This window comes from Pyrus communis, chromosome 2 (assembly GCF_963583255.1).
Source record: "Pyrus communis chromosome 2, drPyrComm1.1, whole genome shotgun sequence".
Lineage (NCBI taxonomy): Eukaryota > Viridiplantae > Streptophyta > Magnoliopsida > Rosales > Rosaceae > Pyrus > Pyrus communis.
The window spans coordinates 28,118,592-28,190,320 of NC_084804.1; the positions used below are offsets into that span (position 1 = coordinate 28,118,592).

Here is a 71,729-nt window from a genome sequence, read left to right on the forward strand (position 1 = left end):
AATAATACGAAAATAACATAAATTACCAAAATAAATGGACATTAACAAAGTAAATGCAAAGAAATAAGATAACAAAGTTGCATAAATATGCTCTTATCACTTTTCTCCATGGAAATCTACAAGAAGAGGTCTTTATGCAACAACCTCCAGGTGTCATTGATTCCTCCAAGCCTTCCTATGTTTGCAAACTCAACAAATTTCTCTATGGCTTGAAGCAAGCCCCTAGGGCATGGTATGACAAGCTCTTTCAAACTCTGGTCTCCCTTGGTTTTATAAATTCACAGTCTGATTGCTCTCTATTTGTGAAACTTCACCCATTCCCTGTAATAATACTTGTATATGTGGATGATATATTGGTAATTGGCCTTAATACTTCTCTGTGTCAACAATTTATTCAGCAGCTTAGTTCCTTATTTCCACTTAAGGATTTAGGACCATTACATTACTTTCTTGGCTTAGAGGTTCACTGAAGGTATTTTTCTGTCTCAAAGGAAATATTCTTTAGATCGCTTAGTCAAGACACACATGGAAGGATGTAAACCATGTGTTACTCCTTTAGGAACTCAGAAGCTTGATCATGTTGGTGTTCATTTGGCTAATCCAAAAGAGTATAGATCCATAGTAGAGGCACTACAGTATCTTACTTGGATAAGACCTAACCCTTCTTTTGCAGTGAATCAGGTCTGCCAATTTCTTCACTGTCCAAGGGATTCACACTTTCAAGCTGTCAAAAGGTTCTTAAGATTTTTAAAGGGTACACTTGATCAAGGTATGTGGTTTAAGAAAAGTCCCTTGCATCTTACAGAGTTCTCTGATGCATATTGGGTAGGTTGTGTGTTTAATAGAAGATCTACCAATGGATATTACATCTATTTGGGCAGAAATTTGATTAGTTAGAGTGCAAAAAAGAAACATAATGTTGCTCTATCTTCCACCGAGGCTGAATATAGATCTCTCGCACACACTGCGGTTGAATTGACTTGGGCGTGTTAGATTTTCAGAGTTGTGGCATTTCAACTCACTCCTATTCCCAAACTTTGGTGTGACAATGTTTCTGCTATATCTTTGGCCTCCAATCTAGTCTTTCATGCTCGTACAAAGCACGTGGAAATTGACTCCCACTACATTCGTGAACTTGTTCTTGCCAAACTACTCAGAGTGCAATATGTTAATACTCAGCATCAGGGTGCTAATATATATATACACACACACACACACACACACACACCAAGTCTCTTTCTAAAGCTCGGTTTCAATATCTTCAGTCCAAGCTTTAACTTGGCCCTCCTCCGTTCAGCTTGAGGGGGTGTAAAGAGATACACAATACTTATTCGTAATATTGTTATAAGTTTGTTACAACTGTCTATGTAACCAATACTAGTTTAGTGAGTTAACTAGGTTTAATTAGTTACTAAGCTATTTCTCAAAGTGTATATAAACCTGATTGTAATTCCTTATTCATTAAGAAATGAAATACTAGAGTTATTTCACATACTCCGAACTCGCTACGTCTTATCTGCGCATCAAATTGCCGATGCCTTTACTACAAGATTGACTCGTGAACGTTTCATGCTTTAGTTCCCAAGCTCAAGCTCCACTACGTTTTATCTCGCTTGGGGAGGAAGTGATGAGAAGTATATGCCCTTGACAAAGCCATCAGCTAGGTCATCTCCTGAAATTATGCAAACACAAGAAAGTCCACCCTCACAAGAATCTGGCTGATTTACTTTCCTTATAATTGCTAATTTACTTATTTTGTAATTATTCAATTTGTTTTGATTGTGTAGATATACTTTCCGTATATGGGACTCTCTAGGTCCACTCTTGTAAATATATATGAATGAATACAATGACTGATTGAATAGTCAAGAATTCAGCAACAAAAGCTTCTTGCCACAACCATTCCAAAAACCTAAACTGGTCCATATTTCTTGACTGCTGAATCACAATTATCCTAAGATCTGGCCTGCAAGACTTTGCTAGCGACTTCGTATTGTGTTTTTTTAAAGTGCATTGGCCTCCACAAAAACAAGGTGGGAATGGAATCAATAAATCCCACATCCAAACTTTCAGGTGTTGATCATGTGATCAGTTATTGATTGAGACTCGAGGTCCATAACATTTCAAGGAAAGATGACCATCCAATTCGGAGGGATGAAACAATGTTCAGTTTTTTTAGTAACTATTTTTGGATAAAAAGTGTCTGTTATTGTGGACGTGTGTCACTAAAATAGATTAAGAGATAGAGAGGAGGACATGGTCAATGAGGGACAACAATTTGAACTTCCTTAGGCCAGTTTTTACCAAAGAATTAAAAGTGCAAACTAAAAATAGCAAAACGGAGAAATATTTGAATAAAAATAGAAGTTGGTTGGAGAAATCTTCCTCATTTGTCGGGGGAAGATTTATTTCCTCGAATTATTACCATAGCACTTGTTTTCCTCTCTTTCTGAGAATCCTCAATCCTCCCCTGTTGCAAAGCCCTCCTCCTTTGGTACAATCTCTCTCTCTCTCTCTCTCTCTCTCTCTCTCTCTCTCTCTCTTTCTCTTTCTCAACCCGATGCACGTAGCTAACTATGCACAACATGCAAACAACAACATACTTAAGTGCATGCATGCATGATTGAATAACCTTTTTTTTATTTGATTGAATAAATTTGGACATTCTTGTTTGTTCTTTGCATGGCATGCATGCATGACCCGAACACACACTTTTTTGTATTGGATTGGTCTGTTTTTAACCCATGACTAAATTTTGTTTACATGTTTGGGGGTGGGGGTTTCTCCGGCACTGACCCATCAACAGGCTCACCTAACAAAGGAGTGGGGGTTTCTCCGGCACTGACCCACGATAATCTTGGTCGGACATTCCTCCCGAAATGGGTTCCTCTGATGATCAGAATTCGTCATCAGATTCTCCACCGTCGGACTCTTCATCATCTTCGAACAACTCATCGCCTCCCTCCGACAGCAACTCCTCCAAAAATTCAAACAACAACTCACAAGACTCGGGTAACTCATCAGATAATTCATCGTCTTCTAACAACTCGAAAAACTCACCGCCTTCCAACAACAACAACAATTCCAACGACAACTCCAACAATTCCAACAACTCAAACGGGAACTCAAATGGCAACAAAAACAGCAATTCAAATGGCAACTCGAATGGAAACTCGAACGGCGACTCAAATGGAAACTCAGACTCAAACGACAACAATAACTCAAATGACAACAACTCGAACAATAACTCCAATTCCCAAAAGTCCCCTCCACAAAACTCCGACTCCCAAAAATCTCCTCCTCAGAACAATGGAGGGGACAAAAACTCCAACTCCCAAAAGTCACCCCCACAAAACTCCAACTCCCAAAAATCTCCCTCTTCCCAGAACAACGGAGCGGACAATAACTCCAATTCCCAAAAGTCCCCTCCACAAAACTCCAACTCCCAAAAATCTCCACCCAAATCATCCCAGGGGAATTGGTCACCGAAGTCGTCTGATGATTGGTCACCCCCAGCACTTGGATCATCAAGCAAGTCACATCGCTCACCATCATCAGACAATGATGGATCGCCGCCACCATCGCACTCAGGGAGCTCCACGCCTATCATAGTAGGAGTTGTAGCTGCGGCAGGGGTGTTCTTGCTTGTCATGGTTTTGTTCTTCTTGGCTTGCTCAAAGAGAAGGAAGAAGAGACAGACTTCTTCCCACCTCATGGAGAACCCTGAACCATATCGTCCAAATGGTAATTTCTTAACTCAAACTCTCCAAAGTCTTTCTTGTTCTCATAGCATTTACACAACTTTTGTTTTGCTTTATGGCTTAATTGAAATTTATACAACTTTTAAATTGATTGAATTCTAGATAACAACATGCATGGTCTCCCGGTAGCATTTTCCTAACAGTATATATAAGTGTGTGGTACTAATATTTATGTAATAATATGGGTAATGTGCATGAGCAGGAAGTGGTGAGTATTGGCAAGGTGAACCTAAAAGCTCCGAGCACGTTCTTAATATGCCTCCTTCTGGCCGTGCGCCCAATGGAGGTTGGACTATGTCATCCGGTGGAGCACCCCCCACGATGAGCAGTGGAATGAGCTCCGCCAACTTCTCCGGTCCACACGGTCCCCCCCTGCCACCTCCACACCCTAATGTGGCATTCGGGTTCAACAAGAGCACCTTCACCTATGAAGAACTGGCGGCTGCAACCTCAGGGTTTGACCAAGCCAAGCTATTAGGCCAAGGTGGTTTTGGGTTTGTGCACAAAGGGGTGTTGCCAAATGGAAAGGAAATTGCCGTTAAGAGCCTCAAAGCGGGTAGCGGACAAGGTGACCGTGAATTTGCAGCCGAGGTTGAGATCATCAGCCGTGTTCATCATCGCCACCTTGTGTCGCTTGTTGGGTACTGCCTTGCAGGAGAAAAAAAATTGTTGGTGTATGAATATGTTGCTAATAACAACCTCGAGTTCCACCTTCGGGGTATACATTCTAGCCAACTCTATGTCGTCAATACCTTATATACTAACTATATCATGTATCGACTTTCTAGACCTCAACTGATCTGATTCACCCACCACTGCTACTACTAGTATAGAAGAAGATCTATTAACACGCACAGCTACCTATATAACAAGTTGCCAATACCTTATATACTAACTATATCATGTATCGACTTTCTGGATCTCAACTGATCTGACAATACTTCATTTGTTCATGTTCAAACATAATTTGACAGGTGCGAATCGGCCTCCCTTGGAATGGACCAACAGGGTCAAAATTGCTGTGGGATCGGCTAAAGGGCTTGCTTATTTGCACGAAGACTGTAAGTAGTTCGTGAAATTACTACAACTATGTATATTCCTTTGATCCATTGTCCTCTAATATGTTAGTACTCATTTCGTTTTTGGATTCTTTCAGGTCACCCGAAGATTATCCACCGTGATATTAAAGCTGCAAATATTCTGATTGACTATAGTTTCGAAGCTAAGGTATGTAACTATCTGCTGTTAATTACCTTAAACTTGTGAATGAAACCTAGGAAAAGCTTATGATATTAAAGGATGACTAATATTTTTGTTTGCTAATTTATATGCATGACTTTTTCAGGTGGCAGATTTTGGACTAGCAAAGCTAAACCAGGAAAATGTTACCCATGTATCTACTCGTGTCATGGGAACATTTGGGTAAGCAAATTTAAATTGCATGATATACATTACAAATTAACCCAGAAGATGAAGTTAGTGTGACAGAAACAAGCTGATATAAAACTGGTGATGCAGGTATTTGGCTCCTGAGTACGCATCGAGTGGCAAGCTGACCGAGAAGTCTGACGTCTTCTCTTTTGGTATTATGCTTCTGGAGCTGATCACTGGGCGCCCCCCGGTGGACTTGTCTGGGGAATGTGAGGAAGATACCTTAGTAGACTGGGTTCGAACTCTCCCTCCTAATAAATTAACATGCAATTACACATGAATTATGTTCTCTTGCTAGACTGTTTCAAATGTTAAGTTGTTAGACTGTCGATATGCACTATTGATTTGGTGAATTCGTATTTTGGGAGTCGGATAATTCAATTGTTTGCAACAAATTCAATAATTGCTATGCATCATGACATGGAGAATTTAATGATGAGAAATCAATTTTGTTGCATTGTTCATGAACAACAACAGGCAAGGCCTCTCTGCATGAAAGCAATAGACACTGGGGACTATTCTGAATTGTTGGATCCACGACTAGAGAACAATTACGACCAGGAACAAGCGGCACGCATGGTGGCGTGTGCGGCTGCGAGTGTTCGACACTCTGCGAAGAAACGTCCGAAAATGAGCCAGGTAAAAACAATTTTGCTGCTGATCTTGTGCTTGTGTATAAAACTTTTGATACATATAACTCAATATTTTAAATTTACGTACGCAGGTTGTTCGTGCATTGGAAGGCGATGTCTCAATGGAAGACTTGCACGAGGGGATTAAAGGGCACTTTGGGTCGTCTGGCTCGGCTTCCACCGATAGTGATAATGATTCGTATAACGCGAAAATGAAAGGGCTTAGGAAGCCGGCGTTGATGGACAGCACAGAATATCCAAGCAGCGAGTACGGTGCTACAACCGAGTATGGCCTCAATCCCTCTGCAACCTCTAGCAGTAGTAACTCACAATATATGGATAAGAAAGGGATCAACCGGCCACACGGTCCAGTTTGAGCAAGCGATAGTAACTCAAACTTGGACCGGAACGTTGGAACCAAGAAAATGAGAACTGGTTATAAATCCTTTAGTGTTAATAACTATCAATTAATGGACTTTGAATAAAAAAAAAAAACTAAGAAAAAATGGATGATGATGGTATACTTGTATGTATCTTGTTGAAAAAGTGGTAGACTCTGTGTGTGTGTGTGTTCTTGGTGCACCAGCGCAGCTGCTTAACAGAGATACGTCTGATTGATTTCAGGTAGGTCGAAGATGACGGTAGAAGCGTAATTGCGACGTTGCGTTAGACAAGGGCAACAATGGAGGGAGGAGTTGTGATTTCTTTTCTTCCTTCTGTTTTTTTTCTGTGTTCTTTTTTGTTCTTTTGGACAAAGGATGAACCCTAGTCTATATGTGTTTGGACTTGCAACTGTTATAAAACAAACACATGCATTTGGAAGAATGTTTGATCACTACCTTATGTGTTTGTTTGTATTTTCTAATTTTTATTATCTAATATTATCAATGTTCAAAACTTGGTGAGATTTGAGAATATATGGATATCCAACTTGGTTTTATCACAAAAAACATTGGTATTAGTTAGAGTGCGATTAAGATATTTAAACTATTTTTTTCTCACAAATACAGTCGACGTGGGGATATTTCAACACAAACAAACTGGGTTTGACATTCACCATGGCCTTGTACACTATGCCATGAGAATTCGGAGTTGGAAATTGGGGGAAAATAGAATTTTTCGTAGATAAAAGGACGAGATGATCCCTTCTTCGACAGAGGTGTTTTTATTGGCGTTCAGCGAAAATTCAGTACAATTCATTCGACAGAGGTAGAAGTTTTCTTTAGCGAGGTGATTTTTACCTATAAATGCAAAAGCATAGCCAACAAGTGTTGGTGACTTAATAGGGACTGTCTCTCTGGAAGGGTCAAATGTGTGTTTTGACAACCTATGGCGCTTAAAAAGTGTTTTTGGGTCGTAAAAGTATTTTCTAGAAAAACACATCTTTAGAAAGCACTTTGAATGCTTGAGAGAGGTAATTGATGCCAACGAAGGAAAAGTTGTAAGGGAAGGAAGAAGAGGAGGATATCCAGAGGAACCAACCGAACACCGATACAGTTCACTTCTTTGTAATTCAGACTGCCTCAAAATTCAAATCTTGAACATATTTGCACAACAAATGTAATCTTGAATCAAAAAAGAATAATAGGATAACTTGTAAGTCAATCCAATGACATCTTGACGCGATTCTTCCAACAAAATTATTACTAATTCAACGGACTTGCGGGCAAACGCTCAATAGACGTGCAGTCAATCCAACTTCAAATGCAGTAATGTACAATTCTTTCTGCAAAATGTTTTCATCTGTATGCAGCCGTATTTCCTGCCAGTGCTCTAATTTGAGAAAAGCAAAAAAGGCTCTTGTATCAATGAAGTCCCACAGCATCAACCAACTACCCACTGGCTACAATCTCATGAATCGCATCACTAACAGCTCCGTCCTCAGATCTCACAGCGAGTTTCATCGCAACCTCCTTTGATGAACTATCAATTCCAAATAACAACCGCACAAGGACCTTCACATTGCCTATATATACACCGGACAATACACAAGTGTGTGACCTTGAGTTGCTCGCAACGACCTCTGTGCCCTGAAACCATGTACATAATGTATGATATAAAATACACACGTCGAAGTGAAGCTTCTAATGAGCGGTCCTGAGATAATAACATGCTTTAAGCATATCAGAAACATTCAAAAATAAAAAATAGCTATCATATTTACTATCCTGATTTCAAATTTCAGAAAAAATTGATAAAAGTACAAATTGTCTGACCTTCAGTCTCAGAAAAATGAGGAATGGAGGGAATTATGTGACTCGCGTTTTTCCCGAAAACCAAACTGACTGAATTGTTTTTTTAGACTAATTCGAAACAGTTAGCAACGTGTAAGGGCATGTGTTCAAAACACAATTACAAGAAAGTGAATTCGAGGTGAAAATACAGGAACAGCAATATAACTTAGTCAAAAACTTTTAAGTTCAAAAGTCATATGCATTGTTAACTATCCAAAGCAGAACTATAGAGGTATTGTATCTGTTATCCACCTGCGTGGTTAAAAAACATGCGATGAAAAGGCCAGACTTTTTAACTTCCTGATCAACTGATTACACAAGTATTGTACAAAGACAAATCATAGACGTTTAATCTTAAAACAAAATTACCTCACAGGGTTGCATTCCAAGGAGGCTGATGACAGCATTAACAGCTTCAGTCAAGTTCTCCCTTGGCCCCAGGCCATATTCATCTACCCGCTCAAAATCTGCGCCCATGCTTTCCCAAGCATTCTTGAAATTGAAGACTGGAACCTTCAAAATGTAATCAGCAGCAACAACCTCAAGATCTTCCAGCTGGTATTCATCTTCCACACCATCTTCCTCTGCCTCACCAGTGGTTGGATCAACCTAGATGCACCACCAACTCATGAGAAGAGATTCAGCCAAAGCTCAAATGGTCTGAGGGCTGGCTATTTAATATTTGTACAATTTATTATTTTCCTACAGGTTTGATATTGTATATTCGTACGAAAAATCTGATTTAAAGGTGCAGGTTATTATAAGCAGAGATCATATATAAGCTTTGAACAATACATCTGCGGATGTGATGGTTGTAGATGACAAGACTTGCACATTATGTAGAACGTGAAAAATCACATACAACCTTGAATAGTTTTATTAGCTAAAGCAAGTTGCACTCCAAATGACTGGTGCCAAATGATCCTTTAATTGTCAGGGAACTCGGTCTATGAACAGGAATAAAGGGAAGAACTTGATACCTCTTTAACAATGAACCTCAACAAGTTTGTAAATTTTCCAACTGCAGGGACACCTTCTGGCTTCTCAAATGCCAAAAAGGTTTGTCCAGGTGTATCATACGGAAGAGACCTGAGAGACCTGGATGCCACTTCAGAAAATTCCTCAGCTTCTGAAGCATCCACCACGACAATGACCTGACAGGCAGAGTGTTAAAAGGAAATTCTGAAGCATAACTACAAAAGTACTTTTTTAGTATAAAAGGGCATTACATCTTCCAGTAATTGCTCGGGAATGGTATTGGTGCAGTTGTACTGGAACACAACATGGCTATCAAAAATGTGCTTGACAACATTAACTGCATATTCGGTTTCTGGCTCTGTTAACTCCACAGGTGCTGAGGACTGGTATGCGAAAATAGTACGCAATTAATTCCAAAGAAAAATAAAAATAAACATGAGCTGTAACGTGCATGTAAAGTACAAGAAAATATTCACGTTGCAGAACCTTGAATAGTTTCCCAAAGTTTGAAAACTCCGGAATAGAGGAAAGCAGCGTCTCATAAGCATCAACTGTGGATGCAGGGCCAGTTGGAGGAGCACCAAGACCAGTTGGCTTTTTACTCTGGGCTTTCTTCTCAGCAAGTGGCTGCGACTTAACCTCCTTGGGTACAGATTTAATGTCAAATGGTTCTTCCGAAGCCTCCTATAGTCACATTAAAACAACCCTCAAAAGTCAAAACATGAGATAAGGACCTTAAGGGTACAAAGATAAAAGCAAATGGAGGTTATGTTACTCACATAATTCTTCAAACTTGCCTCCAGATTGACAAGTGGGACATCCAGAGACCCAAAGAGGAAGTCCTTTACATCATTGTCAGTCTCAACAACTGAACCATCTCCGCCAAGAGTATTTAGATAGAGTGTTGCCCTATCACGAACCTGAGAGTGTAGCAAAAAGAAATTCAGTATATACTGAAGCTAAAACAAATAAATCATGAAAGCAATGACACAGCAACACAAAAATCAGATGCAGATATGCAGAGCCAGGCACCTCGCTTTGGGTGAATGCTCATATGTACATGTTATATATAAGTTAATATAACCTAAATGTAAGTCCTCGAATGTACATTTGACACCTCATCATCACTGTCAAAGAGTTCAGTATACTGAAGCTAAAACAAATAAATCATGAAAGCAGTGGCATAGGAACATAAAAACTCAGATGCCAATTTGCACAGAACCAGACACCTAGTTTTAGGTGAATGCTCATACATACATGTTATACATATCCTAAATCTAAGGCCTCGAATGTACATATAGGATACCTCATCATCACTGTCAAAGAGACATCTTCGCAGCAGAATAAACACTCGTGGCTGAAGCATAGAAGAAAACAAGTATAGTTCATTGTTATCAGTAACCATAGACAGAAACAAATCTTCTTTGTATAGAGGGGGAGGGGGATCAGATAAGATATCATTCATTGAACAAGATGTTACCTTCAATGAATCAACCAAAGCACCAAATTTTGCCAATGTACTAACCGCACTGGCACGAACAGTGGCATTCTCAAGATGTACTCGATTATAAATGTACCGTATATATTTGCTTGGATCAGATGTTTTTGGCCCTTCAATACCCAAAAAGTGGAGTATCTAATAATAAAACATCTCAATCAGCCAAAAGAACATTAAGAGGAATAGATTGTTCACCAAGATTATGATAGAGAAAATCCCACCTGTGTAGAAAGATAGGTGAATTCACAATCTTCGATGAACTCACAGAGATGAAGCAAGCCACTTTCTTTTGCATCAGGAATATCTCTTATGAGAATCACAATTGAATCAACAATTGCCTTTTTGTACTCAAATCCACCTTCTTCTCTGAGAATGTTGCTCAAAAAGTTCATCCTGTAGAAAACAAGATGCAGGGATCATTACTTTGAAACAAATAAGAACATGTGCACTGAAAGATGAACAATATGAAACCAAACATTCTCAAACAAAACTTCGAGTATGTGGTAGATCACTCACAAAGCTCTGAACTTCAATGGAAATTTCAAACACAATGATCTTATGGCTTCCACAACAACAATTTTGAACTCGTCAGCAATATCTGACATGAAATTAGTTATCTGCTTCATCAAGCGATCCACACTTGATTCGTTTCCTGTCTTCAGAAGTGTTGTGATTGCAAGTGTGGCAATGCTTCTGTTCTGGTCAGAAATCAAACTCTCCATATCAATGTTGCAGTTTGTGACAGGCACTGGATGTGTCATTGCCACCTGAAAAAAAGATCAAAGTGATTATCAGGAGTATCATTCACCGGGAAATAAAAAATGACTACAATCAGAATAATTCAGTCTGACAAGCTTTGTTTCACATGAAGAATACAGAAACAGAACTAAAATCTACCTAGTATCAGTAACGGTGGTGCTATCTCCGCACCCATTTTTACTTTTCACACACCCCTCTCAATTTTCAGTCATCGGATCGAATAAATTGAAGAAGATCAATGGCCAAAAATCAACAAGGGTGTGTGGGAAGTGAAAACAGGTGTGTGAATAGCACTAACCTATCAGTAATTGCCTCATAGATTACACTCAAACTCATTTCATATAGGATCTCTTGATTCTCTCATTTATCTCAAAACTACAAAAGTAAAACTCAGGACGGCAGGTCACTTTAATTATCATAAATTTCCAAACACATTGTGTAGTAGAGTAAAAGGAGAAGAGGGATGCCTTATTCAAGGTGCGGACAGCAGCAAATCTTAAAACTGGTTTGGAAGAACTTAGAAATAGCTGCAGAACAGTGATTGCTGGAGTAAGTTCTCTGGGGGTCACACCATGGAGCTCTGTAATTGCTCTAGCAGCCTCAAAAATCACCATCTCTGATTTGTGGCGAAGACAACCCTCAAGATAATCGTAAAAGGGACGGTCCCCTGTTTGTACATTTCCAGACTCGCGGATAACCTTTAGGCAAACAATTTATTAAAATAGAGCATGAAAACAACGCAGCTAAAATAAAAGGTCCAGAAGAATAAGCACCTGACTAGTATAACGAATCAACAAGCACTGGGCCAATGGAGAGCGGACTGTCCCCCTTGTCAAGCTGGTAACCAACTTGCTAACAGCAAGACGGTCATTCTGTCGTATCTGCAATTTTCAAAAGTAAAAGATTCTCAACACCTTTCAATTGTACAAATGATATTTACAATTATTCTAACAAAAGTTATTGGGCAGATGCAGAATCTTTCTTTATATTCCACAACTTGAAAAAAGAAGGTAAACCTACAATAATTACATTATATGGAATGAATGCTAAACCATGTCTGTAAAAACAACAAATCACTGTACACCTAGCCTGCTTGCTACACTTGCTCACATCAACCAAAAATTTGTCTATGTATGCAAGTAATTAGTTAAGTAATGATATGGTAAAAAGTCAAGTAATGGATTTCGACTAAAAACTTGCTCTATCTTTTGGGAAAGAAAAAATCCTGAATGTAAAGTCTGTAAACCAAACCAACAATGGCACATACCTGATGAAGTAAAGCAACTGCATGGAATTGTACAAGGGCTGCTCTTGACTGGACAGCGTCCTGAACCTCATTACTCCACCTTTTGACAATCTCTGGGTTAGTCTGTCAAAAGAGAAACATTAGGGTACACAGCCAACAAATAAATAAATCCTGAGACTTAGGTATAGCAGATACAGTACCTGGAGCAGATGGATCCCACTGACTAGAGCTGCACTCGCAACCACTGGATTCTTATCAACAATGGCTTGTTTCAAATACCGCTCAATCTGGGTAAGAAGGGTTCCATCCGTAATCTGACAGAGCACACGGATGGCATTTGCCCGATACATGTCGGTTTTACTATTCATATCTTTCATCAGGGAGCTTGTCACAATAATAACCTTGTTATGGGAAATATATCAGAAGTCAGTCCCAATTAGTGTGCATGCAAATTTATTAAGGAAATCAAATGATAGAAAGTCAAGTCACCTCATCTGCAGAGGGGGACAATTCTTTTATGATCAGGTAAACCATTCTCCTCAATCCTATATCTCTTGATTGGAAAAGCTTAGTCACAGAAAAGAAAACTTCTGTAGCTTCAACCTATTAATTCAATGCAAAATAACATGAATCAATTGACGGCCAAGTACACAATAACAAAATGCCGCAAGTAGATCAATAAAATTGACGCAAAAGATATTGGTTATGCTCAAGGGAGAAACAGAACTATTCAGTATAGAAGGAACCTGACCTTTGTAAAGCTTTCCCCCTGGTTCAGTAGGTACAAAAGTTTTGTGATAACCTGAAATTTGACGACAATGCCAAATACACAAAATCAATTTCGGCCAAGCAAATAACAAGATAGATAAAACGGATCATTCAGTGGTGCAAAGCAATAACCTGGGAGCATCTTCTAGCATCGAGTTGAGGATCATTGAAAACTCTCGCTTCCTGAAGAACGGCACCCTTCTCAATCCCCAGAAATGGCGAGTACTCTGCTGAAAATCAACATCATAGCAATTACTATAAAATTCACACCATTACTCTCCTAAAATCAACATCATAATACAAAAATCACATCCTTAACATGTCTAATACAGCAAAAACCCGAACCAAATTTAACTGGCACTAAATCAAGACAAACCGAGTAGATTTGCCGCAAGCTAACTAACCGCATTGCGTCATAACCGCAACAAAACTTAGATATTATCGAGATCAGAGTAAATTGAAGCAGATCAACGATAGTTAAACCGTAATTCACTCAAATCCGATTCAAATGCCTCACAATACGCAAACCGCAGAAGCAAAACCGCAATATACAAAGAGATCTGGGAATACGAATCGCCGATTCATGAGTTGCAACGCAGAGAGTCGAAAATAGAACAAAAATTGCGAGAGAAAACCAGATCGAATTCGAGAGCGAGAACAATTGACAAGTCTGTGAGTAAGAGGGGGGCGTACCTTCATCGTCGCGATCGTCGTCCTTCTTCGCGAGAGGCTGAGCCATCGCAGAATGAAGTGAATCACTGAGATCTGCAGAAACTGTACGAAGAAAACCTTTCTCTCTCTCTGTTGCTCGCTGGTAGCTCGGCAAGTGAGGTTTTCTGAAGGAGGAGAATCACAAGAGACAAGGCTATCTTTCAAAAACGAAAATACCGCACAGAGGGCTTCAGATGGTGAACGAAGATGTTGTGTTCGGGTGCGGCCGAGGATCTGGTGGTGAAGATGTTGTCTGAACAAGGTAGCGCGCCACGTCATAAATAAAAATAGTTACCCTCTCCAAATAAACAATGAAAAACAAGCCAGTGGCTTGAAGCTCTCTACCATAGTGGTAAGAAGAGTGTTATTCTTGCACCACGGCATAGTTTCGAATCCGTCAGATTGCTAATTTAACATCTATGCTAACAAATATGTCGTTTAGTCACTTAGTACTACGGTCTAGTGGTATTGCTCTTCACTTGTAAATAAGAATTCTGTTGATACACAAAATCAGCGAGAACTTTGGTACAATAGAAAGTGTCAAGTTTGTGACCTTCGCTAGTTTGCTCTGGTCATTAGTGTGGATAAGTATGTAAATGAATAGAGACATGGAAGCAAACAACACAAGATGTACGTGGTTCATCCAGATTGGCTACGTCCACGGAGTAGAGGAGTTCTCATTAGTTGTAAAGGGTTTTCACAAATACATAGGTTCAAGCTCTCTTTTAGTGAGTTAGTACAAATGACATTAGGGATTATAGTGGGAGAATGATCCCCTTTTATAGAAGAGAGTTTCTAGCTTTGTTCTGACATTGACACGTGTCGTATTGTGATTGGCCTCTGATATCGACACGTGTTGCGTTGTGATTGGCCTCCAGGTTGGAGGAAAAGTCTTATGGGTCCTTGACGGTATGTTGTTGACCGGTGCTTAGTAGTTTCGGGATTGGTCAAGTATGGTACAAACAGTGCTCCCCTAAGTTCCCGAACGAGGGAAGCTCTTCGGTTGGGGACTTGCAAGATCCAAGCCATTGAGTAATCACGAAACTTCCAAGCACCGAAGTGTGGTGTTGCCTTCACTTGCCTTCTCTGTCCTGTAAGTAGATGTGGCATTTTCTCTTGGAAGTACTTTTCCTTCATCCAGAAGTGGTATCTTTAGTTGGCGTTGATGCACAAGGTAATGTATCATTTTCATTTGAAGCTTACTTGTAGTTTCGGATTTGGTCAAGTGTGATACAAACCATATAGTAGGAGTCCCCCAAGTCTCTAAGCGAGGAGATCTACCGAAGAAGGTGACAGACAAGGTAAGCAATCAGGGTTCTAAGCAATCAATCTCAAATCGATAGGTTGATCTTGGGTTCCGGTTGATTGTACTCATTCTCCCTGTCTCTCATTCAGCAATAAGGATAAAGAGAAGAAACAGGGAGAAAATATGATATGAGGTACTCTTGTTTTTTTGGAGAAGACGGATGAATCGGCACGTGCTTTGTTGTACTTGACTTTCCACAGGTGTATTCTTGAACTGGGCTGGAGGGTTTTCTGGTTTCCTCCAAAGGAACGAGCCGACTCCAGAATTTGAGGATCAAAACAAGTCCGTTAAACCTAGAGTATGTTCGATCCTGATGATATGAGATACTTTTGCTGTTTGACAAAGTAGTAGATATGGTATAGCAAAGCTTTGTTCTTCAACGACGGTGCTAGCAAAAGGTTGTTGAAGTTTCTCGATCTCTTCAATTAGAGCAATGATGCCGAGCTTGGATTTGACTTAGACTCTTCCGTCTGGATTGTGCGGTTCCACAAGAAGGGCGTCGTGCTGTAGTGATCTGTTCTAACTCGCCATTGAACCTTCTGCTTTAATCTTTTGTATAGCAGAAATGGTGCGCAACCTTTGCATTTAAATGGTCCTTCAGAGCACTACTTCTCAGTGACTCATCCACGCTTGGCAGCTTCAGTGTAAAGAGCCAATATCGTACCAATTGTTATGAGGTATTTGCCGAAGGAATTCATGACCTTGACAACAATTGAGGATGAGTACTCGAGAGCAATGCTAGGCAAGCGGCCAGGCAAAGGTTCCGGGCAATCAGTTCTAGATCGGAAGTTTGATTTCAGGTTCCGACTGATTGCATTCTTTCTCCTTGTCCTTCAGGTAAGAGCAAGGGCAAAGGAAAAGACAGGGAAAAAGCATGATATGGGATACTCTTGCTTTCAACCCTGATGATATGAGATATTCTTACTCTGATGTGGCTGGTTGGCATGGGTATTATCGAAGGAGAAGAAAACGGAGTATTTCGAGAAGCTAGATTGGGAGTGCCATTTCAGATGTGAGGAAAGGTCGAGCATTTTTTTTTTATTTGGCAGGTCTGCCTAGTTGTGGAGGATGGAGGTCGACATATATAGGAATTGTCCCAACAGCGAATGGTAATGTTGCTCCTTTACCCTTCTCTATCAAAGTAATATAGTGGTTGCTGCAAGGTTCACGTGTTTTAACTTTGTCAGAGCACTTTGAAAAAGTGGTCTGTGGTATCCAGAAAGCTGATGTTGCGTGTGAGGATTGTAGACAAATTTTATCCAATGAAATCCAACTTCTCAAAGTTCAGGGAGCGGTGCCTCTTCAATTTCTGAGCAGGCAATCTTGTTGGGTATATGGTTTTCGAAATTCGGATAGCAGTGCCTCTTCGATTTCTAGGCAAGCAATCTTGTTGGGAGTGTTTTTCAGATGTGAAGAAAGGTTGGGCATTTTTGCAAGTCTGCTTTGCCACGGAGCACAGAGGTTAACACACATAAGGATTTTCCAATAATCAAGCAGTGGTGCTATTCCTTTATCCTTGTGGGTAATAGTAGGTTAACTAGGCCTTCAACATTTACCTGTCTTAACTTTGTCAGAGTTCTTTGGCAAAGTTGCCATTGGTATCCGAGGAACTGATATCGCGTGTGATGATTGCTAATAAATTTTAATTCAGGAAATCCGCTTCTCGAAATTCGGAGCGTGGTGCCTCTTCGATTTTTGAACAAGCAGCCCTGTTGAAGATCTGACTCTTTTTTTTATAGAAGCACCAATTAAGTTCAAGGAGTACGTTCAGAAAGTTATTGCTTGTAGGAATTTTTCCCTTATTTTCATACTTCTGAGACTTACTGTACCTCATTTTTTCTTCATCTTTTCTGAGAATGTCTGGCCCGTCCGACCGTCGTTTGGACTTGAATGTTGTAGGAGAGGTAGCCATGTCTCCTCAGGATAACATATGACGCCAGTCATTCTTATCTCATACTGGTCCCCTTACTATTGGGGACTCTGTGATGAAGAATGATATGACTGCTGCGGTGGTGGCCAAGAATCTTCTCACTCTTAAAGACAACAGACTACTTTCCAAACGATCCGATGAGTTGGTTGTTAAGGATTCTCTGGCTTTCAGTGTTTAGTGTGCAGGTTATGTGTCTAATATGGCCCAACGCCTATTTGCTCGAACTCGCCAAGTTGAATCATTGGCGGCTGAAGTGATAAATCTCAAACAGAAGATCAAAGGGCTTAAGCACGAGAATAGACAGTTGCACATGCTTGCACATAGCTATGCTACAACCATGAAGGGAAAGCTTGACCAGTTACAGGAATCCGAGGGTCAGATTTTAAATGATCATCAGAGGTTTGTGAGTTTGTATGAAAGACATTTATTGCCTTCGTCCTCTGGGGCTGTACCACATACTGAAGCTCCAAATGATCAACCTCTGGTGCCTCTTTTTTCTGGGGTTCTGCCAAATACTGAGGCTCCAAATAATCACCCTCCGGTGCCTCCTCTTTCTGGGGCTTTGCCGAGTGTTGAGACTTCTCCTAAGCAACATTTGTGAAGGCGCCCTCCTGTTTGTTTGTTTTGATTTATGTGTATGCACGTATTTGTAATTTATCGAAGATATCAATAAATAAGCTTTACTTCATTCAACGTGTTGTGTTAAATATACTAAGGTATCTTTCACTAAGTTCTTTGAATTTTTTATTTTGTTGAAGTTTTCATGTTGAAACTTCGTGGGTGGACCCTGTAGGTTGAAGTAGTGCTCCCTTAATTTCTTGAGTGAGGAAAACTTCTCTGTTGGGGACTTGAAAAATCGAAGGCACTAAGTAGTCGTGAAATTTCTGAGTACCAATGTGTAGTGGTATATGGTAGGAGTCCCCCAAGTCTCTAGTCGAGGGAGTTGACGAGGGAGGTGTCTTGCTAGTAGGCAATTTTCCAAACAAAACTTCACCATTTTCCTTTCTAAGTGGTTGCCCAAAACTCCTCCTTCATATATATTTGGTATGAAAGTTGTTAGGCCTAAAGAAGGGGAGGCCTAGGCTCATTTCTTTCTTCTTTTTTTATTTTTTTTTATTTTTTGAATTTTGAATTTTTTATTTTTTATTTTTTTAATGGGTGAAGCTTTTTAGGTGAAGTTTTTGTGTTGAAGCTTTTGTGTTGAAGGTTTTGTATTGAAGCTTGTAGGTGAAGTTTTGGTGTTGAAGCTTTTGTGTTGAAGCTTTGTAGGTGAAGCTCGTGTGTTGAAACTTTGTAGGTGAAGCTGTTGTGTTGAAACTTTGTAGGTGAAGCTGTTGTGTTGAAAGGTGAAGCTGTTGTGTTGAAACTTTGTAGGTGAAGCTCTTATGTTGAAACTTTGTAGGTGAAGCTGTTGTGTTGAAACTTTGTAGGTGAACCTCTTATGTTGAAACTTTGTAGGTGAAGCTATTGTGTTGAAAGGTGAAGCTGTTGTGTTGAAACTTTGTAGGTGAAGCTCTTATGTTGAAACTTTGTAGGTGAAGCTTTTGTGTTGAAACTTTGTAGGTGAAGCTTTTGTGTTGAAGCTTTGTTGGGCACCATAAATTGATTTTGCTTCACACTATCTTGATCAAGAGTGTGAAGCTTTTGAGAATTGTAGTTGCTCTCCATTGATGAAGCTTTGTTTGATGTTGAAGCTTTGTAGGTGAAGCTTTTGTGTTAGTCACCATAAATTGGTTTTGCTTCACACTATCTTGATCAAGAGTGTGTGAAGCTTTTGAGATTTGTTGTTGCATTTCATTTGTTGAAGCTTTTGTTGGCACTATAAGTTGGTTTTGCTTCACACTATCTTGATCAAGAGTATGTGAGGCTTTTGACATTTGTTGTTGCCCTTCACTTGTTGAAGCTTTTGTTGGCACCATAAGTTGGTTTTGCTTCACACTATCTTGATCAAGAGTGTGTGAGGCTTTTGACATTTGTTGTTGCCCTCCATTTGTTGAAGCTCTTGTGGTGAAGCTTTGGTGTTGAAACTTTTGTGTTGAAGCTTTGTAGGTGAAGCTTTTGTGTTGAAGCTTTGTTGGGCACCATAAATTGATTTTGCTTCACACTATCTTGATCAAGAGTGTGAAGCTTTTGAGAATTGTAGTTACCTTCCATTTGCTGAAGTTGTTGAATTTCCTTTTTTTTTTTTTTTTTTTTTTTTTTTTTTTTTGGGAAAATTAGAAATTTGAAAATGTGGGAGAGACAACATATACAAATTTTGTGGAAGAGAGACAACGTATACAAATTTTTCTTCCACACTGTTGAGCAAGAGATTGTGATGCAAGCCACACCTTATAATAGTCGAAGGTTTGGATGAACCATATAAATTGAATTTGCTTCGAACAGTCTTGATCAAGAGTGTGTGAAGCTTTCTACGAGTTGTAGTGTTTGCATTGTTAAAGAGGAGAAATGTCTAAAGCAGATATAAGAGGGCTGAAGAGCTTAATCTTCGTATACTATGCATTGAAGCCGTTGTTGGCTTGCAATAAGACTTTGTTGGTGACTATAACTCTTGTTAGGCATAAGTGCTCCCCTAGTTGAGTTGTAAAGCTTGAGGGTTTTTGATTATTTGTGAATGCTAGGAGTTCACATGTACAAGTTGTACCACTCGTCTTCTGGTTGATGGAATGAATGGTGAGTTGCTTTCATCACTTGGTTAGTGGTACGAATGTGAGTTCATTTATCACCATTCATCACATTTCATCACCTAGTTGGTGGCAGGAAGATGAGTTCCTTCTTCACCTAGTTGGTGGCATGAGTGGCAAGTTGTCAAATGATGTTAAAGTACGGGTTGTACATTTCATCTGGTTGGTGGCATGAAGATGAGTTCCTTCTTCACTTGGTTGGTGGCATGAGTGGCAAGTTGCCAAATGATATTAGAGTACGGGTTATACATTTCATCACCTGGTTGGTGGCATGAAAAAGAGTACGAGTTATACATTTCATCACCTGTTTGGTGGCATGAAAATAAGTTCCTTCTTCACCTTTCATCACTTGGTTGGTGAGAATAAGGGCAAGGTGTCGAGGCACATTGTAGCAAGTGTCGAATGACACAAGGTATGTTGAACCCTTTCGAAGCACAGTTAGCTTACGTATGGATGTGTTGGAATGTATGATGTTTATGTATGAATGTGTTGGAATGTATGATGTTTATGTTGATTAACATAAGTGATGCTTATGAATGTTTTGCTATGCATGAAGGGATCCCTTGTTTGGATATAAGTCATGTTGACATATACTTAGACTTTATTTCATGTTGTAAGCATTCGTGTTGAAGCTTCAAACCTGAGTGTTTCGGTGATAGGGATGTAAGGGAGTTAGGACCAAGTTGTCTAAATCACCTCTTTATTGAATTGATGCCAAATGACCTTCATTACATAGGATGCCGAATGGTCGTAGCTCAACACTTGTACAATGTGAGTCTACTTGTAATAATACTTCAAGTGATCAGCTTTCCATGGATGGCCAAGGGTCTTGTCATCGGAGCTTCTGAGCTCGTAAGAACCAGGGCGACTGATGCCAATAACTTCAAACAATTCATCCCAATTTGGGCTAAGCGTGCCTTCACTCGGGACTCTGTCGCATAGTAGTCTTTTCTTCAATACCCAGTCCCCCATTTTGAAAGAGCGAGGTTTGACTCTTGAGTCACAGTAGTTGGAGATGCGCTGCTTGTAAGCTACATTCCTCAAGTGAACCTGGTTTCTGTGTTCTTCGACTAGATCCAAGTTGAGGGTGAGTTGTTTGTCATTTTCACTTTGCAAGCAGTTCTGGACTCGGAACATTGCTTGCTCAAGCTCAACTGGGACAACAGCCTCTGTACCAAAGGCAAGTGAGAATGGAGTTTCTCTTATTGAAGTCCAATATGAAGTGTGGTATGACCAAAAAACTTGGGGTACAAATTTTGGCCAACAACCTTTAGCCTTGTCCAAGCTGGTTTTCAAAGTGCGCTTGATTATTTTGTTGATGGTCTCAACTTGTCCGTTAAACTGGGGATGAGCTGGGGAGGCAAAACATAAGTTGATGTTGAACTTAGAACAGAACATCCTGAACTTTTTGTTGTCGAACTGTCGCCCATTGTCCGTGACTATCGCATTAGGAATGCCAAATTTGCAAATGATGTTCTTCCATACGAAGTCTTCTATTTTTGCCTCAGTAATGGTTGCCAAGGGTTCTAGTTCAGCCCACTTTATGAAGTAGTCAACTGCAACAATTGCATAGCAAACCTTGCCCTTTCCTGCTGGCATTGGGCCGATCAAATCAAGTTCCCATTGGGCGAAAGGCCAAGGGCTAATCATAGGAGTAAGAGGCTCGGAAGGGGAGTGATGAATAGTTGCGTAGTGTTGACACTTATCACATGAGCGGGATATTTTGATGGCATCTTGGTGGAATGTTGGCCAGTAATATCCTTGGCAAAAAGCCTTGTGTGCTAGGGATCGAGATCCAACATGATCTCCGCAGACTCCTTCATGTATTTCTCGAAGGATAATTTCCACTTCCGCAGGTGTGAGGCACCATAAGTATGGTAGGTTAAAACCTCGCTTGTAGAGTTGGTCATTAATGATCAGGTAGCAGGTAGACTTGTATCGAATCTGTTTAGCTTGGACTTTATCATTTGGGAGAATGCCATGAACAAGGAATTTATAAATTGGGGTGATCCAGCTATCCCCTTGTTGCAAGTTGCACACTTTTGTGACCATGGTGCTTGGTGTTGCCAACAATTCGACTTGAATTTTTCTCCCAATCTTGTTTTCCAATCCTAAGGTGAGGCGAGCCAAAGCGTCTGCATGACTGTTTGCCGCTCGAGGGACTTGGGTGATCTGGTAGTGGAAGTGCTTGAGCAAAAGCTGCGTTTGCGCAAGATGCGCTGTCATGGAGTTATCCTTAGCGTCAAAGTTGTTCGTGACCTGGTTAACCACCAATTGGGAGTCACTGAAGATATTAATTTGTTTAACTCCAAGGTGTTTGGCCAAACGTAAGCCTGCTAAAAGGGCCTCATACTCGACTTCATTGTTTGACGCCTTGAATTTGAAGCGAAGAGCATACTCCATTGCCATTTTGTCGGGGGTAGTCAGGACTAGTCCTGCTCCACAACCCTGTTGGTTGGATGAGCCATCAACATATAGAGTCCATACTGGGAGTGTTGGTTCTACCTTCCGGGTTTCCAGGGATGATGAAGCCGCTGCCTCAGGTGTAAGAGAAATGTCAACGGGATAAGTGAATTCGGCAATGAATTCTGCAACTGCTTGGCCTTTTTCAGCTAGCTTTGGGTGGTAAGAGATGTTAAACTCTCCTAGTGCTATGGCCCATTTGATCATTCGCTCCGAAGTGTCAGGACTCTAAAGTATTTGTCGAAGATGATGATTAGTAAGCACGATGATGGAGTGTGCTTGGAAATAGGGGCGAAGTTTCCGGGCAGACATGACTAATGCTAGAGCTAATTTCTCAATGTTGGAATATCGTGTCTCCGCATCTTGTAGAACCTTGCTAGCGTAGTAGACAGGTCGTTCAATACTACCATCCCTACGAATGAGGATGGAACTAACTGCTGAAGTTGAGACAGATAGATAGACAATTAGGGTGTCGCCAACTTCAGGTTTGGAAAGCAGAGGGGCTTTACTCTTGTATTCCTTGAGGTTCTTAAATGCTTCGGCACATTTATCGGTCCACGTAATGTACTTCTTACTTCCCTTAAGTGCTTTGAAAAAATGAGCGCATTTGTCTGTGGCCTTAGAGATGAATCTAGTCAAGGCTGCCACCTTGTCGGTAAGGCTCTGGATGTCTTTTGAGGTTACTGGTTCTTTCATGTCCATGATTGCTTTGATCTTCTTAGGGTTAGCTTCAATGCCTTGTTGGCTAATCATGAAGCCCAAGAATTTTCCAGAGCCCACACCGAAAGCGCATTTGTTGGGGTTCAACCTCATTTGATACTTCTTCAGGATGGAGAAGGTTTCGGACAAGTTGGCAATGTGTTGATCAGCATGTTTGCTTTTGACTAACATATCATCAACATAAACTTCCATGTTTTCCCCAATCTGTTCAGCGAACATTGAATTGACTAATCTTTGATAAGTAGCCCCTGCATTCTTTAGGCTGAATGGCATGACTTTATAGCAATATAGTCATCTATCAGTAGTGAAGGTCGTGTGTTCTTGGTCCAAAGGGTTCATAAGGATTTGATTGTACCCTGAGTAAGCATCCATGAAGCTCAAGAGTTCACACCCTGCTGTAGAGTCTACAAGTCTATCAATGAGAGGAAAGGGAAAGCTATCATTCGGGCATCTTTTGTTTAAGTCGGTGTAGTCGACACACATTCTACACAAGATCTTTTGAAGCAAGAGACTTTCCTTGGTCGGATTTTTCTTAACAAGGACCACATTTGCTACCCACGTTGGATAATTGACTTCACGGATGAAGCCTATGCTTTTGAGTTTTTCAACTTCTGCCTTTATTGCTTTATATCGTTCAGCATCATAAGATCTTCGTTTTTGTCTCACTGGCTTGGTCTTGGGATCAATACTCAAGCGATGACAGATAATATCGGGAGAGATGCCTGGCAGGTCCTCATATGACCAGGCGAAGACTTCAGTGTTCTCTTGCAAAAAAGAGATCAATGCCAACCGAATGAGTGGTGACAAAGTGGTGCCAATCTTCCCTATGCGATCTGGATAATCTTTTGAGATAGAGACCTTCTCCAACTCTTCAGCAGGTTGTGCTTGCTGGGTGAAAGAATCATCTCGAGGATCGTCGGGTTAATTGTTACCACCGAGAATATTCAAGTTGGCTTTGTCTGAGCTGGTCTTGATAACTTGGTCATGTATTGAAAGTGTTTCTTTGGGTACATGCAAGTGTTGTTGCTTGACTGAAGTGTTGTAACATGATCGTGCACTAAGTTGATCTCCTTTGATGTAACCATTGCCATAGGGGGTTGGAAATTTCATCAACAACATATGCGTGGATACCATGGCCTTGAGGTCATTAATGCCTGTGCACCTAAAGATGACATTGTATGTTGTTGGGCAGTCAACCACCAAGAAGTTAGTGGTGATGGTGGCTATGTACGGGCATGTACCAATGGTGAAGGGTAAATGTACGCCTCCTAAAGGTTGTACGACATCACCAGAGAAGCTTATCAAAAGAGAAACCGAGTGATCGAGCAAGTGTTCAGCTACATTAAGTGTTTTGAAAGCTTTAGCAAACATGATATTGACCGACGCCCCCTTGTTTACCAGGATTCGTCGTACATCAAAGTTGGTTGTGTGAGCCTCCACAATCAGTGGGTCGTTATGAGGATAGATGATACCTCTTTCTTCCTCAGGGTGGAAACATATTGGATCCTAGTTAGGCTTTTGATACTTGCATCCCCTGATGTCTTCCATGTGAAATACTTGGTGGCCAGGCTTCAACGTTCGTTCATTGTTTTTCATGGCCCTGTTGGAAGATTCAGATATGGGTGTGCCACCGCTTATGGAATATATCATATTCACTTGGTGTTGGTTGCGGTTATCCCTTGGAGGGTGAATGAGGAACTGGTCAATTTTTACTTCACGTGCCAAAGCTTCAATATGATCACGGAGGGTGATACATTTCTCGCCTTCATGGCCATTATACTCGTGGTAACCACAAAACATGCATGTGTTCTTCGTGGACTTGAAATCTGGCTCCCTCGGCTTTGGCTTTGGTATCAAGTGAGCTATACTGGGGTAAATGGCTATGCATGTGGCGTTCAAAGGTGTGTATGTCTCATACCTCGGGGTAGGACCATTCTTGACATGTGTTTGACCCACTGCATTGACCACCTGGAGGCGGGTATTATCGTGGTGATACCTTTGGTTATCGCGATAGTGCCCCTTACTCTTTTTATTGAAATGAGACTGGTGAGGATAGAAGTCTTTCCTCTTGCCTTGAGAATGATATGCTTGTTGACTTGGCGAGGTATTAGGTAGGGTAGGGGGAAGCGTCGCTGCTGTTTGAAACATTGAGGTCTTCTCATTCGGTTGGATTTGGCTTCCACTCTTCATTTGCTGATAAGGGATGGCTGTAGGGAGTTTCCATTGATATGTCATTGCCTCAGCGGAGGCATGGTTATAAGCATGTGCCATTACCTCAAAGTAAGTCTTCCAAGTATTAGCATTGATCATGTACTTGAGGAAACAGTCGCGCAGCCCTGCCGTGAAGGCTTTAAGGGCGGTCTTGTCATCTGCCTCAGCGCAGCGAGAATACTCATGGCTGAAGCGGCCGACATACTTTCGTAGTGACTCATCCGGTTTTTGGCAAATAGTGTACAAATCATCTGCGGAATGCAAGTTATCTGTCTAGAATATGTGTTGAGAGACAAATAATTTCCTCAGTTCCTCAAATGAGTCTACTGTATCAGGTGGAAGACGGCAATACCAATTCAAAGCTCCGCCAGAGAGGGTAGAGGGGAAGAGAAGACATCGTTCTTCGTCAGTGTGCATCCGGTATGCCATGGTAGACTCAAAGAGGTTAAGGTGTTTAATCGGGTCCTCCCTTTCAATGTAGAGTTGTAAACCAAGCTTCTGCTTTATCTTTGCTTGGAGGGGGGTGTCGAAGATCCTCCTTGTAAGAGGGCCAATCCTAGGTTGGTTCCAGTCAGGTATTTCGGCCTGACGTTCGACCTTCAACTTGTTTACTTCCTCAATGAGTTGTAAGACAAGGGGGTCCTGAGTGGAGTCAGGTACTGCTGGATCCTTCTTCCGTAAGTCTCCATCTCTTTTTGGAAGTAGGAAAGCTTGGTCAAGGGCATGAGATTTTTCTTTGGACTCATCGTACTGACTTCCAAGGCGAGCCTGTCGAAATGTCCCCGAGTCCCCTGTACCTTCATATTCCTCTAGGACATGTCGCTCATTCCCTAGATTGGCAATTGGCTTGGGGCATGGGAGAGGACCGAACCTTTCAGAAACCATTGGATCATTGACCTTCGAGCTTATGTGGATGGGGTTCTCTCGACGTTGCCTCAGGAAGTCCCGACAGTCGCGATAAATGGCTTTTGATCCTTCTACTCCTTCTGCAAGAATGTGCCTTCCTCCACTTCTCCTGCTTCGGGTCGAAACAGCTGGGTCGAGAGAGGTCTCATGTTGATCAACACCTTGATGAGTAACTTGCTCTCCATTAGGGATATCCATGTTAAAGGCAGATGATCCCCCGTGTTGGGGGGGCACCCAGGTGGTGGTTGACTTCCCCGGGGGCGATGAGTTCGTGTGTTTGATTATGCCTAGCTTTATGGAGTATTCCGAAGAGCTTCTCATACTGCTCCTGGAGGATCTCATTCTTTATCGCTATCTTGTTGTTCTGAGCCTCTAGCTCATCGACTTTAGCCTGAAGAGCAAACCTTTTTCGTTCATTCTTTCGTTGCTTTGCACTAAGTGCGAGAGGGGTGTCGTTCTGTGTGTTGTGGCTCCCTTCACTCCCCATGTTGGAGAGGGGTGCCTGGTCGAAAGAAAGTGTACAAATGGTGGAAACCAGCTTGACAAAGCTGGAGAGAGTAAGAATAAGTGCGATTCCCACAGACGGCGCCAAATGTTGATGCACAAAATCAGCGAGGACTTTGGTACAACAGAAAGTGTCAAGTTTGTGACCTTCGCTAGGTTGCTCTGGTCATTAGTGTGGATAAGTATGTAAATGAATAGAGACAGGGAAGCAAACAACACAAGATGTACGTGGTTCACCTAGATTGGCTACGTCCACGGAGTAGAGGAGTTCTCATTAGTTGTGAAGGGTTTTCACAAATACATAGGTTCAAGCTCTCTTTTAGTGAGTTCTAGTGAATAGTTTAGTACAAATGACATTAGGGATTATAGTGGGAGAATGATCCCCTTTTATAGAAGAGAGTTTCTAGCTTTGTTCTGACATTAACACGTGTCGTGTTGTGATTGGCCTATGATATCGACACGTGTTTTGCTGTGATTGGCCTCTGATACCGACATTTGTCGTGTTGTGATTGGCCTCTTGGTTGGAGGAAAAGTCTTGTGGGTCATTGACGGTATGCTGTTGACTGATGCTTAGTAGTTTCGGGATTGGTCAAGTATGGTACAAACAAGTTCTTATGTTCGATTCTCGTCAAAGACAAATTTAAACCATATTATTATTAGCCCATTCTGAAGTTTAGCTCAGTTGTTCACCTCGGAAAAGAAAAAAAACAAAACAAATGTGTCGTTTGACAAAAAAAAAAAAAAAAATATTCCCCCAAAGAATATGAAAATATGTTGCTCTTCACCCTTTGGTAGTAGTTACTTTCTCTTACCCTCATTTCTTTTCCTAAATTTTTCAGATCTTGAAATTTAAACGAAAAAAGAAAATGGGCGGTGACTTTCTCATGAACATAACTGGACTTTTTTTATGAGAAAATATAATTCGATTACAATTTACGACATGTTTAATAATTATTTGGATTTTTGGATCTTTAATTTCTTTATTATAAAAAGAAAATAAAGCGAAAATGAGAAAGAAAGAAGAGAGACGAGACAAGGGAGGGAATTGAAGAGGGAGAAAAAGTAGGTGAATGTTGGGGTGTTTCTTGAGAGTTTATTTTTGAAACTCCAAATAGTTGTTTTATGATGACATAGCAATTTCCAAAATTTATGTCAAACGTTGTCATAAATTGACATAAACGTTTTGAGTCATCAAACCGCTTGACAATTTGATTATGCTACAATACGTGACAACACGCTATTAACCTACAAGATTAAATTGGTAAATCTAAAAGTTAGGCTTCTTTCACTGAAGATTGTCCACACTAGAAAATACAAAAGTGGATTTCCCAAGACAAGAAATATATTTTAAAAACCAAGAAGAAGCAAATTGAAAAAATGCACGGGACAAAGAGAGTAAGAAAAAACACCATACATGGATGAGAGATGAGTCATTTACAAGTTTACAACATTCTAATGGAAGGTACATGGAGATGGTAGCTACAGATGAAATATATTCAGGCCCAAAGCACATGGGACGGTCTCTCAAGCCGGAGTTTTCGTCAAATGTATATCCTTTTCTTTCTCCCAATATTAAATTTGTCAGTTTTTCCAATGTGGGGTTACAACTTACAACAAGCAGCAACACATTAGAGGATATTCTAGTTTCTCAAACCCAGTATCTTCATCAACGGATATTGAGAGCCACGGGCCTGCGAAAAGATGAAATTCAGGATACACAAGATGGAGATATCTGCCTCCGTAATTGGCTCAAATTATTTTCCTATGCCCTCCAAAAGCCCATATCTGCGATAAACACGAAGCAAAGTCATATTTCATGAACTTCAAACAAGCAATATGGCTCTTTTTTAACGAACGATGCACGTAGATTGATTGAGAATACAAAAAAGAAAACCCACACAACTCCATGAATATCAGATTCAGAGCTATAGGACAATGATAGCTATCTCCCGTTGTAGACCAAAAGCATCACTTCCTAGGTACATCCTGCATACAAATACAAGGGTACTGACATGTGACCAAGATTTAGTCCCACTGGTGCCGGCGTCCAATAAATGCTTGCCAGGTTTTCAAAAAGTGCACTAACCGTCCCATTGACTACTGACACTTGGTGAATTGGTGATATGAACACAAGAAGGGTACTGACTTGCAACAGAAACGCCAAATTTACATCGTCTAATTTTTTATTTATTTTTCCTCTACTTTTATTTGCATTCTGATTGCAGAAAGAAACGCATTAAGAGATAAAAATTAACAATTATCAGTAAAGATGATGATTCCCATGCACGTTCCATGCAGCATGGCCTAAGTGAAATAACGGATACAGGCTAAGGAAAATAACCTTTAAATTTGTATCCCAACTTCCTGTACACAAGGCACTTCCATCAGCTGACAAACCCAAACAGCTAATCTGCGCCTCGTGTGAGTTTTGGAGGGATCCCAGGTTCAAAACCACCTGCCACAAAATGAAAGAGCAATTGGAGCCAATTTCATCCATTTAAAGCGCTGCCATAAAAATCCATACGCACAAGCCAATATGGGCGTTATTTTGACATGATGATTGATCACAGTATAGGCAGGGCACATGGCAATAAACCTTACCGAGAAACCTTGACAATCCAAGATGCATTTTCTTGTTTTAAGAATAACTATCACAAATGATATTGTTAACTGTATTTTCAACCAAGTGAGACTTATATTAAGATTATCTTAAGTGTAGGATGACTAATAGAAACACAATCAAGGGAGAAATAAGATCTAACCTACAAAATTTCAAGTTATCAACTACTAAACGGAACTAGTTGAGTAGGATGACTTCACACTGTGAACAAAAGATTCTGCTGTGTTTAGCATAAAAGAAAAATGCAATCAGACATAGGCAACCTAGCGTAGCTCCAAATTTACATACTTTTGTGACCGGAATTCATACAATGCACAAGTAATTTATGGGAAATAGAAATTAACTTAAATAACTCTGGTCTATCTTAATTACAAAAAAACATATAACTTTATAATTCAAATGTCTGTAAATGTGAAGTACGCCCATGCAAGAAGTTGACAATAAACATGCTGAGTAAAATGCTTATAGACCAAAACTACAATCTAAAGTACAAGGCAATTTATTAAAAAAGTGGGGTCAGCTGATGACGCAAAAGCATTTTGGCATTCAGTGAAGAGGTAGACTGTGGTCAATTAAATTGGCTTTACCTTTGCCAACAAAGTATCCCATACATAGCAATCCCCATTTGTGTATCCAGCAAAGAGAAGCCTTCCTGATATTGAGAATGCAATGGTTTTCACAGGTGGGATATCATTATCACCATGTGGCTGATGGTATACTTGGAGCTGGTGCCCAGTTCTAATGTCAAACAATCTGCAAGTTCCATCATCTGAGCCAGTTCCAAATCTATTTCCATCTGGAAAGAACTTTACCACATTAACATCCCCCTCATGACCATGAAACGTCCGCACTGCTCGACTAGCAACACGAGTATCCCACAATCGGGCAGTTGTATCACAAGAACCAGACACAAACAACCTCGAGTTGCTTTGATTGATGGACACACTGAAAGAATGCAAAACAGTTTACTTAGAATTCCATGACCAATAATATCCTTTCATAAACACTAACATTTGTGTGACATTTAAAGTGCTCATGATGGAAAAGCTAAAGGTAAAGGAGGCTGTACGGATTAGGAAAGATTCTTTTAAACTCAAATACAGAACAGAAATTCTTGTCTCGGGATTAACTAATAAGATGTCACTTTCCAGGACAAAGTTATCAATGTAGATGCATTTCTAACAGCATTGAATAAATTAGAGCAAACAATTCTATTACATCGTAAATTCACAGACATGAAAATGGACAGAAACTTTAACTGCTAAATCAAAGGATTCCAGAGCAGACAAATTAAAAGAATAAATTTCATGAATTATATTTACAATGGTATCAAGTAAGTTTAATCACTACTGTTCAGCTAAATATAAAATCATGTACCAACTTTTAAAGCCTTTTCTTGTCTTTCTTTTTGCTTCATGTAAGTCTAAAAATTAAAATATGAGGTGCTTATTGAACACGGCCACCTAGAAGAACCAGATGCAATAAAACCACCCGATATACCTCACTACATCTGCAGTGTGTCCAGACTGAAATTCACCTCCAAAAACTGAAGTCCTGAGTCCAGTAGTAATATCCCATAAAACACACGTTTGATCTCCAGATCCACTAATCAGGTGAGTGTCCTCATCTGGAACGTATTGACAGGAGGAAACATAACCCTTATGCCCACTAAGTGTTCTTGATACAGGTAGATTCCCATCCTTGTCACACAGGGAATTCAGGTTGAAAATAGAGCAAACGCTATCAAGACCACCACAAGCAACAGATTGACCGGTCGGTGAGAAAGCACAAGTCATGACCCATGCACAAGGTAGTTTTATGGCATGAGTTTTCTGGCTTGTTAGTGCATTCCACACTATCAAACGCCCGTCTTGAGATGCACTGACAATTCGATTCTTTTCAGAGGTCCAATCTAACGAATACACCTGCAGCAGTCTCAGTGAGGATAAATCTTATTGAACCTTATCCTATTCGAACTGGTATCATAAATACAGTAACTAGACATGAATTTTAATTATTTGAAAGGCTGAAGAGTAACACAAATCTTGTTCTATTACTTTTAATTAATCTAGTTCCTCTATAATTTTGCATAGTTTTGTATATCCACTTTATTATTACAAACTTCAAAACCAATATGCTTTTTCTCCACTCATTTGCCATTGCACCTTCAATCAGAATTAATGAAATAACTTAGTTAGCTACTCACCTCCCACAAACTCTATAGCAATTTTATCTGCAGGTAGTTGCTCTATTACACCTGAAAGTTTCTTAACTGGCCAATTTACCATTCTACACCCACAATCTCAAAAGAAAATGAAAGAAGCCATGTCCAGACTCAAACCCACCCGAAAATGACTTCTTTGGGACTATGGGTGTAGGAGGATACAAATGTTCAGTTAAGAAAGAGAACTACTTTTTTGGTGTCAATGGAGCTACCCTTTATATGTGTCGAATTTAGTTCTTCCCAATTACTATAGGTCAATCTCCTAGTATTGATTGGGCTTGTTACTTAAAATGCCACTGCCTATTAATAATACTTTTGACCACTGTCTTGAGTACATTTAACTTACTCCAATTATTCAACTTTCTCCAGATCCCTAATCAACCTGTCCATTTTTGTTTTACTAGTTTGTTCGTAGAGGTCGTTTCACCTCTTTTATACCTAACTTTCTCCATATCCCTACTAGTGCATTCGTGCACCTTTTTTGTTTGGTATGATTTCACTCTCAAAAATTACTCAAACACTCTCCCAACTAGTCAAAGCCCACAATTTCATTTTCACAGATTCAAAGCTATAAAAAGAAATTAGCTTTGTAATCCGAATAGCACGCTTCAAACAACCAATTCCCAACAAGTCCGTAAACCCATATGAATGAGCAATCGAATGAACCGAAAGAAGCTCGCTTTTACAAACAAAACGCACCACAGACCACACACTCACAAAAAAACATATAATTACATGTGGGTAATCATACCTTTCCTGTATGACCTTGCAAGGTTCTACAGCATACGAGATCGGTGGGGCCAAATGTGACCGGAGTCTTCCCCTGTGACCTTGCATACCCAGCCACTGCAACAATTCCACCACCACAACCAATTAGATCTAAAAACCCCAAAATTACAATCCAGTACAAAATTATTCAATAGTAATTTAACAAACCAGCAAACCCACCACCGCCATACCATCTGTGTCGAGCAAGGAAGCGCGTTTCTGCTTCAACCGCTCTCTGAGTGAGTTGACGGTGTCGCTCGCCGCCACGTGGCGCTCTTTGAGCTCCGCGACTGACATTGCTCGGAATTCGAGCTCAGGATTCGGTCATGGAGCGGAAGTCGAAAAAGGCCTCCGATTCAAAGCGAAATTAGGGTTTCCATTTCTGCTACTGAGATTTCAATTGGAAGCTCGAACTCACGAGGAAGTACGGTGAAAGGTGAAAAGGAGAAGAGGGTGGTTGGTTTGTGGTCTCGTCTCTGAACGAGTCTCTGAGATTTTGTCAGAGAGAGAGAGAGCTGTGACCTGTGACCTGTGAAGACGTTGTGGGACATTCCATTGGAGTCTTGAGGGCACAAGTGTAATTTACACTGGCGGCTAGGGGTCCCACGCCGGTTCACTTGGCAATTTTTAATTGGAATGTGCTGGATATGACATGCGAGAGTTTTTATGTTATAAACTCACAATTTAAGGTCAATTTTCGTACAAATAAATAATATAAAACTGACAAAGAGCCCGTGAAGTCACACTTTTAAGATTTGCTACAAATGTGCTGCTTTGCATATAATAATTTTATTTTCATTGTTGCGTTATGTTCGAGTAATTAAGTTATGGACTCCTAACTCCATATAGTACAACAACTTTGCATGGAAAAATTTTATTTTTATTATGATATTCCGTTCTTATAATATAAAGTTATGTATTAAGTTTTCTCACATAATATGACATTAGTATGCCAAAATGTCAAAGTAGCAATAAGCACTATTGTTTACTATTTTTTATTTGATGAATTCTCAAGGAATTGAACAAATTGAACAAGGAGCAAGCGGCTATGGGGACAACTATCTTCAACAAAGCCAACGCTACCACATCGTTGTATAACACTAAAAAAAACCCAAAGTTCGATGCCTCAATATTAACATGCTGACTGTGGCTGCCAAGGGATGTACTAACATTTTGGATACTGCTTGAAAAACATTTACACAAATAATTGATCAGCAAAGCCCACAAAGATAATCATTCTCGCCCTAAAGACGTGTTAAAAACGTGCATTTAACCTATGTGTTATGGCTCCTCACTCGCGCATGAGAAGGACAGAGTGTCAAACTCACGTGGAAAGCTCAGGGAAGAGGTAGAAGAAGATAACAACTACATCCACTACGGGAGAGGGAGCAAGGGAGAAGGTAGTGGTACTTGCTTCTCAAGCATTAAAGTTCTATAAAAAGGGAGAGGAGTCAAAGAACAAGGTATGCAAACAAAATCCTTTGACTAGAGAATACCAATTCATCTGACTGACTTGAGCGTCGGAGTACTATTTGCAGGTACAACAACCCATTCCCCTCTCTTTTAAACAAAGCTTTGGAAATGATGTTTAGGGACGCTTCTCGATGAGGGATTTGATAACAATTGAAATCTAGGGTTTGACCTTGAAGAAATATGATCACAGTTTAGAGTGAGAAAGAAAGCTCGAAGAAAGACTTACAATGTTTCTGTATTTTCTCATTTACCGCCTTATTACAACTTAGACTATTTATAGTTTTACAACCTTAGCTTATGAAGTAAGCTATTACAAAACCAATACTCATATGACAGATGGACTAATACAATAATGACACCTACACATTTATGCTATTACCCCCCCCCTCAATCTTAACCAGGGACACCAAGGTTAAGATTGTAACAATGACGCACAAAAACAGGAATGTGAAGTTCTTTGGTAAAGACATCAGCCACCTGATTAGTAGTAGGAACATACTGCACCAAAAGATCACTTTTTTGAACTTTTTTCCGCTCAAAATGATAATCAGTATCAAGATGTTTGATACGAGAATGGAAGACAGGATTGGTGCTAAGAGCAAGAGTAGACAAATTATCCCACTGCAGCAAATGAGGGTCAGAAAGAAACATATGTAAATCCTTTAAAATAGATCGCAACCAACACACATCCGCAGCACTGAGCAATTGCTTTATGTTTAGCTTCAGTAGAGCTGCGAGACACAGATGCTTGCCGCTTAGACTGCCATGAGACTGGATTAATGCCCAAAAATACAACATACTCAAAGATAGACCGCCATGTATTAATATCGGCTACCCAATTAGAATCAGAATAAGCGGAGAGTGTAGCAGATGAGGCAGCTTTGTAAGTAAGCCCATAGGTTAAGGTGCCTTTAATATAACGAAGAATTCGTTTGACCAAGAAGAAATGAGCATCAGTAGGTTGATGCATAAATTGACAAACAACACCAACGGAATGAGCAATATCGGGCCGCGTGAAGGTGAGATACTGTAAAGCACCGACGAGACTATGATAGAGGGTTACATCAGGAAGTGGAGTACCTTCTGTGACAAGTAATTGAGAGTGAGGCTTGGAAGAAGTAAGAGCAAGTATACATTTCTCCATCCCTGCCTTTTTCAGTAAGTCCATAATATACTTGGTTTGATTTACAAACAAATCCCCACTATCTTGAGATTGAATGTGAAGACCAAAAAAGTATGTCAGTTTGCCCATGTCCTTCAATTCAAATAGTTCACCAAGAGTGTTGATCACAGATTGAACCTGTGTATCACTGGATCCTGTGATGATTATATCGTCCACGTATAATAATAAAACCACAATATGAGTGCCATCATGTTTGACAAATAAAATGGTGTCATACTGAGAAACAACAAAACCCAATGCAGGTAAAACTTCAGTGAACTTAGAATGCCAAGCCTGATGGGCTTGTTTGAGACCATACAAGGATTTGACTAATCTGCACACATGAGAAGGATGTTAAGAATCCACAAAACCTGGGGGCTGTTGCATATAAACTTCATCCTGCAAGTCATCATGTAAAAACGCATTCTTTATATCCAATCGGCATAGACGCCAACGATGAGTCATAGCAAGAGCCAAAATAAGCCGAACTGTGGAATGCCACACATCGGGACTAAAAGTCTCGGAAAAATCAACACCTTATTCTTGTGTAAAACCCTGAGCAACCAAATGGGTTTTATAGCGAGAAACACTACCATCAGAGTTTCTTTTAATTTTATAAATCCATTTGTAACCCATGACAGACCTATCTGGAGAAGAAGGAACTAGAACCCATGTGCCTTGAGTTTGCAAGGCATCATATTTTTCTTGCATAGCCTTCTGCCACAAAGGATTGGTATAAGCACTTCGAAAAAGTTTTTGGTTCGTCCACATCAACGACATCAACTAGAAAAGTAAAACCATAGAAACTAAATTCACCATCATTAATTTGCAGAGACATAGACTCGGTGTAAGTAGCCAAGTAACCTAAATAATCTTGTCGAGAGATAGCACATGTCTTAAGTCTAGTCTTGATATGGGAATGATGAACTGTAGTATCACTATTGTCATTAGAGGCAAAGGGAGGATGTAATACCTGTAATTGTGCAGGATGGAGGACAGGTAATAAGGCTGAAGTAAAGGAAGGAATAGCAATATAATGAGTTATTGGTGTAAAAGTTTCAGATTCCTGTTCAAACAATCCTACACTAGAAGAACCTGAATTCGGTTGTTGAGAAACCATGGAAGGTAATGAAACTACCAAAGGATGAGACAATCGAGAGTCTAGTACCACACAATTAACAAGCTTAGATGAAGACCTTTGTTTAGCAGGAAAGAAACTCTTATCATAAACCACATGTCAGGATAATAACAATTTCTGGTTCTAAAGATCATAATAAATAATACCTTTGTAACAAACTGCATAACCTAGAAAGATACATAACACAGATCGAAATTGAAGTTTATGAGAATTATATGGCCTGATATAGGGATAAACAGCGGACCCAAAGACTCGTATATGCTGTAACTGAGGAGGTTTATGATACAACACCAAAAAGGGGATTCCATATGTAAAGCTCTACAAAGCATAGGATTAATAAGATACACAGAGTGTACACATGCATGATACCAAAAATCCAAGGACAAGCCAGCAACAGATAACAAAGTAATAGCAGTCTCGATGATATGTCTATTCCTTCTCTCCACAAAACCGTTCTATTGTGGAGTGTAAGAGCATGAGATCCTATGTAAAATTCCTTTATAAGCAAGAAAATTATCAAACAGTTTGCTAATATATTCACCACCTTCATTAGTTTGGAAAAACTTGATTGCAGAACCAAAATGCACAGAAACAAAGGTATATAATCTCACAAATAATGGGAAAACTTCAGATTTATTGCATAACGGAAAGATCCATACAAATTTGGTACAATCATCCACGAAGGTTACATAATACATATATCCTTCAATGGATTTAACTGGAGAGGGACCCCAAATATCTGAATGAATTCTCTCAAAAGGTACTAGACATCTAGAAGAATCCTGAGGAAAACATAATTTAGATATTTTTCCCTTAAAACAATCTGAGCACAGTTTACAATTGTCATTTACTTGGTGACTTATTTGAGACTTATGTAACATAACAGAGATGACCTCATTAGTTGGATGACCCATCCGTTGATGCCAGAGAGTAGATTGATAGCTTGGCCCAGAAACGCAGATATACGTATTGGAAAATGCTGAGACTGTACATTCTTAAACACAAGAATCTGAAACAACTCACTAGGCTTACTCCTGCCTTGGTACAGTATCACCCTTGTTACCTTGTCCTGCACAAAAAAACAGTGTATCATCACAAATAAACCAACATCGGTTGTCTTTACATAATTGTTTCACAGATAAAAGCTCTTCAGTAAGATTAGGAACACGAAGAACTTGTTTAAGTTGAAGAGATGAAGAATGAGTTGTAAACATTGTAGATCCAACATGCTTGATAGGCAAACCTTGACCATTGCCTATTTTGATTCTCTCAGAGCCTTCAAATGGTTGAACTTGAGTAAGATTATTAACATTCAAAGTCATGTGATGCGAGGCACCTGTATCCATGATCCAAGCATGTTCAGTGGGATCGGGTGCAATGGTATGAGCTGACATAGCATTCAGATTAGGACTGGATGAAGTGGATACTGAAAAGGCTGGTGAAGTGGGAGTCTGAAACCGTGAAGCTGAATATGTTGGACCAGAACCTTGATAAACATAGTTACCCCTATGGTAACACTCCACAGCGATGTGACCCCTCTTGCCACAAATTTGGCATTCTTGAAAATTATGTTCAGAATTAGAACTCCTATAAAAGCAGTTCGGTGTTGTATGGCCCCTTCTTTGGTAGATTTGACATTCAGGTTGCATTGGAAATCTAGAATCAGTGTTGCCATTCCAGCCACATTGCCGAGAGAACCAGAGCCATTACCTCGACCTTTGTTGTAATTGAATTTAAAACCTCAATTGTTTCGTTGTGAATTACCCTGGTATGGTTTCTAATGAAATAAGGATGTTGGTGGAGGATGAGGCAAAGACATCCGAGATGGTGAACCATTGCTAACTAAACCATATCCATAACCTGGTGGAAATTGAACAGAATGAGCACCAGGAAATGATTGTGATGTAGGAGGAACACAGAGACCTGGAGAAATAGTACCCACTGTGGTAGAGGAAAGACCATCATGTTAAGTAGAGTTAGATGATGACCCTTGAGAAAAGCCCTAAGAAGAGGAAGAACCTTGCACATACATAGCAGACATAGAATGGGACAAACTAGATTTAAGTATAGACAGATAATACAATCAGTGCCTTTTTGCATTATTTGAAATTCAGTTTTAAGCATGTTAATTCTAGACTTGGACACTGTAGCATATCTATCTGCAAGAATGGACCATGTTTCTGAAGCAGTTCAACATCCAATCATATGCTCAATAGCATCATCTGACAATGTTGCAATTAACAAACTCAAAATAGCCATATCAACTGTTTCTCATTCTTGAAAGGCAGACGAAATTTCCTTAGTAACACCAGTCTCAGTGCTAGTAACTAACCTTGGTAGAGGAACAATGGTGTCATCAAAGTGATTAAACAACTTATATCCCGGAAGCACATACTGAAATTGAAAAGCCCACTTAGAATAATTTGTATCATTCAACTTAATTGTCAACATCCCCAAAACACTTTCAATTTTCACTGTAGAAGTAGTCATTATGAAAAACCCAATTAACAGAAACAATCAATAGCTTTAGGCCTTGAGAATGAGATACAATTAACATCGACTTAAGACTTCACCGACTCAAATAGAAGTAAATCACAAATGGCTAAGCTTAACAAACAGTATATATGGCATCAGCCTTGAAGAAAGCATCCACAGTAACTACTAACAAGTATGGTGTTTGGCCTTCAAGATATATGGCATCGGCCTTACTACTAACAAATATGGCATTGGCCTTCAAGATATCAATCATATCAACAACAAACTATGCAATAAGATGGCATCAGCCTTCATATCTCAATCAAATCAAGCTATCAAATAGTAGAGGAAATGCAGATAAAGAATCGAAGTAACTAAAAGAACAAGAATGCAGTGAAGAATTGACGAACTCACAGCACCGCCAAGAATCGCAACACCGCCATTAATCATATGACCGACTCAAACAATATGGAATTGCAACTAAAGAACCGAAGCAACTGAAAGCACACAAATTTAGTAAAAATGAAAGAACTCATAGCACTAACTTCGATCGTGGCACCACCATTAATCACAGCACCGACATCGATTGCGGCACCGCCCCCCCAAAAAAAAAACAATTAGTCTTCTAGAACCGTAGAGAACCGTGATTGCTTAGTGACCCAGCAGATCCACAATGGAAGAACCTACTCTGGATACCATGATACCAATTGAAATCTAGGGTTTGAGCTTGAAGAAATATGATCACAGTTTAGAGAAAGAGAGGGAGAGAGAGAGAGCTCGAAGAAAGAATTGCAATGTTTTTGTATTTTCTCATTTACCGCCTTATTACAACTCAGACTATTTATAGTTTTACAACCTTAGCTTATGAAGTAAGCTATTACATAACCAATACTCATCTGACAGATGGACCAATACAACAATGACACCTACACATTTATGCTATTAGGATTCACCAAATGTGCGGATTACAGACAACAAATTTGTTGAGATATTTCTTCGTGTAAGAAATTTCATTCTAGCAATATCCCAAACAAAACTAGGAACCTTTACGATTAAAGGGCTACATGTATAAATTAAAAACAACAAAAAAGTACACAAATACCTTATTCCTTATATCCAATTGATTTCTAACCTTAACGAATATGTTATTTGATATAATATTAACCTTCCCTGCTTCCACAGGTAGTCTAGCACTTCCACCAGGGTAACTGCAACCATTATAACCTGCAATCAATTGACAGATCTAATTAGAAAGAGTTCCAAAACAAATCAAGCAGACCAGTAATACTGGTTTATTAGATGTTCCAATTTTACACCGGTCTAAACTGAACGAAAAGAAAAATGCCATAGATTTTTAGTGCAATCATTCAAAAAAAGGTGTTGGATTAAAAAAGAATGGTTTTCAATTATCATCACAAAAGTTAAAATATCATACACTTTTACGTTTCTAGTTGGTCACTTTATGAATTATTAATTCTGGAAAGTACCCTTTTGTGTAAAGTGTGTCATCATCATGGTAAACATGGGCCATTTCAATATGTGTTCGTGTTAAAGAAGACTTACTGGGATTTGAGGATGTGAGCATTGCTATTTGTGAGAAATCACAATTCACAGGAACTGTGCCACCAGTATGATAATACAGATTCATGGCATAGGCAGCGTGCAATGCAACAGTGTTTAGGTCAAAACAGGCGCCTCCTGGTTGGATTGCACTGCAAATAATACCATGGCCGCAAGCATAGTCAAGATTTGCCTGTAATTGAGCAGAAGAAAGCTGGATTTGGGCACACACCACTGTGCTGAAGTAGGCTTGGGTGAAGGAGACACCGTTGGTGTTAATGGAGTCTGAAGGGTAGAAATCCAAAGGTTATAATTAATCATGCAGATGGTAAAGCATAAAATAATAGGCGTTATAAGGTCTGGCCAAATAAGGGACATGTTATGTTCTCATACGTATTGAACCATTCATATAACGAATTATCTAGATTTGCAGTCAACAATATAACATGTCAAAGTGGTGCGGTATGAGAACATTTCGCTGGAAGGTTTTGAATGCGTCACCTAGCTACTCTTTGTGAGACCAATGTCATATGTCGTAGTTAGATCAGGCTTGAACAGACCAAAGGATTACTCAGAGGATGAACCAGGTTTCAAATCCTCATCATAGAGTGCGAAGATAAACGTCTCCACAGATTTTCCAGGCATCAATGGAGTCCCAACCATGGATCTAAGATGTGCAATCAAATTTCCATTACATGCCCTTGCATTCTCCATACTAGGTTCAACTTTGTTATTATCTCCATGGTATGGTCATCCAGTCTCAGTAATCAACATGTCAATGTCTTTGAATCCAACTGCATTCAAGGCTAACCACACAACATCAACTTAGAGACAGTAAAATTTTGTCATTTATATTAATGCATCAATCAACGACTTCAAAAACGTAAGGGTTAAACTATTGGAACTCCCTAATTAGTTAATTAGCCATTATCAAATTGTCATTGCAAGAAAAGCAAACAAAGCACATAGTTCAAACAAATTATGCATTCACTATGCTGCAGATTGACTAATGATATCAAAAGGATAAATGCTTCAAAACCCAATTTCGTTTTCCAATTTTCTTTCCAATTCTTTCACATAGGTAGGACCTTATGATATCGCGAGAAATTGATAAAAGAATTAGGTCTTTTAGCATCATCTAACCGCAAAAGATTCGAATGCATACTATCTCACGGATCTGCGAAAAAACCCAATGCTGCTAAAGTTTCACTAACATTTCCTCCTAAAGTAAGAGATAAGAGGTTTATACTTTATATGGTGGTCCCAAATTAAATTTTAGGTTGTATTAAACAACAAAACACATTGTACTAAATCCAAGGGAATTGTTATTAGCATTCGAAAAATCTCATTCTACACTCCAAACTTTCTATATTAGGAAAGAAAAATACACTTGTGAGGAGTGTAAAATGAGATTTTTGGAATGCCAATAACACTTCCCAAATCCAATGACAATAGAAATCATGGTTATATGGCCTTATCTAAAATTATAGTGACAGCCACTAGCCAGCCTGTGACCTTGTCACCATGCATCAAATTGCATATAGAAGGTCACATCAGGTAAGTTTCAATGCTCCCATCATTTCATTGATAAAGCAAAGGGCAATAATTCATACAAGAATAATATGTATGGCACTAATTAAATGACCGTTGAAATTAGGGTTGGTTTTGACTATCACCATAAGAATATATTGGTCTCCCAGTGAGTAGAAGAATCCTCTTGAATCATTACCATGTCTACTGTAGGTTAGAAACTGAGATGTAATTATCAAAATGGTGTTCTAGGATTTCCTGTTAGTCTAAAGTATATATGTTAATACATTCCAACATTTGGTATTAAAGCCATCTAACAGGCCCTAGATCCTATATGATTTTACTGCAGTAAATTGTTATGTTTGGCTTGTTTTATTTAATAGCCATTTTTGAGTTTCTTTTACTTTAAAACCTAATGAAGGTACTGTGATGTTAAAACTACTGCAACGTCCATATTCTTTCTCAAAAGAAAGAACGTATGAGTAGGCAAAAGTTCTAAATTGCAAATAAAGTGTCTTTGCTCAGTCACCATTCTTATCCAAAGACTTGAATTAGATGCATGAAAAGATTTCTTTCGCAATGGCAGTTTATACCTTTTGCTCAAAGGTGTGGTGGTATAAACATGCATTGGTCATTTACTAATAATTATTAATGTCCACTACAGTGAATACGTCTACTATGAGTTTGTCCTCCATTGAACCATTTAATGGAGGCAATTACAAAAAATGGAAGCAATATATCGAGATAGTTCTGAGCTTAATGGACCTTGATTTGGCACTGAGGGAGGATGAACCTGCACCTCTCACTAATACTTCCACTGCTGCACAAAGACTGAAGCATGAGAAGTAGGAGAAAGCCAAAAGGATGTCACTTATGGTCATAAAAAAGACCATGAGTGAGACTGTGAGAGGAGGCATCACTACTTGTGACAAAGCAAAGGACTTCATGGAAGCTGTCGGGGCAAAGTTTAGGGAGTCAGAGAAGGCTGAGATGGGGAACTTAATGACCACACTTACATCTCTCAAGTTCAAAGGAGACAAGAGTGTCAGGGAGCACATTTTCAAACTGGTCGAGACTGCTGCAAAACTCAAGGACTTGGAGGTGCCTGTGGATGAAGCTTTTGTGGTGCATATGTCACCCACTTCACTACCATCTAGCTTTGATTAGTTGAAGGTCTCTTATAATACACAAAAGGAGAAGTTGACCTTAGATGAACTCATATCCATCTGTGCTCAGTAGGAAGAAATGATGATGTATGAGACTGTCAACCGTATCAACTTTGTTCAAAGTGACAAGGGTAAGTAGCATATGTACCAGTCTGGTAAGACCTCTAAGCAGTTGTCTTCTTATGGTAATGTTATAATTGACTCTTCCTCTATGGGACCTAAGATGCTTAGGGATAATTTGGACAATGTCAAATGTATTTTTGCAAAAGATATGGGCATTTGAAGAGGGATTGTGATAAACGCAAGAATTGGAAAATTAATAAATGTATTTCTTTTGTTGAATTCTTTGTTTGTTTTGAAACTAATCTTGTTGAAGTCCCTCCAAAGTCTTGGTGGTTTGACAGTGGGTGTTCAGTGCATATCACCAATTGCTTGCAGGGATTCACAAGAAGAGTCACAACAACAAAAAAAAAGGTCTTTCAACTATATGTGGGCAATGGAAATAAAGTGGCAGTGGAAGCTATAGGCAATCTAAAGTTGAAGTTGTCAAGTGGCCATGTTTTAGAATTATTCGATGTACTCTATGTAACTTCGTTAAGAAGGAATTTAATTAAACTTGTAAAATCTAGTTATGCTTTCATTGGTGACGACGAAAGCATTTGAATTCTCTTGAAAAATAATCCAAACAATGTTCTTGGAATTTGTTTCTTAATGAATGATTTATGGCAATTGTTGTGCTCACTTTTATTAAATTCAAATTGTTTGGTTGTTGAGTCAAGTTTATCTTGCAAGAGATTGCTCACAAATGAATCTTCATCCATGTTATGGCACAAAAGGTTAGCTCACATATCTAAGGCAAGAATTGAAAGACTAATAAAAGAAGGAATTTTGCCGACCTTGGATTTCAATGATTTAAAAGATTGTATTGACTGTTGTAAGGGAAAATTAACAAAAATATAGAAGAAGAGTTCAATTAGGAGTAAAAAAACTTTTGGAGTTGATACACACGGACGTGTGTGGACCTTTTCCAGTTAAGACTCTTTGTGGCAATATGTATATGGTCTCTTTTATTGACGATTTCTCAAGGTTCACTTATCTCTTTTTAGTCAAAGATAAATCTTCAATGTTTGATTGTTTTAAAATCTTTAAAAATGAGGTACAGAACCAATTGGATGTCCATTAAAGTTTTAAGGTCTGATAGGGAAGGAGAATATTATGGCAGGTATAATGAGATTAGTCAAGCAAAAGGACCTTTGGCACTCTATCTGGAGCAATGTGGGATCCAAGCACATTACACATCAATAGGCATACCGCAACAAAATGGTGTGGTTGAAAGAAGAAACAAAACTTTGATAGAGATGGTGAGAAGCATGATGTGTCGTTCTAATTTACCACACAGTCTTTGGGGAGAAGCCTTACAAATGGCTAATTACATACTGAATAGGGTTCCTATGAAGTCAATTTGTAAAACTCCCTATGAGATTTGGATTGGACGAAAACCAAGCTTGAATCAAGTTTGTGGATGTTGAGCAAAAGCGAGGGTATATAACCCTAAGGAGAAGAAACTTGATTCAAGAACCATATCGTGCCACTTTGTGGGGTTTCCAGTAAGAACAAAGGGATATAAGTTCTACTCTTCCAACTTTCCCATGAAGATCTTTGAAATTGGGGTTGTAAAATTTATTGAAGAAGGGGAAGCAACATATGATTCTCAGTTGGGGTCTTCGAGCTTTGAATTTGTAGAAACTGGGAGTATTTTACCTAACACTACTCTTGGTGATTTTCAAGGAAGTGAGAGAATTGAGATTATTGGCAATGGTCAGGGAGTTGTCAATGAAGTTCAACAACAAATTGAATTTCACTTTGATAGCTTTAATCAGTCTCTTGGGAGCATTAATGGTGATCCGCAAACCTGAACGTCATCGCATGCATGTAATGAGTTGCTTCAACAAGAAGTTACGACAGATAGTGGAATACAACCAGATATTGGGAATTCATCAAGGATTTTTGATGAGTTGCTTGAACAACAAATCATAATTGAGAAGAGAGTCCAACCACAGAGAACTAGAAAGTCAGCCATCCCTAGTGATTATTTTGTATATCTTCAGGAGATTGAGCAAATGAAAGGATGCAAGAAGATCCAACCTCGTTCAATGAAGCAATGGAATATGAGGAGTCTAATTATTTGAAGGAAGCCATGCTCAACGAGTTAAATTCCATGCAAATGAACAGCGTGTAGACTTTGGTTGAGGCACCGACAAATGTGAAAGCAATTGGTTGCAAATGGGTCTTCAAAACAAAGAGGGACTCAAGTGGAAAAATCGAGAGATATAAGGCGAGACTCGTGGCAAAAGGCTTCACTCAAACTGAAGGCATAGATTATACTGAGACGTTATCCCCAGTCTCGACAAAGGATAATCTTAGAGTGATTCTTTCACCGGTTGCACACTTTAATCTTGAACTTCATCAAATGGATGTCAAAACAGTTTTCCTTAATGGAGAGCTGGATGAAGACATATATATGCAACAGCCCTAGAGTTTTGTAAGGGAATGAGAGGAAAATATGGTTTGTAAATTAAATAAGTCCATATATAGTTTGAAGTAAGCATCAAGACAATGGTTCATGAAGTTTGAACAAAAGGTATGTGGTTCTTGCATATATCTTAAGGTATGTGGTTCTTGCATATATGCCTTGGGGTTCTTGCATATATCTTAAGGTATGTGGTTCTAGATTTGTCTTTCTTATCTTATATGTGGATGACATACTCTTAGCTAGCAATTGGATGAATATGCTGCTGGAAACAAGAGAATTATTGTCAAAAACCTTCAAAATAAAGGACATAGGTGATGCTTATTTTGTCTTGGGTATTGAAATTATGAAAGATAGATCAAAGGGAATGTTGGGGCTCTCTCAAAAGGCTTATATAGATAGAGTGCTGCATTGTTTCAATATGCAACAATGTTCTGATAGAGAAGTGCCAATGGGGAAAGGTGACCAACTTAGTAAATCTTAGTGCAAGAGAAATGAATTTGAAAAAAAAGGCATGTCTACTAAACCTTATGCCTCTTTAGTAAGCAGCCTCATGTACGCATAAGTTTACAGAAGACCTAATCTAGCTTATGCAATAAATGTGCTTGGTAGATACCAAGCAAATCCAAGAGAGCAACACCGGGTGGCAGCCAAGAAAGTGTTGAGATACTTACAACGAACCAAGTCTTTTATGTTGGTTTACAAAAAGGTTGAGAACCTAGAGTTAATTGGGTATACAGATTCAGACTTTGTGGGGTGTACCAACGATAGGAAGTCCATAAGTGGCTGCATATTTTTTATGGGAGGTGCTGCAATATCATGGAGAAGTGTTAACAAAAGGCACTAGCAACTTCAACCATGGAGGCTGAATTTATTGCTTTGTTTGAAGCAACAAAGAAGGGAATATGGTTGAGGAATCTCATCATTTTCGTGAGAATAATGGATACAATTGGAAGGCCATTGACCATTTATTGTAACAATAAGGCGGTAGTGTTCTTTTCTAAGAACAACAAAAAGTCTGATGCAACTCACCTAATGGATGTAAAATATTTATCTGTGAAGGACCATGTGAAGAAATGTGAGGTGCTAGTGGAACACATTGACACTTAAAAGATGGTGGATGATCCCTTGACAAAACCTTTATCAGTCAGAGTGTTCAAGGAACATGTGACAAGCATGGGAGTCTATGAAAGCTTTGAATCCGCAGAAATGTGGGAGTGAATCATGTTGGACATAGGTGCTACTGCATTTTTATGATTTGTTGTTTCCTTTCTGTTTATGTTGAATTGCCATTTTGTTTTAAGACTCAAACATATTAAAGCACTAAACGTAAATGATGTTTGTTCCAAAGAACACATTGGGTAAGTTTGATTGGTGCAGGAAACATGGTATGGACTCGAAGTCCTATTATATAAGATGGCAAAGTCTTGTGCACTGAAAAAAAGGGCGTGACATTTGTAGTGATAATTCAAGTATGGATTGTACATATATGTATATTTCATTGATGTTATACAGTGTCCTTTTAAAACATTGTGATTTCAGGGTGCATGCAGTAGTCTTACATGCGTTGTTTTATGGAGTTCGTGTTTTAAAGGGTCACTGGTAGATATGTATAGGATATAGATTGCGTGAAACTCACAGTAATCACTAAGGAATGATTTATGATAAACATGTTGTTTCTAAGAACAACTAGTTAATGTCCAAGTGGGAGAATGTAAGAATCCTTATTGGATGATAAAGATGAGTCAGCATGTTTTAATTATAAATCAGTGTGAGTTTTGTGTACGTGTAAAACTATTTCCTATAATTGAGGAGTTACATCCATAGTGTTTCAAATTGAAGCACGTACTTGATCCCACACATCCACGACTTATGCACGATTGGAACTGAAAGCAATGGGGTCTGTAACCAACTCCCACAATAGATGGAAGTTGTGTAAACCTTGCTTTATATATTGGATTCCCTGCTCACAGAGAAAAACACTCTTAGCTTTTGGGACTATCATCATAAGAGTATATTGGGCCCCCAATGAGTATAAGAATCCTCTTGAATCATTACCATGCCTACTGCAGGTTAGAAACTGAGATGTAATTGTCAAAATGGTGTTCTAAGATTTCCTATTAGTCTAAAGTATATAAGTTAATACATTCCAACATGAACTCCGAGCAACGACGATCAGCGGTAAAATTGAATAGAAAAGCCAGACGATCTTCAAAAACAAGGAATCAGGTATGTTTTTGAAGAATTACATTTACTTTTTCTCCATTCTTAATTTTTATGTTCAAATTTTTTTTTATGTGAGCAGGGTTTTCTCTTATTAGGGTTTGCTCTTGTTATTATTAATGTTTTTCGAATTATTTAAAAATTCAATTCAATTTTTTTTCAATTCTCCATTTTCTTTTCAATTCTAATGGAACCAAATGATCCATTCCCTGATGTATTATTTGATGGTATGTTTTCTGTCTTTGTATAATTTGAATTTGTATTTGAAATTTTGTCTTTTGGTCTGAAAATTGTGATAGTAGGCTATTTTCGTCCATTTTGTTATTGTTATTAGTGTTGGTATGTCAAGGATTGCAGTTGCACGAATTCTGGGTTTTTTTATTTTTTATTTTTACTTATTTTTTTATAGTTTTGAGTTTATTTTTTATTTTTTATTTTTTATTTTTGTGTTTGAATACAAGTAGGTTGAAGAGCTGCATAAAAGACAACCACAAGGGCAAAGCCATACAAAGCAAAGTTCCCAACATTGCGATGTCAACCATTTTGCATCTGTGAGTAGTAGATTCCTTTTTCCATTTCCATGCCCCTTGATTGGTTTTACAATTTAGTCGCTTTTTTAAGATGTATTGTGTTCCATTTTTTCTAGGAGTTGTCAAGATTATAGTAATCAACTTGTTCCATTTAGTGACGCCCATAAAATGAAAGCTACCGTGTTAATATGTCTTCCAAAATATCTAGAATCTCATAATCTATGGGTCATTTGTGTACATGATGTTCATTACGAGGACAAGGAATTGAGAGAAGCACAAGCTCCCCGTGGTTATTACCGAGGCGTCTCAGATGCCTAGAGTTGAAGAAGTTGATGTCTCTATTTGATATAAATAATGTATTTGTATATGCTGATGACTATGGTCTAGTATGGACATAGATTGTTTCTCAAATTGGTATGAGAGGGTAAAACAGTGTGTGAGATTCGTCTCAGTTTTGTTTATAATTTTGGGTTGGAATCTAAAAATCTATAACGAATAAGAGACTTTTGTTTTTTATATGTATACTTTGATAGCATCTTTCAAATCCTCTCCATATGTCAAACAGAGTTAACTACCTTATGTGAAAACGTTTTTGTTTTACTTAATTAGGGCATTGTCATTTGTGTATCTGGTCAGAGAGTATGTATATTAATGCAGAGTTACATTGAGACACCTACAGAGGAATACATAAGAAAATCAACATATGAAACTAGTTTGGCTTCTTAGTAGTACATGAAAAATAAGACGTTTAGTGAAAGGAAATTGTATCGTTTGATGAACAAAAACTAAAGTACCAATAGCAATCTCCAAAATTATCACCAAAGTAGCACTTGACTTGTGATATCCCTTCAGTCACACTTGTTTAATACAATATAAGTTCAACAAAATGATTAAACATCTTCTCCAATTCAACAAAAATTGCCTCCATGGTCTTTATCTTCTCATTTTCCAAGCCCCTTGTTTGCACTGTTACTTTGTGAAAGATCATGATGGTGCATCATAATTTCCTATAAATTACCAAACAAATTATATTATATAAAATCATTCATCAAAACAATAAGATAATACTTCTTAAGTTATACTAGTTGACACACCCCGAACGAAATCAAGGCATGCTGGCCGTCAGGTGAGGGTGAAGTAGCCATGTGCACAGTACAGAAGCAATAATAATATAAAAATACGAATAAATAAAAACCAAACGAACTAGAGCACTAACTAAGATAAGGTGGAGGACAAAAATAAGTTTGAATTCACAACTAGAGCATAAGTACCCTAAGTGCAGTCCAGCAGGACAATTACTAATTATACAACACCCAAAGGTGACCATACAACGATGATAATATGTCAGAGCTACCGCGGATTCCTCGCAAGCCACCAAAAAGCACTCCTAACTAGAATCTCGAAAGGCGCAAAACAGAAAGTGTGAGTGGGCAAAAACAAAGCTTTTCAAAACCATTTCATTTATCAAAGATTGTAACCTCTTGCCGTAAAACCTATATAGTTTCCCAGAAAATAGAATACATATCTATACCACAAACATGCTTAAAATAGCAAAATTCATAAATATGCCATGTCGAATATCTCAACACTAAAATATGTAAGCCAAGTGATATAAATCAATGCAAATGATATGTCAGCTGGAGTCACCTAACGTGACTTGTACGACTGAATATAGAGCTCATCCATCTAACCGGAGTCACCTAACATGACCTATACGACTCAAACCCACATCTCAACAAATATACCTACACACGAGTCAAAACCACCTAAAGTGGTATGTATGACAGGACTGGGTGTAAATAAATATGCTTAAGTGTTACGATCACGTGAAGACTGTGCGAATAATCGCGGGTCATCTATGAGTTGGAACCACCTATAGTGGTTTGTATGACAGGACTGTGCACCTAACTTGGATCCAAGGTGAGCATATGGTGCGAGAGGTGAACATCACGTGAAGGATTGTGCCCTAACCACAGGTGGGAGCACTAACACTGGGGTGCAGGTTTATGAGCTCTCAACACATCTCACATAATCTTCAATTACATAAACAATCTACAACTTACCTGGTACTTACCTGAGCGTGCACAGCGTCAAATCACAATATGCACACTATATTAATTCAATGATCTACGTATAAATCAATAGGCATGGCATTTCTAAACATAATTTCATTTAAATCAATTTTCTGGGAAAAATCACAAGTATATAGGTATACACCGAAAACCAAAAGCCACTCACTGATATGTGGAAGGGTCGTAGCCCCCAAGCCTCGATTGACTATGCTCGTCCTAAGGATAGGTCTCACCTATATGCGAAACAACTATATAAACGTTAATTTAAAGCACATAAACGAAACTAGCTAATAACTTCTCAAACATTGCTCAAATGGGGTGTTTGAATATACCAACGTGATTTACTCAACACCATGAACTTCCCCATATTTTAAAAATAATTTTCCGACCACTCACGCGCCGGCCACACGCAAGCAAATGCCTGGCACATGTACGGAAACCTTAACTGTGTTAAGGAATATTCCGTCCAAAAATGGAATATATCGTTAAATATACCTGACGCCATTAGTATGTTCCATCAAAGTTGACGGAATATTCATCATCTTCTCCAGTGATCCTCGCCGGAGTTGTAGCCGGCCACTGGCAGCTGTCTGCATCGCCGGAAACTGGAAAAACTTCTAATCGTCATATCTTCTTCATTTTTCAACCAAAATACATGAAATTTGTACCAAAATGAAGCTTACAATGAGTAGAACAAAACCATACCACTTTTAGGACTTAAATCCAATGGCATCTCGCCGGAAAAACCCACGATAATCCGGCCACTACTGCAACTCGATGAACTCGAGCTTCATGACGTCCAAAACACTTCAAAATTACTCCTCGAGCTTCGTGAAGATGTCCTAAAGCTTCCTAGAACCTTAAAACTCACTGAAAATTCCACAATCACGACTGCATAAACAGTGCACCAAATCAGGAATTCTTGGTTCTTGGGTTTTTGAAGGCTTCACGTCCAACCAAGGGTATGGATGAGTTCTTGGGCTTGCTAGGAGTCCAAAACCAACCTTCAAATCTTTGATCCATGCATGAAATGATTGGTCCGAGGTTTGTCCATACAACTGTACATAATTTGCAAAAAATTTGAAAGGGATGAGAGAAAAGATTTGATGCAAAAATAGTTAAGCACACAAATTAACCCTCTTGTTGTCAAATTGTAGTAAGGATGCAAGTAGGGATCGTTCTGGACCGGGGATTAGGAGGGTTTGCTAAAACCTCTAAACTGACTCAAAAACATAAAAACAAAGTTAAAAACGTTCACAAAGACTCAAAGGACTCAAAACAAGTTCAAAAGACTCAAAACTGCCTAAAAACACTAACTAGGCAGTTTCTGACCTTAAACACAATTTTGGACGAATTTAAGATTATAGGTTGATTCAAAACACTTTAAAACACAAACTAAACAGATTCTAAACACTATAGAACAAGAAAGTAAAAGGGGGTTTTGATTTGACGAAAATTGAAATAACAAAACAAGTTATAAACTAGGCAGATTGTAAAACGAATTTTGGAAACAAGATGATGGATGGATTAGTTAAAGGTCCATTCTCCACACATGACACATTTGTATATGAATCGATTTTCCAATTTCTTTTCACTAACTATGATGCTCAACACCCTAAGTTAACCGTGATGCACTAATTAACCCTCAGATTTCCTTATGTCATTGAATTGGATGATGCATGCGACAATTCAAATCATTCTCCAACGGTCCTCAACATGAATGCATAGAAGAGATACAGTGAGAGATCATTATGCTCCATGAAAATCATAAGTGTTGACGAGGCAATTGTAACTATGAATGCATGATACTCTTGCCAAGAATTCAATTAACGCGGTTGTGACTAGCAACCTTCACTACTCATGTTTATGAACTTGTGACGATTAGGTGAAACTCGTTTATAAACTAGCATCAAGTTCATGCATGAAAACTAAGTATGCAAGTTTTGAATAAAACAGATAATTGAATTGCAATCACAACTTAACAAATCACAATTGGAAGAAATCAATTCATATTTCAAACATGTTCATGGCTTCAAACTTTCCCCTAACTAATTAGGGGTTTAGCCACTCATGATTACAGCAACCTCAGAGAGTAATAACAAAGTAAACATTGAAAACAAGAATGAAGTACACCTAAGAACACTCCAATCTGCGAGCATGAAACGTTCAAGGCCTCCTTCCTCTCCTAAGTGCTGCGGCACAAGGGTTTTGGTGAGTTTAGGGGGTTATGGATGATGTAGAATGATGGATTTAGGTTTGGGATGGATGTAGGGGACGGCAAGGGTTTGTTTTTGGCAGAAAATATGGAGAATGGTGAAGTATGGATGTGTTAGAGGGAAGGGATGAATTTTTGGCGTGAATGGTGAATGAATGAATGCTTTGTGGCTGCAACAAGGAGGTTTATTAATAGGATTTCAGGAATTAAAACCCTAGGTTATTTAGGTAATCAGAATTTAAGTCAAAAGCTTTTAGAAATAGGAAATCAAATCAGAAAATTAAAGGAACCTACCTAAAAGTTGCGGCAATGCATAAAACACAAAAGGAATGTGTTTTAATGCAAGGAAATAGGAAAGAACTATCTCCCTTGCACGGCAAGGAAGAGGAAAGGTCAAGGGAGGTGCGGCTAAGGCTTTTAAGACAAGGATTGGGACATAATCTTGCAGAAATTGGGAGAGAAAAGGAAGGTAACTCACGGCAAGAAAAGAGAAAGGATTTAAAGCCAGAAATTTGGAGAGAAAAGGAAGGTAACTCACGGCACAATTTAGGACATGTCTAGGGCTTCTAGAACATGTGATTTAGGCAACCAACATTATTTGGAAACTTGCCCAATTGGAAACCTTTCAAGAATAGAAACTCCCCATAATGGAAACTGGTTTCCAAATCTTGATTCCTCCTTCTTCCTTCGATTCTGGGCTCACTTGGTCTTCAATTTCGTCCAACACTTTGGCTCCAAGCACAAGCTATCCATCCTTAGCCCAAAAATGCTCTAAAAGGCTCCAAAATGCACTTCTTTGCTCCTTTAGCCCTTAGAACCTGAAAACATACGAAAATGGCTTAAAAGACTTAAAGAACTAAGAAATAACAACGTAAATGCACAAGAACAAGCCAACTAAGTCGCCTAAATATGCTCCTATCAACTGGTTAAGGGTGTGTGTGTGTGTATGGTCCTAGTTTGGGCTACCAACCAAAACAAACAAAAGCTTATGTCCTAAATGGGTCCAAACACTTAGGAAATATTTTAATTGGTCCAAATCCTTAGCCCAATAACACAGACCACCACCAACACGCTCAAGGGCAAAATAGACATTTCACACTGTCGATACAAATAATTCAGGACGGGGTGTCACAATCTACCCCCTTAAGAAAATTTCGTCCTCAAAATTCACACAATAAATACAAACCATTAGTAATCATAAAATAAGCGCGGATACATCTCTTTCATACGCTCATCTGTCTCCCAAGTAGCCTCCTCCACTGAGTGATTCATCCACAAAACTTTCACCAAACGTATTATCTTATTTCTCAGAACTTTATCTTTCCAATCCATAATAGTCACTGGCTCCTCATCATAAGTCAAATCTCGATTAATTTCCAGAGGTTAAGGAGGTATCACATGCGACGTATCAGAAACATAATGACGAAGCATGGAAACATGGAACACATCATGCACTTTAGACAACTTTGGAGGGAACTCAAGCCTGTAAGCAACTTCACCGACTCTCTCAATGATCACATATGGTCTGATGTACCTAGGACTTAGCTTTCTTTTCTTCCCAAACCATACAACACCTCTCCATGGTGATAACTTTAGAAACACCCAATCACCTACATTATACACCCGATCAGTGACATGTTTATCTGCTAAGCTCTTCTGGCGATCCTGGGCCGCTTTCAGGTTAGACTTAATCACCTAAATATTCTGAGTAGTCTCCTCCACTATCTCAGGGCCCTCTAAAACTCTCTCGCTAGCCTCAGACCAACACATAGGTATACGACAAAACCTACCATAAAGTGCCTTAAATGGTGCCATACCAATACTTGAATGAAAACTATTGTTATAGGCAAATTCCATCAAATCCAATCGCTTATGCCAAGTGTCACCAAACTGTAAAACGGAAGATCTCATCATATCCTCTAACATATGAATAGTCATCTCTAATTGTCCATCTGTCTAAGGATGATATGTTGTACTATAAAGTAATCTCGAACCAAGAGCTTCCTAGAATGCTACCCAAAACTTTAGAAGTAAATCTAGGATTACAATCCGAGACAATACTAACTGGAACTCCATGATACTTCACAATCTTCGATATAAATAATTCAGCTAATCGGCTTAAAGAATACTTCTCCCTCACTGGAATAAAATGTGCTGACTTAGTAAGCCGATCAACTATCACCCAAATGCCGTCATAACCGTTATGTGTGCGAGGAAGCTTGTACACAAAATCCATAGTAATGTTTTCCCATTTCCACTGCGGAACGGGAAGTGGCGTTCTATGGCGACCATTACTCCTTGTGCTTCTTACCAGAAGTTCTATGAGATTTTGTGAGGATTGAGGATTCAAAGAATATGCCTAGTGGGAGTGAAGAAGAAGAAAATGACGGCAATCAAAAGAAAGATGATAAAGGTAAAGGTCAATCATCTCAAAGACCTCGTAAGACTTAGAGCTTTAAGCGAAATAAAGCTAGTTCCAGTTCTTCCAACGGGGGTTTTAGTGCCACTGGTCAGGGAAGAAGTGGTAGATTTTCTGGGGGTCCTAGATTCCAGAGGTAAGAGGATGCTAGTAGAGGAAGGGCTCTGTTGTGCTGCAGATGTAACAATAGGCATTTTGGAGAGTGTAGGCGGGGCAGTAGTGGTTGTTTTACTTGTGGGCAAATGGGACATAGAGCCATAAATTTTCCTTAGAATAAGCAGAGGCCCCAGCAGCCTTCCTTGCCACCACCAGCGCCGATCCAGCAAGTTCCAGGGTCTGGTAGTTATGGTCGGATGGGTCGTGGTGGTGCTTACCAATATCAAAGTGATGACGTTCCTTATGTCACGCCTTGATTTCGGTTGGGGTGTGTCACTAGTTACCTGGAATTGTTGAATATGAAGAATGCTATTCTGAGAGTTTGTAAATGGACCAAAAAATGGTACTTGAGTTCCATTCTCAATACATGATCCCTATAATAGTGAAATATATAAACATGTCATAATTGGTAAATTATACATATATAAATAGAAATCATTTGTACGATATATAACAGTAATTAAATTATACTAATTACCTAAACCTGAAGAAGTTGTTGATTAGTGAAAGGCATACTTTCCTGCATATTAGTTGTAGCTATATTTGTGCTTGGAAATGATACTTGGGCTTCAACATTCATATAGGGTCCCTGATAAAAACATGATATTGTTTTATATGGAGTTTCTTTTTATCAAACAGTGAACAAAACAAAAATAAATATGAAAATGATATCTTACTTGAGTCAGCACATTGAACATAGGATATCCATGTCGAATAACCTGATGCTTATTTTAACTGCCACTAAAAGGAGCACAATCCTATTATATTCATAATGAAAAAATACAATTCCTAAATGAAAACATAATCCACATAACTCGGCACAATGATATATTATATATAACTTATTTATGATGAATTAGAACATGTACCTTCAAGCGGGTGCTTTTTCTTGTTGAAGATTTGGTGGCTTTTGTTTGTGTCTTCCCACGCCTTTCAAGCAGGTCTTTGTATCTACTACGTGGATGTCCAACAGTAGCTTTTCTTTTAACTCAGCGTGCTATGATCTCACACTCGTCATCAAGTTGTATCATTTCCTTATGCTCGCTTGCACCACTTTCACCATCAAAAGCTTGACCTTTTTGTTCACTTGCAACACATTCACCATCTAAAATTTGACCCTCTTGCTCAATTGCTCCACTTTTCCAACTAAAGCTTGACCTTCTAATGTTTTATTAGTACATGTATTATCTTGACAAAAACATTTTTTCATTTCTTCCTTACCTTTTAGCATATCAACTTAACACTCATGAGCATATGTTGTGAACATCTCATGTTCTGCTGCCAATGATGCTATCTCACGAAAATTACAACACCAATGGCTATAATGCTTCCTCATAAACTCCTTATCATGGTCACTACCCTCACCTCCACGATAATTAGCTATGCTTCTACCCTTTGCATCTCTTGTCCATCGCTTTAAAATGTAATCATGCGGGATTCTTTTCATATTCTTCTTGTCAAACACTTTTAATGCATGACAACATAAAATTCTAACAAAACTGAACTTCATGCAACTACATGTGATTCCTTCTGTTAAAGCTTCAAATTTGACAAAATGCTCTTGAGGTTTGCCATTATAAGTTACCTTGTACTCATATGTCATCCTAGACTTGCCAACTTTGTATATATTGTTATCCAAGATACACATGTACTCCTTTTGGAATAGTCTATAAACTTTTGGGGCATAAATCTTTGCTGCATGTCGCAACATCTCAACATTAGTTAATAATATGGGTGTAGTTTGCATCATCTTGAAATCTGCAATTAATTCCTGATATCATCGATCTTCTAAAAGCCTCTCATAATGCTCAAAGAAATGCAAAAGACTGTGACTTGGTTTACTTCTTTAACACGTTATTCATATTTTCACTACGTTGGGTACTCATCATGTCGGCAGTGAAAGTGTGTCTCCCATATATTAATGCCCATTTTTCCTTCACAGCAAATAAATCCTTCAACCACTTATTTCCCTTGAGGTCATAGTTCTCAATCACATCATTCCATGCATAAAGCCATTTTTCCTCGTCATCATACTATACACAAGTACCAAAATCAGAAGCAAATTGATTTGATTTGTTAAACACATGGCTCAAATTTTGGGCAGCATTCTGATAAATATGCCAAACACGTAGGCGATGGTGAGATTCTTTAAAAACTTCTGATATTGCTTTAGCCATTACAACAGATTGATTTGTCAATATGGTATTTAGTTGCTTCCCAAGCATTGCTTCTAAGAAGGTCTTGAATAGCCATGTAAAAGAATCAACACTTTCTTCATATAAAAAAGCTGATCTGAAAACTACAGTTTGTTTATGATGATTAACACCAAGAATTGGTGCAAATGGTCTACCATACTCATTTGTCCGATACATTGTGTCAAAACAAATGACATCTCTAAGGAGACCATAATAACTTATTGAACGTGAATCTGCCCAAAACATATTTGTGATCATATCATCTTCATCCAGCTAGACCGAGTAAAAACTAGACGAGTCATTCATTTGCATTTTATGAAAATATTGCAATATAGCCCTAGCATCTCCTTTTCCCATGTTTGTCTTTCCCTTTTGATATATATAATTTCAATAATCTTTATCAAGAAACGCAAAATTCTCTCGCCCACCAACTTCTGTACTCATCCATTTTATAGTTGCTTTTATTATTATTCCTGACTTATTTGCATCATCGGCATAGGTCTTTTGAGCTCAGGACATCTTACGATTAATCTTCAACATGTGCTTCATAGGGGTTGGAACCAAAGCATGATTATGATCTGTATCAAAGGAAACAATCTTAAATTTTCGATTCTTTTTAAGAAGGCAAGTCAAGTGGGCTTGACAACTGACCCTTGAAACTGGTTGAGCATAAGTTGTACCTTCAACTGGCTCATCATTTCTTCGAAAACCTTGTCCTGAAAAAGTGTGAGTTACTCTTGTTACAATACCCGCAATTTTTTTTTTCCAATGATGCGTCATCACGTCAAAACCCTTATCTCTAGCATAGCTGTAGTAATAATCGTATGCACTCTCTTTAGAACTACACTCCATTCCAAGTTCTAGATCTCCCATTATTTCTTTGCTTTTATTCAGATGAGGAGGTCCCAAAGAACCATCATGGCTTTGAGATTGACAAGTAGGTGAATAAATTGCACCTTGTAAATCATCTTCATCACTAGGTAATGACTCACTATCTAATCTTGTAGGTTCTTTGTCCTCCATAACCTGCAACATAACATTAATAACAGAGACATGAAATATGCTCTCCATCATTCATTTGCTTTTATTTTGTTGCATCTCAAATATTCTCTCCATTATTCATTTGCTTTTATTCTGTTGCATTTCAATATGGGACAAAACAGAGCCCGCTCAATACAAATATTGTAATTTTCAAACCCAAAGCCACAAACTTTGTCAAGAAAAACAACCATCCAAAATTTCAAACACAAATTCAAATTATACAAAACTGAAAACATACCATCAAATACAACAGAGAATGGATCCTCTGGATAGGTGCCTGGGTGGATGGTCGTCGTCGTTATTGTTCAGAGTTCACCGTCGCTGCTCTAGATGGGTGGTGGTCTGAGCGAGAATGAGAGAGAGAGGTAGTGTGAACGGGAGGGAGAAGGACGATTGAAGTCCTACATCATTGGGAGAAGACGCCGTTAAACTTTGGGCTTCTAAGCGTGAAAGATGTTTGGTTCTTTTTTGAAAAAAAAAATTACACATGTTAAATTCTTATTGATCCATGTCATTTGGTTAGTAATTTGGGTACTCCCCTGTGAGTACCCAAGTATTATCCTTTTTCTAGTGCATTGAAACCAAGTATCATAATGCAAGTGATTAAATTTTCTTTTAATACCTATACTATGAGTAAGTGATCCTCTATCACAGTGGTGAAGAGGAGTGTTGTTCATAGTCTGGGTTCCAACTTGGTCGACTCCCTGATCTAATGTCTAATCTGACAAATCTATCATTTGATAAAAAATAAAATAAAATAAATACTTATACTATGACATTTAATGGTGTTCCGGCACACTAAAATCTCTCATGTTTGATGTCGGCCAAATGTTTACGAGCAAGTGTTTCTTCCGCACTTTCGTTTTGACTTTCTACCATTCGCAAGTTAATTTTGTTGTTTTTCTCTATTCATTTCTTCAATTTAATTTTGTAATGGCTAGAAAGAAAAAAAATGAAATGCAACAAGTGAAAAGACAATGTAGAAATCACTTACTCCATTTGCCACTGTTAATTCTAAGGCAATTGCCACTTAGTAGTACAGTCTAGTGGTATTCCTCTTCACTTGTAAGTGAAAAGTCTTAGGTTTGATTCTTGCCTAATACAAATTTGAACCACATTATTATTAGCCCATTATGAGGCTTAACGCTCTCTTCCACCTCTTAGTGTAGATAATATCCTTTGTTAAAAAAACTCCAAGGCAATTGTTTCGTTTGTTAGTAGAAATGAATTTATGAGAAATAATTTTTCGTGTCTGTTCATTATGGATGGAAAATGAAAATTTTCTTTACAAGAGGGGTGCGTGCTTAACTCTCACTACAAAAAATTTAAAAAAAAATGACTCGACCAACTAAGTTTTTTTTTTTTTTTGTTAGCTAAAACATTTACCCCACGAAATGACACGCCCCGACCGGAATCAAGACGTACTGGCTGTCACGTGAAGGTGACGTAACCAAAAGTGCAAGTGATGTAAGAAAAATGTGAATAAATTAAAATCGAAACTAGAACTTAATTAACTAATAAGATGAGTGCACAGCAGTGGTTACAACCCAAAAACTACAAATATTCAGAGTATAGATAATATAAGGGTAAAGCAGTCAAATGAGAGAAGTACTTATTACACAACTAGAGAGAAGTTCCTACGTTAGAATGGAGATATGTCAGAATCATCGGGTAATCCTCGAGTGCGACAGAGTAGGTCAGCTATCTAGGACCTGGAGGGACAAAAAACAGAAGGGTGAGTGGGCACAAAAATAAAGATTTATAAAATCCATTTGTTTTCTGAACATACTAACCCCTCGTTGTAAAACAAGTATAGTTTCCGAAAATCATACTAAGTATAAGTATGAAATCAAATGCATGCCAACAATAAATTTAGGAATATGCCACAGCAGAATATGTCAACGGCAATATAAATATAATCATGTGCTCAATAATCTATACTAGCACGCAAGTCGGTGTCACCTAATGTGATCTGTACAACAGGGCTAGATGTAATAATATAGGCTCTAGTGCTACAATCACGTGAAGGCTAGCGTTATTCGCTGTCACATACGAGTCGGAATTGCCTATTGCAATCTGTACGACAGGGCTAGCACCTACTTGGATTCAGGGTGAGCATGCGGTGCTAATGTGAACGACACGTGAAGGACTAGTCTGGCCTAAGTTGAGCACTAACACCTAGGGTGTAGCAATGATGAGCCACTATATGAATATGAGCATGCCACAACGCAATCATTCCAAACAACACAATAAACTCACCTGAACTTACATGCATATCCCATAGAATTACTTTAGTAGTTCACAACATATAATATTTATGAGCAGGTAAAATGCATTTGAAATGCCATGTCAATATAAAACTCAACCACAAACAATATTTTTTTCAAATAAATAACTTGTGGCATAATATGCATAAATTCATTTTAAAAACATTTATGGAAACTATACTATATATAAATATATGAAAGCAAAGTGCCCACTCATTGGTATGTCGTAGGATCGTAGCCCCCTAGTCTCACTTGTCCATGTACGTCATCAAGGTAAGTCTCCCCTATATGCGAAACAACTAATAAAAATTAACTAAATAACACATATACATAAAAGTTAGGAAAAACTCCCCATAATTTGCTCAAATGGAAGGTTTGAAATGCAAAAATGTTCTACTTGAAGTCACAAACCCGTACATGTCAACCACTCACCGACCAGAGGCCGGACAGGCCCTTACGTGCCGCCCAACCCATGGCCACACACGCGGCCATGTGCACAGCAGATGAGTGACGGAACAGAGGAATATTCCGTCAGATTTGACGGAATATTCTGTTAAATAGTAACAGACGATAACGGAGTTACCTGATACCGTTGGAATATTCCGTCAACTTTGATAGAATATTCCTTGTCTTCTCCAGTGAGATCACCGTCCGCCGTCGTCTGGTTTCGTCGGAAATTGGAAAACTCGCCAGTTTTTGGAAAATTTTCAAACTTTTATATCTTACTCATTTCCCAACCATTTTTCACAAAATATATATGGATTTGAAGCTTATAAGGAGTAGAACAATGTTATACCTTCCTAAAGTCCAAAAGTGGATGGGAACTAGCTTGAAAATAGCTCGATAGATTCAGCCAAGACTTTGCTCCTCGAACTCGTGTGCTTTCGAGGTTGTTTCTTCTTCAAACTTGTCCTAGGAGCCTCGGGGAGTTGTAAGGAAGCTTCCCCATGTCCTAAAATTTCTTAACTCAACCGGGATCATGATGATACCAACTCGATCAAGTCAGAGCTTCTGAGTTGCTCTGTGTTGACCACTCAAAACTCAACCAACGCGTGATCTAAGGGTATCGTTGAGTTCGTGGTGACGAGAGGAGTATGATGGTGTGGTTTATAGAGTTGATCTACAAGGTTTGGTGTGAGTTCATGGTGGTTGCAAGGGTGAGGGAGCTCGAGCGAGGAGAGAGAAAGAAGAAATGATTTCTGATTAGGGAGAGAGAGAGGGGGGGAGAAAAGCTGATTGATTGCTATAATGAGGGAAACAAAATAATTGGTGGTAAGGTTTAAGGCATGGGTCCGGTTTTAAAGAAAAGAAAGGATATGATTTGCACCGGGAAATCAGATGCAATCTATCCAAAACAATGTTTCTAACACTAGTAAATTAACACGCGCTCGTGTACAATTTTACCCATCAATTACGTATTTTAACGTAACATAACTTTTTCGTTACGAATTCAATTCGGGTCTAACTCGCGCTCACGTGATCATATCAACAAGTACTATTTTGATTACGATAGCAAGAAAAATAATTTAAGAACAAATAAACACATCCACGTCACTTGCCAACAAGGGCATAAATGTCAATTCATATACTCGGGAAGAAATTACATAGAAAATTAGGGATGGGTCATCACACGAAATGACTTCAGTGGACACTTGGTAGGAAAATTCTCATTGGGCATTTTAGAGTGCCAACATATTATTTAGTATTAAAGACGTGAAGTTGTGCACAACCTGGTCAGTACATGAGATTTTCATTTTTATTTTTGCTACATATTTATATCACATTGGTGCTGTTCGAGGCAAAGATGGAATTGTCCCTTTGCACAACTCCCCATAGGTGAATGGCACTTGGCATGTTGTTAGGCTTGCTCTTGCTGGTGTGCTGCAAAATAAGTTAGTAGTTAGCTTAAAAGGTGTCTTTGTGGGGCCTTAGGTATAGGCCTTGAGGTCCGCAATCAAGGCTAACAAGGATATTGGCACGCCATTGTTATCTTAGTATAACAGATGTAATGTAAGTAATTTAAGTCGATTACGTGCGCCCCAAGTTACTCAAACTTCTTGTTATCAAAGGATTATCACAGATGGGTTAAGTCTGTATTAAGTTAACCAGATCCGAGTCTTATATGTTTAAAAAATGAGGCAGTTCAGGGCTTTTTAGACCATTTCTTCAAACACAGTTTGTTCTAAATGAAGACAAACTTATTAAGTTAACCAGATCCGAGTGCAAATAAGACTCTTAAGTAGAAAACAGTTGGAAATAACTTGAATATATGCTGCAAAGTACATTTAAGCGATCGATCTACTAATTTAAAGTAAGAACAAAGAGACTCGGGCAAGATTTCACCTTGTCGGGGCAAGGTCAAACTTCTTGCAGCCACTTCTCTTTGAGTTTATAGAGGTTGTAAGCTAAAAGGGATGGATGGTAAATAGGTTTTACATGAGGGAATCGATACTACAACACTATGGAAGGTAGTAGAGCTTTTACACTAGACAAAAGATAGCTTTTCTAAGGGAACTATTGCTAAAAAGACTGAATCTGGTGAGTTTCAGCTTTGTGGGTGCAAATCTGGTTTGAGAGTAGAGTTTGTATGTTGTTTGTTTAATTGGTTGAGTGTCCTTGTCCCTGTTGTCTCTTTGTCCTTTTATAAGCAGTTTGGCCCGACTGTCTTGGCTTTGTTCTTGGCTTAGGGCTCTCAGGGGCAATGAGTCATCTTGTTTTTACACCTTGATGCCATCAGAAAGTGCTTTTTGGTTGGTAGTGAGCTGGTATCTGTCACTTGTCACTTCTATCATAGACATTTAGCCTATGCCTTGTTGAGAAGGCTTAAATTTGTTTCAGGCTTCATTGCTGGGCTTTGGGCAAGTTCAATTTGTTTTGGCGCCTTTGGGCTTCCTTTATGCTAAGCCCAATATTCAAATATTAACCCAAATAGGTGTACCATCACATGTGACAAGTGATGCATACAATCAACATTTAATGAGATAAATATATTAATTAAGATGAAATGTGCGCATTAGTTAACACATCAAATGGATATACAAATGTGGTTAAAATGTGACTTCCCTAGGATTTTTTTTTTTTTTTTCCGGTGCTAATTTTTTCCTCCCCTCTCCCTTTCCCCAAGGTTCTAAAAGACGTTAGGCGCTAGTCGCACGCGGGGGTTGGGGCCTAGCGCCTACTCAACTAGGTGGGGTCTAGGCGGACTCCTAGACGGAATTCAATCTATTATATTTCATGTAAATAAGTGTCTATTTATACTTAAAATATATATAATTTCATCATAAACTACAAAATAGAATAACATATATATATATATATATATATATATATATATATATTATGAGCTATTGGAACATAATGAAAACATGGGAAACAAGCATATAATGTGTGTTTATTTAAGTATTCAACAAGTCTCTTACAATTTATTGAAAACAAATAAAATGCAAAATGAAAGTTATCTATTTTCTGTCTAAGTGAGTCGCAACCTAGGCGAGTGCCTAGGTAGGTCTTGGCGGGCTAGGCGGGCGCCCTCAGTAGGTTTACGCGCCATTTCTTAATTTTCAAACGCCTAAACATTAATTGGGGGCGGTGACCAGCCGCCTAACGCCTAGGCGGGGATTTTTAAAACAATGCTTTTCCCTTTCCTTCTTTCTTTTCCTCCCCTCTCATCTCCTTTACCCTCACATCCCCTTCCCCAATTGAGCATGTTGGATCCCCGCCGAGGCCAAGTGTTGGGTATTTTACATACCCTTTAGCCTCACTTTCTACCTATAAAAATACTTTGTATATGTTTGCAGGGGTTCGTGAAAGGAACTTGGATCTGGTATCTACTTTCTCGGTTTAGAGTTGGCTTCCTCTAAAGATTAACGGCGGCAACAATTTGGTTTATGCTGCTTTAGATTATGGTTTTTTATTTTTGCAACCTTCGAGCCTATGCTTGTGTGGGTCTCCCATTGTATCTTGGATTGCAACTCTGATTTTGTTTGGGCCTTTTACTTTACCTGTTGTTGTTTACCTGTCTCTTTTTGGGCCTTGTACTAGTTTTTAATGTAATGAAAATTCTGTTGCTTGACAAAATTATATATATATATATATATATATATATATATATATATAATAGTTAAAAGGGAGATACGTTTGATCCTATCCACATTGAGATGGTTAAATTGCACTAAAGTCAAGTTTTTCTTTAGCAATTTTTTTGTTCATTATTTAGTTACACAAAATTGATCATTTTGGACCAAATTTACTTGGCAACGGGCTCTGCTTGAGAATCTCCATTTGGAATTTGAGTAAAACTTCAAACCCATATCTGGATTTGAGATCGGAAGTAAATTCATTTTTTTAGGTAGTGGGTAAACCGGGGGTGTGTTCCACTTGCTATGCTTGTTTTTGGATAATTAGGAATTGGTACAATTCTGTATTTTATTTTTCCGTATGGTTAGCTGGAAATTCTACGTATTATTGTAGTATTCATCACTAGGAATGCGTGAGGGCAAGCGGGGGAGTTAAAACAAAGGAGTTACATGTGTTTTAAGGCCAAGGGGAAATTGATAATTTTTCACCTACATGACTGAGGGGAAATTGATCGCCCCCTCGGATGCTGATGCTAGCCTCGCTAAGGTATCTGCTCGGCCATTCTCTATCCTTAGGATCTGGGTTATGGTACACTTGGAGAACACATCCGGGGTGACTGTCTCACTGGTGGAGGCAGTCGAACTACTGACCATGCTCTTGTTGCCATCTGGAGGCGACTGTCTCACTGGGTTGGGTGCTAGTGATTCTTCAGGTGGGGCTGGCAGTTCCACCAGATGTTTAGCCATCCTCCCGATCTTCTCTTCTAGTTCTCTCCGTCTCCTGGGTCCCTCAAGGCCGCATGGCATGGCCCTCTTTCCTGCTCGTCATGCTTGTCTCTAGGAGCTCGTATGACGATCCCCCATGGGGCGTTCATAGATCTGCTTGGTAGAAAAACGCACTCATCACACACATGATGTCAAGCCCTAGTCATTCTTAATCTTTAATGTTAGAACTGTGCCACCACGTTGAGCACAAAATACACTAGCTTTTCCTAATTTTGGGCGATTCGAAGCGACTATCGCTAAACGTTATCGAGACGGCCCTAGCAGCAATTCTCGTTTGCATCCTCAAGGTAGTTCCAACAATATTAGTGCTCATAATGTGGTGCAATACCCTCACTATGGCAAGTATGGGCAAGGAGTAGAGGTTGTTATACCTGGGGTCAGCAATGACACCGAGCCGACCAGTGTCCTCAAAAGAAACAAAACCAACTCACATGAGTTGTCCCTCACCAGCCGAACTTACCCATGAGACCAGGCCCGTATTAGCAATAGCAACCTGCCCATGGTGGCGCTATCCACTACTAGAGCAATACTGTTCAATATCTAGGGCATGTCAACCAATATTCAGGCGGTATGATTACTTATGCTGGAAACACTATGCAATACCAGGGAATCATGTGTTAGTACTAGAATGCCAGTCCACAGTGGTATGGAGGTGGAAGATACTAGAATGTCAGAGAAACGTTTTGTAGTGGCGGGGCTGGCAAGCAGGCAAACCCAGATGATTATACATGTACACACACACAATGAGTTTTAGTTGAGCGGAAGGCCTGGTAGCCGAGTGCTTGGCCAAATTGGGGGTCCCTTCTGACTTTGGATGCAGCCGCCTTTATCTTCCCCCTACTGTCCATCATGTTTTGTTAGAAGATGTGTCTAGTTTCCAAACAGAGACCCATTTGTGAAAACTCTCGCGGTTAAAGTGAACTTACCTGACGAATTGGACTAAAGTGAAATCAAAATGAAATTCCAAGGACAAAAATGTAACAAAACTATCGAGATGAAAAGAATAATCCAAAGCCAAGCGTCTACTAGTAGTGCAATTTGGCCTTAAAAATGTAACAATTTTATAAGTACAGCCAAACACATTTCAAAGTTAGCACCATTGATTAAACCCCCAATCTGGAATTTATAAACTCATACAACCAACATATATTTCGGGTCCTCCGTTCGTATACATTTCTAGTACAAACTTTTAACAGTCAAAACCAAGAATTTAACTGCCTTCAGCAAATTCCCAGCCAATAATGTAAAAGATGAATACAAATGTATAATCATGAACAAAAAGACGGCGATAGAGTAAAATATTACATGAGGAAAAGCGCTCATTCCAGCTCACTCACAATTGTGGGAAAAAAACCATCGCTACAACGCTCATCTACAAACAAACTTCCGAAAACACCATGCAAAAGAATCTCATTTTTCGTGAGACATGTAAAAGAATCCCCCGGTTTGATAAGCCGACAAAAGACCAGTGAGATTGATAAGAGCATAACCACCAGCAAGGCTGGGAATGTGTCACCCTTATAAAATGAAAGCAATTGAACAAAGGAGAAAGTAGAAAGAAGCCACTCAACCCATCCTAGTATCTTTTTTTTTCAAGTACGATATAATTGGGGTATAAAAAGAGTCCAAATTACCCTCCTGCCGAGTGAGAGACTGATGTCGTTTCAAAGCGACCATCCTTAAACACATGAATAAACTGTTCTGGCAAAGCATGCTCCGCCTGCAAGATAAAAGGTCATAAGATCTCCCTGGTGAACTCAAGAAATCGACATAACAGTTAGTGTTACTTTGATTAGCAAAGATGCATTTCCCTTGTAATGCAGGAGTTTAGTAAGTGTCCAAACAGTCAGAAAGTACATGCAACCCCTGATTATATCATACTCCAAATAAAGAGGGTAGTAAGTGAAAATAGATTTAATGGAGTGAAAGAAAGTATCAGCTTCACGGGAGCAAACTAGAGATAATGATCCTACTACATTGTATGTGCCCAGAAGCTTATGGTATATTGGTAAGTTAAAATATCATAGTGAACAAACTAACCTACAGAACCTGAATTCGTTAGGTACCAACAGAAAGGCTTGCGTCTTCAGGCTCTTTTATACAAGCCAGTAGCCATATATCATACACAAGGCACCGCAAGCCATTATCATCATCCAACTAAAAGAACATAGTGATCCTAGCATTAATCATGTGAACCAACCCTAAATCCCACCTTCCCACCTAGGTTACCGGCAAAGTGGCTAGAAATATTTAAACAGGATTTGAAAAACACTAGTACTTCATATATTGAGCATCTACACGAGAGAAAAAATTTTCAGGCAACTAAAGGCCAGTTGTCCAACTGTTGCATACTCCACTTTTTACATTGAATTTAAAAAGGTAACTTAAATTTCAAGTAGAATCATGTATAACCAGGGGAATATAGCTAGTAATAGATTACAAGCTACTTCAGCAAACCTTTTAGTAAACATAAAACGTGTACCATCTCTACAAATAACATATGTACGTATGCACCTCAGATCTAAGAAGTACACTGTGTTGTAGGCCAATTATTTAGGAATTGAAAGAACCATTTAAACCACTAGCTTGCATTCCAAGATAACTTGGAAGTTGCACCCAATATAACATTATAACTTGGAAGTTGCAGGGAAGAACAATCAAGCAAGTCTTGAAAATAATAAAACAAATACAAAATAAAAGAGAAAAATGGAACACACCCAATCACCATCAGCTCCGGAACTGGGTACCAACACATTGACCTCACTGGACTTAGCAGTTGTTATAGATGCCCCCAGAGCATCTTTGCTCAAATAAAATTGGCAGCCAGCTGTGTTGTCCACTGAAACAGTAGGAGCCGAGCCCTAAAATAGCATACAATGAATGAGTATAACAAAGATCGCAAGATCATTTTATATATCATATAAGAAACCAATGAATTGTTATATTTGGGATGATAATGACGCCAAAATTCAATTTTCATGTCCTAGAATCATATTGCATATAGCTAAGATCATACGGTGGTTTTACATAGCATTATGAATGAAGCCACTGCATAGTATTATGATTGGCAACACTGGAGACATCCACTTCAATCGCTGAAAGTTTTATGAGAAGAATTCTAACCTGGCATTGCACCTCCACACGGTTGCAATTTACGATCTCACAAGCAGCCACAACATCCTTTGTTCACAAGAGAACACACAATTAGCACAGAGACATCAATATGTATTGCTTCATTACTAAACTCACACTAACCGTAAATAGGACTCCCATTTTAGTGCATTTGTCAATGGTAATGTTGTTTACTTTCCCTGCACATTGTGCAAATAATTATAAGTTCACATGTTTTTTGTACAAGTACCATACTGGAGAACATACATATGGAATACGGCATAAAGTTTGTAAGGAAGGCAATTTAACGTTTAATATGTTTATACAATTTAAATAAAGTTTTTCACGTGGTTAAATCACCTTGAATTTGCAGAACAGAATCTTTGCACCCAAAAATATATACAGACTGTTTTGAATCACATTCACTAATAACCAAATCTTTCTTCGCAATCTGATTCTCAACAACCCACCTGCCAGGGCAATACAATGAAAAAATAATAATCATTTACTGTTTTTACTCCCTCACATGAAGTATTAAACATAGTAGAATGATCGTGTATACTTGCGACCCATTTGGAGCTCGAACTTTGGTGTTCCTACTTTAGCAACAGCAGGTGAACTCATACGACTTTCCTTCTCATGGGTACCAACAACGCCAGTTCTATCGGCACGATTCTTTGTCTTCATATCATCCGTCACCTTTCTCAGACCTAGGGGACACAAAAACCAAATCAGATCTCTCCAACATGTACTGACAATTTAATTAAAAGAATAAAAATTACCTGAAGTCACTGGCTTTCCAGAATTAATCTCTTGGAAAACAGCTGACATCCCTTCTTTGGGGCGAGATGATGAAGCCTGTGAAGTTTCAGAACTAAAGAGGGATGCTGATGGAGGAGGTGGAGGAGCAGGGGCACCTGGGGCAGGAGCTTTTGGTTTTGAAGGAGCAGCAGTTACAGCTTTACTGGTTGAACTCCAAACTGGACCCAACGGATAGAAACTCTTAACATAATCTCTTAAACCAGGCAAATACAGTTCCTTGAGAGCTTTGGCCCACTCTAAATGATTTGGGTCTTTGGTTTTATACTCCACAAGAATCTGTATAATTATGAATTACAGAGTCAAGACCTAGTCACTGCAAAACTTTACTTTGATGCAATCATTACACGATTGGTGATAATTGATAAGTACTACAAGAAAAAGGACCTGTGCAATTAGAGCATGTGATTCTAGGACATGCAGTTCCTTTTGTGTAAATTACCAGATTCTTACAGACATGCACAGTACCTTGTTGCAATAAAATTCAGCCATCTGCCAACTTTCTTCGACATGTGCAATAGGCATGCTCATACCTTGAAAGAGACAAAGCACAAAAGGCATTGTAAAATATAAATGAGTTTTCATCTGTTTGTAAAGCAAAATAGCTACCGTCTATTTTCTTACCACATTCTTTCCCTGTATATGCAATCCATGCCAAAGCTGAAAGACTGTCAGCAGCAGTCTTCAAGTGATTAAAAAAATCAGACCGCCTTCCTTCTGTCAAAGAATTTGCCTTCATGATTGCCTCGTTCAGTGGTTTCAGAAACTCAGCCAACCCTGCATTGCCAGGTTTCTGCACACCAAGGAACAACCCATTTAACATTATATTCATCTTACTAGCAAAGGTACAAGATAGAGTGCAGTTAAAGCAAATAACCTCCCTCATTCCTGCTACCATCGACATTCAAAATATTCATAGCTACACTAGATTCTAAGCAGAAAATTTCGTCGTGCAAAAGTATTTCAAGAAAGAGAAAGCAAAAACACGAGTGCTGTAATACCATATATAATCCTAATACCGGTTTATTTTTTCCTGATTTTCCGCTAACATTTCATTGGTAATTTGCTATGGTAAGGCACCCAAATATCGATTCGATCTTTCGAAAGCTCGTAATTGTTATTATCATTTGATATGAAAAAATGTACACGCACAAATCGGATCCAAACGCAACAAGACAACACATTCCTTCCATTGCCCTTTACATAATCAATCACATTATTAACATTTAGCATCAAACACACGGTTCTTAACCTCAATTCCGCAATCTATAAGCTAAAACCTCATCTCATTTTACATTTATAAATCCGAAATTTCAACACCCAATGAAGCCAAAAAAACAAAAAAAAACGAAAAGAAAATCCCAAAAGCACAAAGGCATTACGCGCGAGACTGACCTGAGTTTGCTTAACCTGGATAAGCAGGTCCTTCTGAGCAGAAAAAGCTTGCTGGAGAACCTTTGTGATGTCCAACACCTGCCCCCCAATCTTCTCAGCTGCGGCCGAAACCCTACCCAGGTACTGCCCAATCAGATCCTCATAAGCCAAAATCGACGGATCCAGCGGCGCCTCGTCGAAACCCCTGGCCGTCGCCGAACCACCACGGCCGGACAGCGACAGCGCCTCCAAGCGTAGCACAGCCGATTCCAACCTCTCTATCAGCTTCTCCTCCATAGCCACAAATCTCAATCACTCTCTCTCTTCCACACTAAGTGTCTTTCTCTCTCTACGGATAGATTAGATCTGGGTGGGTGTGGCCGTTAATTAGTAGGGAAATGAGATCGTTTGCTGCTTTTTTCTTTCTTTATTTTTATATTTTTGGGATTTTTTCGTATTTTCTGACGCCGAAAGGTGAAAGGGGCATTTCGATTTGGCGGGTGTTAGTCCGAGTCTCTGCGCTTTGTTTGGGGCTTCAAGTTTAAGTGAGACGTGGGGACACGTGGCGGGAGTGGTGCGAATCTTGGCTGTTTGTTCGTGCGTTGTTGTGGCCACCTGTCATTATTTAACTCAATTTTTGCGGGACGGTGTAAGGTGGGCCCCGCACTACACTTATAGCGTGCGACCTAAGTTGGAAACGCTTCACTGCTGACAATTAATTATTATTCTTTTTACTGAAAGTAACTTCAAAATAAAAAAACTTTCCAGTACATCCAGAGATCCAAAACAATCGAATAAAAAGCCGTTATAAGCTTTCTCCGGTCCCAAAACGCATAAATTTTCTACACCGGTGTATTTTGGTTCATTACCTCTGAGCGGTGGTAGTATTCATTACTTTATTTATCGTTGTATATATTTAAATTTTAAAGTTTATATCTATTTAAAACATAAATTTTGAAATTTAAATTTATCTAATGACGATAAATAAGGTTGTGAGCAAAAATATTTCCTTTTCTACACTATGAACATAGCTAGCAAAAGCATCCGCAACAAAGTT

General features: G+C 38.9%; 4 protein-coding genes across 5 annotated transcripts; 1 reads left to right on the forward strand and 3 right to left on the reverse strand.

Moving 5' to 3' along the window:
• Positions 1-2,432: 2,432 nt before the first annotated feature.
• On the forward strand, positions 2,433-6,722 carry LOC137726384 (putative proline-rich receptor-like protein kinase PERK6). Its single transcript, XM_068465304.1, has 10 exons — positions 2,433-2,494; positions 2,807-3,744; positions 3,964-4,479; positions 4,736-4,822; positions 4,918-4,988; positions 5,107-5,183; positions 5,280-5,427; positions 5,670-5,831; positions 5,917-6,110; positions 6,449-6,722. The coding sequence occupies exons 2-10, from the start codon at positions 2,880-2,882 to the stop codon at positions 6,450-6,452; spliced, it is 2,124 nt and encodes a 707-aa protein (XP_068321405.1). The 5' UTR covers positions 2,433-2,494; positions 2,807-2,879; the 3' UTR covers positions 6,453-6,722.
• A 569-nt stretch (positions 6,723-7,291) lies between these two features.
• Positions 7,292-14,277, reverse strand: LOC137725849 (coatomer subunit gamma-like). Of its 2 annotated transcripts, XM_068464657.1 has the most exons (18): positions 14,001-14,277; positions 13,440-13,534; positions 13,291-13,341; positions 13,029-13,142; positions 12,740-12,940; positions 12,561-12,662; positions 12,067-12,174; positions 11,761-11,991; positions 11,051-11,301; positions 10,756-10,927; positions 10,517-10,672; positions 10,343-10,393; positions 9,816-9,956; positions 9,523-9,720; positions 9,288-9,419; positions 9,039-9,212; positions 8,428-8,667; positions 7,292-7,854 (listed from the first exon to the last, which is right to left on the reverse strand). In XM_068464657.1, exons 1-18 carry the CDS (start codon positions 14,044-14,046, stop codon positions 7,657-7,659), a joined length of 2,661 nt encoding a protein of 886 aa, XP_068320758.1. In that variant the 5' UTR covers positions 14,047-14,277; the 3' UTR covers positions 7,292-7,656. The 2 variants fall into 2 exon arrangements, with proteins under 2 accessions (XP_068320758.1, XP_068320759.1); XM_068464658.1 differs by lacking the exons at positions 10,343-10,393; positions 10,517-10,672; positions 10,756-10,927; ... (7 more) ...; positions 13,440-13,534; positions 14,001-14,277 and adding an exon at positions 10,154-10,168.
• A 13,857-nt stretch (positions 14,278-28,134) lies between these two features.
• Positions 28,135-32,892, reverse strand: LOC137725912 (guanine nucleotide-binding protein subunit beta-1). Its single transcript, XM_068464752.1, has 6 exons — positions 32,546-32,892; positions 32,338-32,432; positions 30,863-31,287; positions 29,950-30,307; positions 29,084-29,197; positions 28,135-28,527 (listed from the first exon to the last, which is right to left on the reverse strand). Exons 1-6 carry the CDS (start codon positions 32,649-32,651, stop codon positions 28,492-28,494), a joined length of 1,134 nt encoding a protein of 377 aa, XP_068320853.1. The 5' UTR covers positions 32,652-32,892; the 3' UTR covers positions 28,135-28,491.
• A 33,595-nt stretch (positions 32,893-66,487) lies between these two features.
• On the reverse strand, positions 66,488-71,169 carry LOC137725917 (cyclase-associated protein 1-like). Its single transcript, XM_068464756.1, has 10 exons — positions 70,694-71,169; positions 69,923-70,091; positions 69,767-69,831; positions 69,262-69,577; positions 69,042-69,189; positions 68,840-68,949; positions 68,624-68,679; positions 68,492-68,548; positions 68,086-68,229; positions 66,488-67,088 (listed from the first exon to the last, which is right to left on the reverse strand). The coding sequence occupies exons 1-10, from the start codon at positions 70,967-70,969 to the stop codon at positions 66,999-67,001; spliced, it is 1,431 nt and encodes a 476-aa protein (XP_068320857.1). The 5' UTR covers positions 70,970-71,169; the 3' UTR covers positions 66,488-66,998.
• Positions 71,170-71,729: the final 560 nt, after the last annotated feature.

Coding starts and splice junctions, on each gene's coding strand:
- LOC137726384 (XM_068465304.1), top strand. CDS start 2,880: ATGGGTTCCTCTGATGATCAGAATTCGTCATCAGATTCTCCACCGTCG. Junction 4,480..4,735: donor CCTCGAGTTCCACCTTCGGG/GTATACATTCTA, acceptor ATAATTTGACAG/GTGCGAATCGGCCTCCCTTG. Junction 4,823..4,917: donor TGCTTATTTGCACGAAGACT/GTAAGTAGTTCG, acceptor GGATTCTTTCAG/GTCACCCGAAGATTATCCAC.
- LOC137725849 (XM_068464657.1), bottom strand. CDS start 14,046: ATGGCTCAGCCTCTCGCGAAGAAGGACGACGATCGCGACGATGAAG. Junction 13,535..14,000: donor CGACGATCGCGACGATGAAG/GTACGCCCCCCT, acceptor GATTTTCAGCAG/AGTACTCGCCATTTCTGGGG. Junction 12,663..12,739: donor GTGGGATCCATCTGCTCCAG/GTACTGTATCTG, acceptor CTCTTTTGACAG/ACTAACCCAGAGATTGTCAA.
- LOC137725912 (XM_068464752.1), bottom strand. CDS start 32,651: ATGTCAGTCGCGGAGCTCAAAGAGCGCCACGTGGCGGCGAGCGACACC. Junction 31,288..32,337: donor TGCAAGGTCATACAGGAAAG/GTATGATTACCC, acceptor AGACTGCTGCAG/GTGTATTCGTTAGATTGGAC. Junction 30,308..30,862: donor CACACTGCAGATGTAGTGAG/GTATATCGGGTG, acceptor GCATTCTTTCAG/TGTGTCCATCAATCAAAGCA.
- LOC137725917 (XM_068464756.1), bottom strand. CDS start 70,969: ATGGAGGAGAAGCTGATAGAGAGGTTGGAATCGGCTGTGCTACGCTTG. Junction 68,950..69,041: donor GAGCTCCAAATGGGTCGCAA/GTATACACGATC, acceptor TTGCCCTGGCAG/GTGGGTTGTTGAGAATCAGA. Junction 68,230..68,491: donor GTGTGGAGGTGCAATGCCAG/GTTAGAATTCTT, acceptor ATGCTATTTTAG/GGCTCGGCTCCTACTGTTTC.